At 34.7% G+C, this 72,089-nt stretch overlaps 2 protein-coding genes across 2 annotated transcripts; both read right to left on the minus strand.

The window, feature by feature from the left end:
• Nucleotides 1-12,285: 12,285 nt before the first annotated feature.
• LOC114352827 (circadian clock-controlled protein) lies at nucleotides 12,286-20,364 on the minus strand. Its single transcript, XM_028304570.1, has 5 exons — nucleotides 20,147-20,364; nucleotides 17,192-17,411; nucleotides 14,745-14,875; nucleotides 14,058-14,213; nucleotides 12,286-12,513 (listed from the first exon to the last, which is right to left on the minus strand). Exons 1-5 carry the CDS (start codon nucleotides 20,223-20,225, stop codon nucleotides 12,350-12,352), a joined length of 750 nt encoding a protein of 249 aa, XP_028160371.1. The 5' UTR covers nucleotides 20,226-20,364; the 3' UTR covers nucleotides 12,286-12,349.
• Nucleotides 20,365-25,237: 4,873 nt separating this feature from the next.
• LOC114352826 (protein takeout) lies at nucleotides 25,238-44,438 on the minus strand. Its single transcript, XM_083287599.1, is given in 6 exon segments — nucleotides 25,238-26,228; nucleotides 29,811-29,975; nucleotides 33,793-33,923; nucleotides 36,035-36,189; nucleotides 36,192-36,262; nucleotides 44,258-44,438. Coding segments are annotated over 6 exon segments (771 nt in total). The 5' UTR covers nucleotides 44,340-44,438; the 3' UTR covers nucleotides 25,238-26,061.
• Between the last annotated feature and the right edge of the window lie 27,651 nt (nucleotides 44,439-72,089).

Consider the following 72,089-nt stretch of genomic DNA (forward strand, 5'->3'; position numbering starts at 1 on the left):
CATTATATGATAGCGGGCAGCGTAGGACCGTTCATTATGGAAAACCTTGAGCGAGGCCTTTGTCCAGCAGTGGACGTCATTTGGCTGAAACGAACGAACGATTATAATGATAGGCATTTGATACAAGCACATAAAATTTCAATTGTTATTATTTTGATTTTTGACAAAAACACTTGAATGGAAATTAGCTAATACTGAATTTAAAAGTTGTCGATCAGATTTTGATAGAGTGTGTTTAAAGTGTATGAAATAGATATTAAAATCGATATAATGTATATTTACGAGTAAACCTTAACATGAGATCAGTTTGCTTATATATTTTGAAAATGTTTTGCGAGAGTCAGTACGGTTTGTTCAAAAAGAGAAATAGTCACAATAGTCGTAAAAGTGTTCCGTTCGGGATTTCCACCTGCGATCCACCGTAAGTCTGTTTATTGAGCCTGCACTTGTTCCAGCCAACCTCTGCATACGCGTGCAAAGACAAGTTTTCAAGCAGTTACCGATCGGATTTCCTCAATCTAGTACCTAGGACTTGCCTGAATTATTCATCTCTCGCTACGCAGACGGATCGCATTTGCGATGCAATCTTGCATTATTTACGACTTTGCGCCCGGCGCTTTGCGTAAATCAGTTTTCTGTTGATTTTGCACATTTTACGAGAACGTGTTGGAGAAGATCTGCCCTTTGTTAAGGTGCATAACGTTTATCTTAGAATAAGTATGCGATAGAATGATGTAGAAAACAAATCTTCAAGAGCTTTGAAGCACCTGTGCAAGACGCACTGCAAAATTATGTAGGTAAAGAGATGACTGGTTTCTTTTTTCATTTTATTCAAATTAAGAAGGCAATCATAGTTTCTGGTTTTGGTAGTAGAAATGCCGAAAGGCATTAAGTCCGCCTTATGTACACCGTTCTATGTGCATATAAGTTTTAAATAAATAAATAAATAAATAGAAGTAATATTAATTGTGGTTGAGTTGACGCTGAAAATAACATTATAATTATACATTATTAATCCATAATATTTTTTAAGTGTCAGCTGCATTACTAATGTTTCATTGCTAGCTAACCCTTTTGCTCAGTACTTGCTGAAAAAGGTTCATAAACTGACGGAAAAACGTGCTTGATCCGCGAACTCAGACGAATTCATGAATGAAATACTTTTTTATTAAATCCCACAATAGCAGCTGCATGCATAAACCTTGTGTACGACATGTGACAGCAATTTGAATACCGTAAACACGCGGCAGGTCTCAACCATTCCTAAGCATTCTCCAAACTGCCAAGAAGGTCTGAACAGCCGGCGGTCCATTCATAGAAATATGGTCAGTAAAAGCAAAGATGTGAAAGAGTTCACGCGAGATTTTCGCGTGGCAGGGAAACGAGGGCGCGGGGTTATATGTGTGTTGTGTCAACATAGGTCTTTTCTTTCGGCCGAGGTTTTCCGAGATTTTTTTTAAAGGTAAATTGACTAGTAGCAGGTGCCTGAAGGGAAGCAGGTCAGCGGGTCTCAGCCATGTCATGTTCATGTGTCACCAGGGACGGATTTCGGCTGAAATTTTAATGAAGCGCTAGTTTGTATTTGGGATGCTCATGTATTCTATTGAAATTGCATTTTTTATGTTACAAGTGCGAAGGTTATAATTCATAAATATTTTTGTTGGTTTGTTTAATAAGGATCGCGAGGTTTTCATGCAGAGGTTGTTTAGCACTTCTTATCATTCTAATAAAATCCAATGCTTTAAGTAGGTACTTTATATTTTAATGAAATACCATCTCGCTTATTAAAGGTTAGATCTAAGTTAGTTGGACTCTCTCAACCTAAGTCTGACTTTCAAATTGTATCCCGATTCGTTTAGGCCGGAATCAAACATGTGAAAACACCTACATTAACCACGAACCGAACTGTTTGGGGACTGTTCTTGTCCAGGAGAAAAACGTAATAAAAATAAGCTAGAAATTGTTAGCTGCAATTCATGTTATGACAAGAATATTTATGAGTGGTTTTGTTATAAAATTAATATCCTTATACATATTGCACAATCATTAATTGTGTTTTATTGCTTTTTTTAAGGAATTTGAGGCCATACGGTTCGACCCTGGCAGATATTCCATTAATTACCGCGCCAACTGGAGCGCGGCTCATCTTCGGGGTGGCCACCCAGCCAGTTACCTTCACTTTCCTAGCCCTATTTCAATCTAGACCGCTTATGAGCCTTAACTAAATTTCGATACATCTTACAAGTAAAGTTTTAATAACGTTGTTTACTCGCTCACAAACTACGAATATGCACGTTTGTAGGAGCTAAAAATCCTTTTGCCCTCTATCCTAATAATATAGACAGTAGACACAATAGACTTGATAATGTAAATAGTAGTCGCTGTTAAACTTATTTTCAATTAAATTAAATTAAAAAACTTGCCAATGTTTACATTAGTTAGCAGCAGCACTTGTAAAATCTCTGATATTAATATAAAGTACTATTACAAGAAAAATAAAGTTTCCATTTTCAATTTTAAACTTATCAAACCAATCTCGTTATTTGTTCTTGTTCAAACACCGAACTTAATTTAACCACCGCGTAATAACCACTTTGTTTAACTTCACGTAAAAATTAATAACGCTTAAAACTTACCCTCTTGGTTTGGGTGAGAAGACTTTAGTACCCAAAGTTATGGAAATTATTAGAGCGGGCAGTTGAGACCTAAGTTCGGCCAAATCAACGCGTGCAGCCAGCGTGCGCGATAACGATGGAGATGGCAATGCCGGGCTAGAATGTGCGCCGTGATATACTTTATTGACGTCAAAATGTATGGGAAAAATCTATAAAATGGCGTGACAACCGCTTATCACCGCGCGCCTAAGCTAGGCCTATTGTCGGGTATGAATTTGTAGCGATGAGTTCACATCAACGCGTCCTGTCATCGGTCGCGGCGATCTATGCACGCGCAGTGATCGCCATCGCCATAGTCGAAGCGAGCTGCACGCGTTGGTTTGGCCGAAGCTTGCCAAAATGACCAGAGATTTATGGGCAATTTCCTGTAATATCCTTAAGCCGAAAGGAATTAACGCGACGTTCGATTTGATGACAGATATTAGATTTATGGTGGCAGATATTTGATTACCTACCCCCCTAGACAAAACGCACTTTTTGATCGAATCGAAAATCGAATCCGTCAAAACTCCATACAAAAAAGGGGCTTTTCGACCACTTTTCGACTGGTTTGCGATTATAATTTGCAATTTGTCTAGACCCACTAATCTTTGTTTGATAGACTTGAATTTCCACATTGTAATAGGTACTGAGATATTTTGCAGGTAGCTCAAAACATTCCAGTCTTATTTTTGTCACAAAATTAACGGCGTTTAGTCAAGAAAGCCCAAATTAATCTTTGTTACAAACTGCTCAACAAAGACGATATTTGATTAAGTAAAATTAATTTAAGCCCTCTCTATTGTTTCAATATTGGAAAATTCTGTAACAATAAGTGGAGTTCAAATCAAGACTAGTAAGCTTTAGATCTATTTATTAAAATTGTTTTTTATACAAAACAAGGCAGGTATGTATTTGACAGTAGTCACACATGTTAAGTTAGATGCAGTTTATGAGTTTTTACTTATTTGATTGACTTATGGGCTCTACATGTATTGATAGTACCTTATTAAATCCTCTTGAGGTTTGTCCAAATAGTCCAGTCATTATAGTAAGTTCACCTCGGAATTCGAGATACCCAGCTGTAAGTCTGTAAATACGTGTATATTGACACCCTAAAAGTTGTCTCAAAACCTACATATGGTAGGGTGTAAGCAACTATTAAATTTCAAGGTCAACGGTCACAAAAATCGGTTTTTTGCGCTTTTTTTAGAAATATCTCATTTCCTGTGGGTTTTTTGCTATTTGTATTTATTATCAATATTGTAGAATACTAAATTCTCTACAAATTACTACTCGACGGATTTTAACGAAACTTGGTACAATTATTCTTCATACACCTGGGCAGGTTATAGTTTACTTAGGAATTCCCACGGGAACAGGAATTAGCGGGAAAATCCTTTTGTATGAAAAATCTAAACGCTTAACGGAAGTTAGACGCTTGAAATTTGGCATGTAGGTACCTTAGTAAACTTAGGTAAAACTTATTTACAACAAGTAATTACCGAAATTCCCACGGGAATTAGCGGAAAAATCCNTCACATCTATCAACCCCTGTTTTCACTCTACGAGCAATGTTTGAGAGCCGCGACATTGCATTCCAACCGCTCTGGTCGCCAGGTGAGGGTATACATTTACCTATAATTGGATTACACGGAACAAACAATACTGTGAGATCCACGGAGTTGTTCCTTGTTCGTTCCGCAGGGGATAAAGGTTCCGTGCTCGAGAATAAAGTTAAGTGGAAATACACAAGCGTGTTTGGTTCAAACCTCTGGCAGTTTGGCACCTTGTATTGTTGTACCATTTACTTCCTCTGCGATCATTGAGTTAAATGTTTCAGGTATAAAAATTTTGAACAGTTATTTAACGTAATTGCGACTTCCATTGATTTTATAAAGTAATGAAGCTCATTATTATGTCTATTAGCATGAATATAAGTGCTTGTAAGTACCTATTCTTAGGTTTGTTTAAGCTTTTTCTCAAATATTTTTCAGTAAAACTATTTTAGAACGCAGTTTGGATGCGATGCGATGCGATGCTTAGAAGCGATGTTTAGAAGCTCTTTAAAATGACATTAAAATATGTAGATAGGTATAATATGAATCTAGGTATTAAAGAAAATCAGCTCGTGATTGGACCTATTACAAAACCTGAACAAGTACAGAAGAATATGTATCTTTTTATGCTGTAGAAATTTTCAGTTGCTCATCTTCAACGTCTTCTAAGTCTCTCTAGGGAACAAACAAACCGCTCTATAGTTCCAACTACTCCGCGCTGAAACCTATTTAATTACCTGAAACAAAACACGTTCACTAACATTTAAACTCAAATCCGACATTCCAGAATAATTTACCCTTAATTCTTAACGGGGCATGGAAAATTTCGTCGGAATGAACTTGTAACACGATTGTAAAATTTTGCGCGCGAGCGTCCAACCGCCCGCCAATTCCATTATTTCTCTCTCGTAGGCGCGGGGCCATCACTCCACACAATTTACATTTGTTACGTTGTTGATTACTTGCGTGCGAGTGGTATTTTTATACGGAGGCAGTTAAACGAGTCGTTAATTCAAGAGTGAGTTTAAACTTTTTGATGTGTTGTTTTTTTATATGGAATAGTTTCTGCTAACTGCTACTCGTACACTGGACACTGGCTGAAACTGTTGAACTGGTATCTAGATTATGAATGTTTATTTACTGAAAAAATGATAGAACATGAGTGCAATATCAAAGTTAGAAAAAAACAATGGCTCTATAGTTGAAACTAGTAAATTATATTAATTAATCTTGGCTATCTTATAGTGATTGCGCAGGACTATAGCCCTAAGCCTACCAGTTCTATTCACCTCTGAAACATTGGAGAACTTTCATTCAATTCTGCCGCACAGACAATTTATTGAAACAAATCCAGTGCTAGCGATACGGAATACATGTCTCTTACGAAATAATATAGTAGCTCTCCGAAATATAACCACTTGCAGGCTTAAATTACTATTTGCAACTTTACTGTCAGGAAAATACGAACAGAAAATAATTAAGATAAAAATAAATCTGACCAGAACTTTTTCTGTCAATCTCACTAAGTCAGTACTATTATTATAGAAACTGTTGAATTGGTATATGGACCCAGTAACATAACAGTAAGCATGGAAATTCTTCAGATTAATTCCTACAGTTATGAAATTACTTATTATTTTCACGTTACCTATGTTTTTCAAACGTAAGTATCATGTTGTTCCAGCATGCCTCAAGTACCAACTTATAATTTTACTTTGTAAGTGTAACATGATGTATATTTTCCTGTAATGTGCAATTTAGCCTTATTCTATTAAATTAGAGTGATTAAATCGAGTTAATTATACCAAATTAGATAACCTTACAATGTTCAAGAAAACAAACATACAACATCACTTATCATAAGATAATGCAGCAAAACTCTAATAAAAGAAACTAAAGTAATATACATATACTACTTAGTTTTGAATCTACGACGAAATTTTTTTCGTAGACTGATAACTTGAATAATAAGTTATCAGTCAAATACAACTTCCTAAGTTTGTCCTATTCACAATTCTAAACATCCTTCATATGAACTGATATTCTAATAATTAGTCTTCTCTCCCAGTTCGAACATCGGGAGGTGTCTTTTGCACACGCTGCGAGATAATATATCTGCGCTGGCATATTATTATGTCGACGCAAGACTGTTCTAAATCTATGACATAAGCAGCCTTGCACTGTGACCCTAAACTATTATGTATGTGCTATAATTAAAAACCTGACGAGTAGGGAAATAGATTTTAATATGGTTTGGGACATCTAGTGCTATAATTATAAACCTGGCAAGTAGAGAAATATATTTTATTATACGAGTATGTTATTGCTTTAGTTTTTTGTTTGTTTTGATCTTCAAATTAAGGCTTCAGAAACTTTTAGGGATGCAAAAATTAAGAGATGTTTTTTTTTTTAATTCAATGGGGCTTACCTAGTACATAAAGTTAAACGGACGTTGAACACTTGTTTAAATCGACATTATAGTATGGGAAGGACATTTTAAACACCGTGTTCAACATCTGTTTAAGTTTTTTGTAACAGTACCTTAAGCTTTAATCCAAAGAGTTTTGAAACGTTATTCTCTTAATACGAACGTGATTCGTGATATTATTTACTGGTTGTATAGATTTATTTGATCAGCAAGAAACTTTCTCCGTATAATATGTCAACGTTATTGTTACGGTTTACGTTAGGATCGCGGACAAAAGATGACCACTTCTCGGTTTTCAGTGAGAAATTGGGATTTTCGTTTCAAAAAGCCACAGTATAAAGTGAAATCAGTATTGTACTGCTTGCATTATAATAGTTTCTGTAACTGTCTATTGACTTCCACTTTACTTTTTCATAAAAGAAGTATCTTTTTCAGTTTTGTGACGCCTATACATGACCAATTATTATCATTACTTTTAGATCCTCCCTCGCTCTTATTCGTGACCATTTAAATTAAGATATAAGAATTGCCAATGTCCTTTGAACGAAAATGTTCTTTGATATTTATGAAATTTATTATTTATTTTATAAAAATAATATTATTTTATTAAGTTGTCGGTGATTTTTTAAACACAAATTTAAAATGAAGCCTCTATTATCAATATCACATGGCGTCACATTTTAAGCAAGATCAAGTTACTGCTTTCACATATACTATGTCGAAACCCTTCAGATTGGTTCACGTATGATTCTCATTAGGGGTGACGTTGACAGAGCGGGAATATCATAAGTCAACCGATACCGGTACAGTTGCTTTGGCAATCGATACCGGTACTCGATGCTTTGGCAATGGGTCTCGGTTGGTCGTGATTTGAAAGATGCTCTGATAAGTTCTACGACGATTTTATTGAAAAAATTTTTTGAGATACGTAAATGTTTTTTAAGGAAGCTATTGGCCTGCATGTTACCTGATGGATAGTGGTGAAATTCAAGGATTTGCCATTTACTTAACTACATTATAGCTATATTGGTGAATTTTGAAATAAAATAGATTTGCATTAGGTACCTACTAAAATAAATTACTAAATATTTTCAAATCAATTTATCTACGATTGTCAATATTCTACTAAAACATCGTAAAATTTACATGTATTTCATTTACTATTGAGTTACCTACAAGGTTACAAAGAAACTTTTATCGATTATCGTAATAATCCGAGTCCGAATAACTCGAGTTCTTGCTCAATTATTTGCTTAGATTTGAGAATAGCCAGAATTTATTATTTTAAAAAACATCAATATCAATTACCACAACGGTAATAAACAATGCATTCAAAGTTTAAGGTATAATTTGGTGCATTTTTGAACTCAATTGTAATTAATTTATGTTTAGTTTTACGATTATTAAAAGAAATTTGGTAGGTAACAAATAAAACAACATTTTGGCCTTTGTCCAGCAGTGGACGTCTTTCGGCTGAAACGAACGAACGAAAACAACATTTTAGTACCTACTTACTACCCTTAAACTCAAATGTTACAGGTATTTTTTCTCTCTATTTAGTCTCAGTGAATGAAGACTGTTATTTAAGTAGAGGATGTAATGCGACAATTTCGTTGACTTACTTATACCTACTCTGATTTACTCAACCGCGAATATATTACCACAAGGTATTTACTCATTAACTAACTTATCGCTAAATACACATACAATCAACACAAAACACCTCAATCCTAATTATTGTCACGTACTTATTCAAGTTAAATACGCTGCATGCGTGTAAAATACTATTTACTCATCAAATTAAGGTAATCCTTCATATTAATATTAGGTTAGATCAGCACATTTGTTCTTCAGACTTGTTAAGGCTTTTAGTGTTTACTAGATGCCTAAAGGTATACATATATTTGTTTTGTAGCTAAGAGAGAAAGGCCATTGAAAAAATAATGATTAAGTAACACAATTAACAATAATAATTGTGTGAGGAGGTACTCGTAGGTAGAGTTCTTTTTAATAATTATTAATGTATGTATCAGTAGTTAAGTTCTTATTGCGTTTCTACATTAAGCGTAACTAAGCTAGAAATCGTATAAATAAGTTTATTTAGGCTCAGTTGCACCGCCTTACTTTGACCGTAACTATAACTATAACCGGCGTTTTTTGTATGGAATTTGACAGATTTTTGACGTTTGTCAAAGTTAAAGTAAGATAGTGCAACCCAGCTTTAGTGTATTTTGATAGCATATGGATACTAAGGTAGAGTGACTCTAGTCTTATGTTGCCTAATGATGTGACACTACATCGTAACAGAAATAATGGATTGAATTCAGCAATGGTAAAGAGACGGCACAATCCAGACGATCTTATCGCCATAAAGTGATCTCTTCCAGAAAACTTAGAGAGAGGACAGTTGTATAAGTATAAATAGGTAAGTGGTATGGCTGTTTTTGTTGACCTATTTTCGCGGTACTCCCGCGTTTGCTCATATGGCAACTAATCAAATTGAAAGTTTCGGACCTGACTCAACGTTAATGTCGTAATTGAGTTCCCCACACAGTACACAATCGCGAAGAAATTGGCGGGGGATCTAAGCGGGATTCAAGTTATTAGTTTGAATTGAAACTTTGGTTAGAATAGCGCTGTCGGTTCAAGTTTCGCTGTGACAAGTCTCTTTAATGATATTAAAATATGTAAACTATGTCAGATATTTGGCTACACAGTAACATACGCAACGCTAATAGTTATCACAAATGGAGTCGAAAAACATAAAAAAGCACTCCGAGATAATGAAAGAATATGAAGTAAGTAGATCATAATATTAAGATCTGTACGGCAAATACACTTTTAACTATCGTAATTAAATTAGCTATAAATATGCTTATTTTTATACAATAAAATATGTATGTACTTCAAGGAGTATTTTTGCATTTTAACATCGGTAGCAAGTTAACCCCTCGGTTGCGTTTGAATATACAAGTTGTTTTTGTTACAACTAGTTGACAACTCGGACGGTTTCGTCCGGCACCGTCCGGCATTGTTGGCTAATAGACTTGACTACTCGACTATAAGGGACCGCCATTTCATTAAGAGTTTACGCCTTTACCAAGTGCTTGTTCTAGATGAGGGATGTAAACTATTTATTTGTACAATAAACTATTGTAGAAAAAAAAACAATAGATTTACAATGAGTTTGCGTTAAACGTCATCGTTAGCGAGTCCGTCAAAAACCTATGAAGATTTTAGGTCTTGAAATTAACCGCTAAGGGCGCTTTACAATCTGCCTTAAAATGTAAACTCATGGTATAGTTCCAATATACTGAACTGGACATGGATAGGATCCATGACATTGACAGCGGGGCGCCACCGTCAATACCGGATCGCTGGTTCCGATTTTTGCAATGTCGGAAACCAATAGTTGAACGATGGTAGCGCCCCCCTGTCAAAAATTTATACATAAAATTCGTTTGAATACTAATTACTATAAACTAGTCGTTCTCGTAATGCAAATACTGAGTATACCGATTTTTCCAACGTAATGGATACTTGTGTTAACAGAAAAATATTACACAAACAAACGCTTTTTTAAGCTAACTGCACTTGAATGTACCTACTTTCCATAATCTGTGCGCTTAAAGTTGCAAACAGTTACGAACAAGTCCGTTGTACTTGTCACAACTAGTTGCTAACTCGGACGGGTGACTCGTCCGGCGCCGTCCGGCATTGTCCGTGTAGACTTGGCTACTTGACTGCGTTTCATTGGAGTTTGCATCTTTACTAAGTGCTTGTTTTAATTAAAAGATTTGTGTCTTTGTTTGTTTCCCCTGACTCTTTGTTAGCTCTCTAATTCTACATATAATGAAGAGTTAAAGAACATTATAATTTCTACTGCGTTACATATTAGAAAAAAACTGTGATTAATTACTTTTAGGTTACATAGTAGGTAGGGCCCAAAAGAAGATAAGGAGACATGTAAAGTGCCCCATAAGGGCTACCTTTTCTTTTTTATTATTTTCTATAATAATATTTTGACGTTCATAAGTGCCACTTGTGGTCTAAACTGAATAAATACTTTTGATTTTGATTTTTGATTAAATGAAAACTGGAGATTCAATTTTTCGATTCTTAATATATCTCTACAAGATAAATGTTTTGCAAACATTACAAAATGTGTATTTTATTTTAAATAGTGCCTGCGCGAAGCACTAAAGTATTTACAAAAAACGGGATACATTTCGCGCGTTTAAAAGTTTCAGAGGCATTTAACGTTACAGTATTGAGGAGAAAATGCTTGGAACACCTACGAGCTGCGTGAATACGGCAAAATGAGGATTTTGATGGCCCTCCGGCTGGCCGGGTGAAATTTAAAATACGACTGGCAGGAAATATACAAACTTCAAGGGGTTAAATTTGTTTTGGGGGATCGACAACTTTTACTGCATTGGTGAAGATACTTTTCAAAACTAATAGTATAATGGACTATGGTATAGTTTAGTTTTAAATTGACATACCGTAGAGCTTATTTGAAGATAATAATAAATAGGAAGCTGAATCTAATAACAATATCTCATTAGGTATACCTATTTCTTAGGCTTAGGTAATCCAATATAGATTCTCTAACAGACATTTTATTTGAAGGGTCTATCGTTGCAAATTCCACGAACTATAAACAAAAGGTTCAGTTTATAAATACGAGTATTATTGCACGTACGTATTATTGTACGAGTATTATTCATGACCAATTCCCAAAATTTTGGTGGACATGTAATGGTCACAAACAAACTGCAGAAAGGACTGAAATATACGCAATCAGAATATTAGGTTCTATATTGCTTCCATATTATCTTTCTTCGATTTCAAGGCAAAATGTCTCATGAATACCAGACAACGCATGCCGAAAACCGAATACGAAGTAATGTAATATAATGTGACGCAAAAAATCACTTGTCACTAGTAATAGTGTTCCGATCTTGTCACAGTGACGAGACGCGGGAAGGGCGTAACTGGATTCTGGTCTAACCAAGACAAATGAATAGCGGTACAAACATATCCCTCCGTCTTCGTAGCGTTTTTCTTCACGTAATAGGGATTGTTTTGTCGTATTCGTCACGTGAAATATTTTTGCGGGACGCACTATTGTGTTGCCGAAAAGAAGATTTANTAGATTTATAAATCGATTACATGAAAAGAAAAAATAAGTTCTAGTACATAATTAATAACATTACTTGAATCTAAAGAAAAACAATTCAGAAATTGATTCGTTCGTTTCAGCCAAATGACGTCCACTGCTGGACAAAGGCCTCCTCCAAGGTTTTCCACAATGAACGGTCCTGCGCTGCCCGCATCCAGGCTCTTCCCGCGACCTTCACCAGATCGTCGGTCCACCTAGTAGGAGGCCTGCCCACGCTACGTCTTCCAGCCCGTGGTCGCCACTAGAGAACTTTTCTGCCCCTAAAAGATGTAGCCTAGCTGATTGTTTTGGAAACCACTCGATGAAAACTTTATAGACTGAATATGTTGTGATGTTGGCACTTATATTATAAAAGTTCCTCCTAATACAAGTGGCCAAGCAAATTTTTTCTCACAATCAAATTGTATTTCAATCGGGGATATTATGATGATGTCAGAGTCAAATCAAACACTGCTAAAATAAAAATAATAATACCGATTTGTTTAATGTGCTACTTAACATAATACATAACTTAACAGTCAATTTATTGGGGGATGGGCACGTTGACCAACTCCTCGTACGGGACCTTCTCGAAGAACTTCTCGATGGTTCTGATGGCCAGGTCAACAGCGTAATCTACGATCGGCTTCCCGAACTCCTCGGCCACTGTCCTCCAGTTGTCGTTCAGGAATGCTAGTACTGTGTCACCTGAAACAAGAAATAAATACTCATTAAATACCTAAGCTGTTCCTAGTCCAAACTATCTGAGCTTATACTAGTAAATACAATGTGAAGACTGGATAATGGATGAATATGAAATAACAATACACGTCCAAATCTATTACACATCATTGCTTATCAATGTGCCCCATGTCGTCATTAAAAATTGTCCCATGTCCCCATAAAAATTGTAGCAGTTAATTATAAAATTAATTATGGTTACCAAGTGTACTTTTTTAAGTTTTCGATATTGGTTCCTTATAGATACTTGAACACCAGCCGGGCTAGAATGCCCGCCGTGATATACTCTTATCGAACTCAAAATGTATGGGCAAAATCGATAAAATAGCGTGATAACCGCTTATCTCGACACGCATCCTAGGCCTGTAGATTCCAACTCCAATTTACATAGGAAAATATTTTTTCGATACTGTATAATAATATTAAGAACACTGTAATAGTAGACTACTATTAGTAGTCATATAGGTATGGAACGCTCAGGGTCTTAATCTTAGAAATCATAGCTATAAGGATAACAAAGATCAATTAATTCAAGGTTTACTAATGTATGTAGTTAATTCAGTTCATTTCTATTGTAATAACAGGCACAAGGCTGACAAAAATCATTGAATAATCTTGTTGAATGAAATCACTAATCAGTATTTCAAATGAGATTTTCTTACGAGTGCCTTGAGTTTCCATTTAACTGAATCAAATTGTTTTAACGCAATCTGATGTAATAATATACAACTCGTGAGCACGAAGCTATATCCTGAGGATAAGGAACTCGATGATTTGATAATAATTATCAGGTTCTTTATTCAGCATCAATTTGGATGACAAATGAACCATGCTGTCTTATTTGGGTAAATTACTGAGTTTGTAGGCTTGTCCTATGTCCCTTTTAGGCTTTGCTAATTGGGAGGGATATCCTGCTAATTATAATTGAAATTCAATTGGTGCTAATACACCTCGGCGCGTGCGTGTAAGATTTTTTCAAATTAGTTCCGTTTGATCAATGTTTGCAAAGGTCAATTAAAACAGTCGATTTTTCTGTCGCTTGTGGTTGACAAAATATTTTTAATAGAAGAGTTTTCATTACTGAAAGCATGTCCACTCGAAGCTTTATAGGTACCACTTCTGGCCATAACTAATGAAATTTTTAAAATATTGAAGAATACGAGATAAAATTTTCTGAAATTTTTGTGATAGACGGACGCTCAGCTCTGAATTAAATGTAACTCAAAGACAGAGTGAGCTGTTACTGTGACCTAGTGGTTACGAAGTTGGGCAACCTAGATCATTGATTGCTTATGATCCACGTAATTGTTGATTTTACAAGAAATAAAATAGAAAATTAGATGATATATAAATAAATTACATCAAGGACCTAAACAAAGTTTTCATAACTTAAAACTGTTTTTACCTAACTGTCATGACTATATTAATTTTTTTCCCAAAAGTACAATCCGATTGTACAGTAAAACATTTTTGAATGTAAAAAAGGTTTATAATCAGAAAAACAATCTCACTCAGTTCCTTGCTGCCCTTGAAGAGGTTCTTCAGGTCAAATGACACTCGGTCACCGTAATCAAAGGAGTACTTGTAGTTTCTCACGGCGAAGTGGTTCACGGCGTTCTCGTCTTTCACGTACTTCGTGTTGATGTCCACTTTCATTCGGAGGTTTGCTGTGAATAATTTAAAAAAGTTCCATTTAAATTATGTTTATTTTATTGCCAAAATATTTGCATTTTTCTTCAGCCAAGTTTGTAAATAGGGCTGCATTGCACCATCTTACTTTAACTTAATAAAATAAAAAATCTGTCAAACCCCATACAAAAATAGTCAGCTCATAGTTCCGGTTGATGTAAGTTGGCGCAACTCAGCCTTAGAAATGTCATTAACGACCGTTTAATTATAAAGGGTATAAATCTGCATTCATGTGTTCAAAAGGATATAGGTACTCGTAGTAGGTAATAGATAAACACTTTATTCTACACCACACACAATAAGAGCAGATAGAAATACACCAAAGACATAAGGTAGGTTATCTATTTGTAGTCCTGTTTGCATTTTTTTTTTGGATAAGTATCATTTATATATTTTTTTAAACTGAACGCAAAGTAAGCCTCTGAAAATTGCATTAAAATCCAATATTCACACGGCAATCCCGACTTTGCACCTTAATTGGCCGATAATCCTTTATTAAAAATACTCACTCAATTTAACCTTCGCATCCCCCTCGCCGTTGATGGGAAACAGCAATATTTTCCCAACGGCCCCGTATTGGCCTTTGATCGTCAGGTTACAGTGGAACTCCAGACCGAAGTAACGTTTCTCTAATTGTGATCTGGAAAATCAAAATGTAACATTAATGAGATGCAGAAAGAGAGAGAGAGAGGACCTAAATACAATATGACGGTTCACATTCACTGTTAGGAAAAAATACGAGCCCTCTTTTGTTTCAGAGAAATTGTGTTCCGCTATTGTTTGTTTTCGATGGAGCTTTGTACGTTTAAAATATTGTAAGGCTGAGCTTTAACCGTAACTATAACCATAGCCGGTGTCTTTTGTATGGAGTTTGACAGAATTTTGATGTTTGCTATAGTTAAGTAAGATGGTGTAGCCCAGCCTAAGTTGGATGGAATATTTGACGTTGATGCTTTGCGACCTCCATTATCCTTGGAGACATCGAATCCAGATCATGTGTTTTGTAATAATAACACATGATATTTCCCATTTCAAGGTTATACCTATATTTTAAATATTTTTAGGTTTAATATAATTTCCAGGAGATAAAGTGGACTTAACTAAAATACCTATTCATTTCTGGATTGGAAATTTTGAATTAGGCAGACAATATAGTGGATTATGTTATTAATACGACTTAATACGATTAAACGACCATATGAACCGTGTAAGCCATTATTCATCAAACTGGGCATACTTACTGTACCTGGAAAAATTATTACTGCATGTGTATTGAGGTGTATAACAAAATTCCTGATGTATATAAAAATGGCCCTACAAAATTGATGGTGAAAAAGCTTCGGGAATGGCTGACTACTGTTTGTTTCTACAGTGTTCGGGAATTCCTTACCCGTAAATTTGCATGTTAAATATTTTAACAGAATAGAGTCCTTAATACATGTAACATCAACAATAACCTGTACTTACCTATTCTTGCAAATAAATATCTTTATCTTTATCTAATTCTGAGACTGGATTTGAAAAATGTAACCATAATTTTTCAGTTCTTGGTAGGTAACAATGAATGTGAAATTTATTCAAGATGCAATTATTTCTTTTGTAACTGATAACATCCTACTGGTTTTTGTCACATAGTTACATTGTTTATGATGAGATAATAATCGTCCTGAGAACTTATAAGCTGTAACTATCAAGGTCTTGATTATCTGATATCATCCATCATTATTAGTAAAATCAATAAGCTATTTTGGCACGGCTTATTTACTGTTTTATTTATCATTATTTTATTCAACACTATGTCACAATATAGCACCATGAATGGACGGTCAGACTCCTCGCAAACTACAGACTTTTAGTCGGCCGATAATCATCATCATCATCTCAGCCATAGGACATCCACTGTTGAACATAGGCCTCGCCCAATGCTTTCCATGTTGCCCGGTTGGTAGCGGCCTGCGTCCAGCGCCTTCCTGCTACCTTTATGATGTCGTCTGTCCACCTTGTGGGTGGACGTCTCACGCTGTTTTCCGGTACGCGGCCTCCACTCCAGAACCTAGCTGCCCCATCGGCCGTCAGTTCCGCGTACTATTGGGCTGATAATTGGGCTTAGTTAATTCTAATTTGATTGATTACCAATACTTTCCATATTGCTTATCAGCCCGAATAAACTATGCTAACGGCCGACAAAAAGTCTGTGGTCTTCGGCTAGGCTTAAGCTTGATGTGCTGATATTCGTATCTATTCTTTTAGTGACTGTTTCGCAAACGTTAACTAGCTGTGATGGATGGGGCTTGCATGCATAATGCACATTACCATTGTTGGGAAAGATACAGATCATAATATCCGATTGATTACCAAAACATGTCTGTAAGTGTAGAATGCAGAAATGCTGAGTGCCTTGACCCGATGCCTTTTTATTCAATTTATAGATTTTATTTTTAAGCACAAAATATTGTTGAATAACTAAGTTATGAAGAACCATTATAATCTTTTTATTGTAATCTCCATGGCAATGCAGGCGACAGTCGCGAAAATTTTGTTATCTCAATCGATGGTAGCATTGCAAATTTTCCGCTCCCTTCACCGATTTTGCGTAAGTCCAATATCAGTAAGAACGTTCACCTTAAATTATAGTTTTTATATCGACCCTGTACCCTTTAGGTTTCGTAGGTATCTTAAAATTTCGCGGACATAATAGACATAACTATTTGATAAGGAATCCATTTCGAATACCAGAGCAGTATAAGTATTTCATGTTAAAAGTATATCACCAATTGACTGTTATTATGGTGTAGTGCATATGACACATACAAGCAATATGGAGCCGCTTGGCAGTATTTTTTGAACATTTTGAAGTACTTGCTATCTGTTTACACACAAAACTAGATTCTCCTCCACATTTTCAACTACAAACTAACTGATGGAAGAAACCAACTTGCAAAAAATTTCAACTTACATTACATTGTCGACGATGCATTTTCTAAAGCCAGAAACTTTTCCTTTATAAAAGGTCACCTTCAGCCCGCTCAAAGGTATGGCCAGCTGGTCTATCGTAAAAGGGTCCAAAGACGGAACACCGAGTTCTGGAATACCCTTTACAAATTCAGGGAGAGCAAACTGTGTAGCTTCCACAAGGCATTCGCTAGTTGTATCGTTGCATGGGTGGATGTAGTCAGCTGAAAAAAAAGCCTTTTTAAGCATAAGTATAAGGGGTAATGCTTTGCATGATTTACAAAAACGGCTTCAGTGATTTACTATGTTGAAAAAAAAGTGTTCAGATTTTTAAGTGACCCCTATGGCAACACATAACAGGAATTGTGTTTTGAAAAATTGACGGTGAAAACGGGCATTAGTCTCTGTTATATTGTAGCAAATATCATAATAGCCTAAAGGCATAATAGATAACAATATTATATAACTATGTATAATTTATTCATAATTTGAATGACGGAAACTTCCTTAAACTTTTATTTATAGGCTTTCATGGTCACCAATATTTCAAAAGTGGTAAGACTAGTTTTGACGTTTATTTTGAATTTCTGTTTGTACTCGTATTTTGTCTCGACGTCGAAATCATTTGCACTATAGCTGCAAAGCAATCCCGAAAGAACGTATTATTTATTTTACAATTATTAACATAGTGCGAAGTTCACAGCTAACTATTAATTAGCTTTTAATGACTCCATGTATTTATTTACAATGTTGAAGTGAAAAACAATAAATTGTGTAGTCGTAACCATCAATTTACGTTGATTTTTACAACTTTGTTGTATTTTCCTTATTACCGGTTTCTTTTAACATGTTAGTAGCAGCTTTTGTTCTGTGCATTGGAATGTACAATAAAAATATTTGATTTTGCACATAAACATTGCTTCACATGTTATCGTCAACTTATTAGTAGAGTAAATAAGACTGAGGTTTTGACAATGTCGAGGACACTTTGATATTTTATGTAATCACGAATAAGTCTGTTTAAAAACTTTGATCACTGTAACGTAGGTTTTTGATATAGCAATTTTATGGTATTTGACTCTATTAGACTCTACATGTGACATGGTATGGCATTCGATTAATTTTTTATTTGTTTTCGGTTGATTCACGAATAATAATCAAACTTATCATGAGAGAGGTAATAGAATGACAGCGATTCTTATTTTTTTTTTTTTTTTTGTTGTCACTTTAAATGACCTATTCAAGGCTACTTTTTGACTTAGTGAAAAAAATAGCGGAAGTGGATTTCATTATATGAATTACTTGAGTAACTTAATTGATTCATAGTTTAAAATCACGTCACGTGAACATTTCATTAATTACTGACTCAAGATTATAGTTTTTACCTACTATTTACAAACTGCAATGATGCAACAATAGTAACTTTGATGGGCCGGTAGTTGCCCATAAGCAATGGAAAATGTAGTTTGATAATTATAGCTTACATTTTTAGAATGGACAATTCCGTTACGCCAAGTAATTATGTGAAATAGGCTTACTACGTATATCACTGTTATCATTCATAATACTACAGTTAAAATTTCTTTAAGCTTAACCACTGTATCAAGTACAAGGTCAGCATTTTACTCGTTGTGTAACCAGTGTAAAGTTACGAAATACAAAAGGTAAACAAACCGTTAATTTGGTTTACTGCTGTACTTACTTGGGAGATGTCATTATTTTTCAAGTACAGTCGCAGAATGAAAAGGTTCGTCACCTTAGTGTCGGTTTTCGCTTGCACTAGGTACTGTAAGAGTCAAACCTGCCAACATAACAGTGCAAGAAACAGTGCTGCTAACATTTAAATAAATATGACGTTTGCTAACGAATAAGGTTTTGCTTGTTTATTTTTCTATCCCATCAGTGCAATGCAATGATGACATTGACCAATGACAATAGTTTTTTTTTTATTTAATAGAAATAATAATGGCAGGTTGAACCAACAAGAAGGTTTTAGTTTATCAATCATAATAATCTTCTTGACAAGATAAATCGTCAAACAACTTTGACATCAACATCTGAATAATTTTGAACTTTACTGACGAACAGTTAAAGATTATTTTCTCTAACTCAAGATTATTCTGTAACATAGTTTCAAAAGGTAATATGTGCTCGCGATTCGTTGAAGGAATCAATTTGAAAACTGACGAACCTTTTCATTCCGTGACTGTACATGCAACATTCTTGACATTTTCATGATTGTGTTAAAGGTTTTTTTATGTGAGTTAACTGTCTTGTTTTTTCCATGTTCTTATTTTTATTTTTTCTGTGTCAAAACACCCTTTGCTTGGTCTTTGTATTTATCTTTTTTTGTTTCGGTTAATACAAATTGTCTATTCGTTAAGTAAACCCGTTACTGTATTGTCATTTTTAGCTAAAATCTCAATTAGATTAATTTGAGAATTAATTTGCTCACGTTTCTAAAATAATGTGACTAATGTGTATAGTGTGAGATTAGATACCTACGAGTATGTATTTTCAGTACTTATTGACCTGTTATAGGCTCATCCACCGAATATTACCTTAAAACCAAGTTCAAACTTTAATCTTTCAAAAAAACTCTAGATATGACTATATTCAATCAACGCTGTTTATTACAGCGAGCATTTGCATGAGGCCGGATTTAAATGAATAAGATTATCACCATCATTGGATCCTCAACAGGAATCTAACCTGCAACCCCAACCAGCTAGTCTGGTAAGCTAAACACCAGAATTAGCCGGCGCGATTATACATTTGTTATTGTTGTTATCATGTAGCATTTTGTATTTACATTCCTAATTTAAGATCCATTTAAAAGTATTAAAACGCACCTGCTTTATTTAGGTCACCTTTGGATGATAAAAATCGTATCCATAATCGATTATGATCAAATTCTTAATCAAGTCAGATATGAGTCTAATTATTTTTCAATACTTACGAGCAAGCTTAGCGTGTCCATTCCCGAAACAGAAGACGATCAAAAGAACTGCACAACACAAAAAAGATCGTAACTCCATATTAAAAACAAGACAAGTTGAACAATTAATGTCAGTTACGCCACTGTGGCGACTGAGTAGCTCAGCTCCTTTATATCAACAAACGGTAAGACGATGTTAGACCTTCGTGGACGGACGGTGTTACTTAGCAATCGGTTAAGAGGCGAATGGCTCGTGTGTAGAGTAGATCAGAGGATATAAGGCAATTATACTGATTATCATAGCAGAGAAAATTTGCTGCGCGTGCGACTATACTTCGGAAATGAAACGCCGGTGTACCGACAACTGACATTGGGTTTGTTTTTTTATCAACAACGAGGAAGCTCTTGGCATCTCTGTCTGTAGGTGATAATTAGGGTTGAAGTGTAAAAATTTTGTAACAACAAATCAGTTTATAAAAATTATATTATTTGTAAAAAAAACAAATAGTTTATGATTATTTATGTAATTTCGTTGCGGGTCCAATGACATTTTAACTTTCCCCCGGGACAAACTTGACCTTCATTCGTTGGGTTTTTAAGGCGGTCAAGCTGTAAATCCTGGCTACACAGGAGTTAGAGTGGTGGGAACGAGAGGTGGGAGTAGTACCGTTTGTTTGTTTATATTAAGTATCCCCTATAAACAACAATGAATTTTGATTATAAAAAAATCAATTGACATTAATAATATTTATAAACACTAGTTAGTTAATACAAGCTAAGCTGACAGTCTTCTGATCTGAGCAACGGATTACTTTATAACTATGAAACTATCCGGTGATTTTGCTATTCCTTTTACTTGCCGGTAGTTACCGTAATAACCGCGTAATAAGTTAGAAGGTCTACTTAACTTGTGTCAAATTGTACATAGTTATAATCTCATGTCAAGGACAGGACAGATTACTGAAAAGGATTTCCCCCCGCTATATCTTTCTTACCTTCAAACTGATGGTCAAATACCTACATCAATTCTGATTGCAGGACGATTAGCTATCTCAGGACTTCTGAACAATCATTAGTAGGGTTTCATTAAGAGTTAAATTGTAGAGCTTATTTATCATCATCATCATCTCAGTCATAGGACGTCCACTGATGAGATGAACATAGGCCTCCCCTAATGCTTTCCATGTTGCCTAGTTGGTAGCGGCCTGCGTCCAGCGCCTTCCTGCTACCTTCATGATGTCGTCGGTCCACCTTGTGGGCGGGCGTTCCACACTACGTTTTCTTATAGACTTTATTATGAATGCATATTATCCACTGCTTATCATGAATCCTCCAATAGGTGTAAATGACAAGGAATGATAGAGTTGGTCTCTCTCGATCCCAAATTCCCAATGCTCGTGCCTTCAAATCCCAGATTAGCAACACAAACAAAAACATCACATAATTGTTTGCACAGTTAATTAGGCCGAAGGCTGAATCAATAATAATAATATGATTATCTGATAAGAAATAGAATTATACTGACTACGACAAACACTCAAAAATTAACATCAGTAATGTGATTTCATTACAAGTTCCTCAATGGGAGAAAAAAAAGAGTCAATGAAACGGTTTATTACCGCAGCCCCCACCAGGCTTCTCCCCACTAGTGGAGACAACGGGATTGTAATCAAATAATTAAAATTAACTAGGTGGACCGACGATCTGGTGAAGGTCGCGGGAGGTGCCTGGATGATGCCGGCGCAGGACCGGTCTTTCAAGAATAAGAATAATAATTATTTATTTGCTAAAACATGGTCATTACTTACAGATATTAAAGGAATACATTTATGTCCTCATATTTGACTATTAGTCCANAGACTTGGAAGCCTGCGGGTAACGAGCCATTGGACGTGGAGAGGGTCATTAATTATACACATATTTTCTACTTTGCCGAACATTTGCACGAGAACGGTTTGTTCAAAACATATGAATTTGGTCTTATTAATGCAGAATTAAATGCCCTTCAACCATCAGGAAGACCACTTTTCGATAGGGTAAGTCCTTTACGCGGTATAACTGGAAAACCGAAAAAGCGCCCCTTTCGGGCCCCCCCCCCACTTAAGCACAACTCCGTCGAAGTCGAAAACTTAGGAGAGTCTTAATGGGCAACCAATGAAGCCATTAAAGCAATAAAATCTTTTGTAGGAATTATTTCCGATTTAAAAGCTAATTCTACTGGACTAATAGGATAGTTTTTATCCCGGTTTTTGAAACAGGCTCGCGCGCGATAATGGTTTTCTGTGACAGACAAAATTCCACGCGGGCGAAGCCGCGGGCGGAAAGCTAGTTATGTATAAATGGAGAAACAAATTAATATGTCTTTAAGTTAGCTAAAATTATAATTTATGCACCTAAGCTTCATTGCACATTTTGTCTGAAACTTAAAACCGGATTGTAAGAAATCGTCTGCCAAACGCTTTGGTTTGGTTTGGGCCATACAAATAGCTGGCGCTCGAGAACTAACTTGGCTACTGACAAGTCAATCTCACATGTAGGTAATACAAAGAACTATGTTCATTTGTTTGTTTATATTTTGTACCCCCTATATACAGTGAATTTTGATTATAAAAAAATCAATTGACCTTAATAATATTCATAAACACTAGTTAGTTAATACAAGCTAAGCTGACAGTCTTCTGATCTGAGCAACGGACAACTTTATAACTATCCGGTGATTTTGCTATTCCTTTTACTTGCCGGTGGTTACCGTAATACCCGCGTAATAAGTTAGAAGGTCTACTTAACTTGTGTCAAATTGTACATAGTTATAATCTCATGTCAAGGACAGGACAGATTACTGAAAAGGATTTCCCCCCGCTATATCTTTCTTACCTTCAAACTGATGGTCAAATACCTACATCAATTCTGATTGCAGGACGATTAGCTATCTCAGGACTTCTGAACAATCATTAGTAGGGTTTCATTAAGAGTTAAATTGTAGAGCTTATTTATCATCATCATCTCAGTCATAGGACGTCCACTGATGAGATGAACATAGGCCTCCTCTAATGCTTTCCATGTTGCCTAGTTGGTAGCGGCCTGCGTCCAGCGCCTTCCTGCTACCTTCATGATGTCGTCGGTCCACCTTGTGGGCGGGCGTTCCACACTACGTTTTCCTATAGACCTTATTATGAATGCATATTATCCACTACTTATCATGAATCCTCCAATAGGTATAAATGACAAGGAATGATAGAGTTGATCTCTCTCGATCCCAAATTCCCAATGCTCGTGCCTTCAAATCCCAGATTAGCAACACAAACAAAAACATCACATAATTGTTTGCACAGTTAATTAGGCCGAAGGCTGAATCAATAATAATAATATGATTATCTGATAAGAAATAGAATTATACTGACTACGACAAACACTCAAAAATTAACATCAGTAATGTGATTTTATTACAAGTTCCTCAATGGGAGAAAAAAAAGAGTCAATGAAACGGTTTATTACCGCAGCCCCCACCAGGCTTCTCCCCACTAGTGGAGACAACGGGATTGTAATCAAATAATTAAAATTAACTAGGTGGACCGACGATCTGGTGAAGGTCGCGGGAGGTGCCTGGATGATGCCGGCGCAGGATCGGTCTTTCAAGAATAAGAATAATAATTATTTATTTGCTAAAACATGGTCATTACTTACAGATATTAAAGGAATACATTTATGTCCTCATATTTGACTATAGTCAGCCATGCAAAATAGTTTCTATGAATTGAATTTTTTCTTTATGTAAATCTTTGGGGGAGGCCTTTGTCCAGCAGTGGACGTCATTTGGCTGAAACGAACGAACGAATTAATTATTTCATTAAATTTTCAGCATTGGGCACAAGCCTGGTGGGGGACAACGGGAATAAACCAACGAAACCTGCCGACGAATATTGCCCTAAATGGTAAAAGTTTTGAGTTGTTTCACCGCTGAAGCCCCTCAAGTGTTTTGGGTGAAGGCCAATCGTAATTAACGTATGCGGTTATCATGATTCGCCTACCCGATAAAAACGAATAAATTCTCAGCGGTTACTGCTGTAGGTCTCTACTTTTATTACTATGAACTTTAATTTCCATTTTTGATTACAAATCTGGCTAGTATTTAGCAACTATTAATTAATAAGTCCAGGGTTAAGCATATAGACATTATAAAACGTTGCGTATACATTTCGAAAAAATATTTTTATGGCCTGGTAAATGTTACGCAATGTTATAATCCAGAGTAGAGATTAAAAAAATACAGAAAAACACTAACGATTTGTTGTTGAATCTGATTCTATATCTAATAGTTAATTGGTAGCGACATCTATCTGTAACTACTAAGACTGCTCAAAGTATGAAATAATGCCTGTTACTCGCAATAACGTGTATATTAACCTTGTCGAGTATTTTCAGATAGCCGTTTTAAAATTTAGTAAAAATACAGTAAAGTACATCAGACTATTTTTGTAACAAAATAGCATCTATTACTTACCAAATTTAATTAGCAATGATACTCACCAAAGCAAAATAGCTGCTGATTGAAATAGGGCCAACCTCGAAAAGTGTGCGTATTTTCAACTGCATAGCCTCTGATTTGATCACAGCCGAAAAGAAAGAAGAAAGAAAAATATAATACGGTCATTACCCCCTTGTGCTTGGCTTTCAACAAGAATTGCTCGCTTAGCATTATCGAGCAGACCCAAGGGAGCGGGTCTGTTAGTTTTAAAAAGGACTACTTGAACCGTAAAAAAGGTGGGTCGTAATAATCCAGCTAAGTAATTGTTCGATTGTTGAAAACGCGGCCGAAACTTGGCGACTTTGCCCTTTTTGTGAAATGAAACTTCACTTCCCATAAAATAGCCTTAAGTGACTTTTAGCGCTTCTGATGTGTAACGACTCTAGAATTGAGAATAAAAAAACACAGACAAATGTTTTTTTTCACTTTGCCTAAATTTTGTAAGTAAGTGAGAATTAAACACAAAAAAGAATTGCTGTTTCCGATTTACTACGTAGAAGATGAGATTTTTTCGAAACGCAAGGTGAAATAATAAACATTAATAATAATAATCTATTTTTATTTGTAAACATCTCGATATACGGAATTACTGAAATGAAACTGTATTGAAAGGGTTTTCTTGAGATCTGTTACAAGAATAATATTTAATACAGCTCTAGAATGATCCTTGAGGTACCTATGTTTTATACCAAATTCTTTTACTTTTATTACAAAACATCAGCAGCTAGAAAACATATTAAAATATTATAAGGTACTTGTATCTATCTACACTACTCTTAACCAACAATAATTTGAAATCACACCTAGTAGATAACCTAAAAAATAAATCATTTCAAAAACCACACAAATTTTACTTACTTACATAGAATTCTTTTGCATCATCTGTACTGTCCATTAAACTTAAAAGTTTATCTTTAATTATTTTGGGATGATACTTTATTACCTAATCTTAAAATATTTTAGCTCTTCAACCAAAACACAAACAAAATAATAACCATAACACTTCAAACAAGAAATCAGAATAAAAGTACGAGTATCTTCTCTTTCTTCCGATGAAAAGAAGGCGCGTCCGTATAAGTAAAGTCTATATTTTAGGGATAATTCAACTTCGAAAATGATTCATAACAAAAAAAATCGTTCAAAAACAAATTCGAATCTGAAATATTGATTCTCTTTTGTTTATAGATTTTTTTGNTATTTTTGTATCAGTTTTATTTGGTTAATGTAGCGATAGATCGCTATTTGTTTCGTAGAATACAGTTTGAGGTCCCTTAAATTACATCCAGCAAAAGCTATTTATGTTATGTATCATCGTTGTCATCTCTACATCTTCCAAGAAAATGCTGTTCACTCATCAAATTCTCATCATATCTATTAACTATTGTACTGTAAATATCTATGTTGACATTCGTCAGTATTTTGGAATGGGGACGTATAATAGTTCGTCGTATGGAACCGCGTCAAAGAACTTCTTGGCAGTACTGATGGTGACGTTCAAAGCGTAGTCCACGACAGGCTGGCCAAACTCTTCGGTCACAATCCTCCAGTTTTCGTTTAGGAAGTTCAAGACTGTGTTACCTGGAAAAAGTAATAAAGTATTTTTATAAAGATATCTAACCTGAAATAAAGATGCATACGCCCGTATTCACAAACATTACTACGGGTCACACACGAACCAATCACAGAGCTCTATTCAACGCTGTGCGTTCGATTTGCTGCTAAGTAAGCATCGTCTATGAATACGGGCGAGTGGAAGGTCTTATGTCAAGAGAGGTTTTGAAGAAACATAACAGAAGACCGGGATATCATGGACAGAGTTCCGTACCAATGTGTCCATACTCCAGGAGTTCGGTGTCACTGAGCGTTTATCAACCGTAGTACAGTCGCGCATACTGCAATACTTCGGACATGTCTCGAGGCGGGATGACATCTCCATAGAACGACTGGTCGTCCAGGGAAAAGTCGAAGGAACCTGATCGCGTGGCAGGTCACCAATGCACTGGACCGACCAAGTGAAAGCAGCAGTGGGAGACGGCTTATGTGACTGCACCAGACAGTCTGCCAATAGAGAGAGATGGAGGGAGATCGTGCGGAGAGTTGTATCCGCCTCTACAACCGATGTGAACAACGCCTCAACGTGACCACGACCGCTCTGCCAAGAGCGTAACGAATAAGAAGAACAGAAGACCACTTCGAACTCAAAGTCAACAATTGGCATCCTTTTAGAAAATGTTAACTGACTGTAACATTAATTTAACTATATTTTTAATAAAATTGTAATAGTTTTAGGCTTAGATTCATTTGCATGATTTTTACAACAACTGCTTGGCAATATTCCATGTTGTGTATACATGCTTTGGGATAATGTCTGGTTTTGCTTTTTATTTCATATTGTCATTGTATTGCTTAGGACATTGTCCTGTTTTGTATACGTAATAAAATAAATAAAAATAAAATAAACTAATACTTGATTAGGAATCCCAAAGAAACATTGTGCCGTGCCGTGTAAACTCAATTACATATTTAAGTACCTTTTGAGAAACAAATTTGCAAGATCGAAAAAATAGATAATTCATAAGTTTTGTACATGCATTAATTGCCGTATAATATGTGTTCAATTGAATGGATACCTCAACAATTTTAATTAAGTCCATGAATTGCAAACGTGTTGCACGGAACCAATTAAAGAAAATACCTCTAATTTTTTTTCAAAATGGTCAAAACAGCAAAGTACAGTATCAGACCTGCATTTTTTTTTGTTCAGATATAGGTAGGTACTGTAAAAGTATGTCCTTCATACTTTTACTATTTCTTTCCAAATAATGTCATAATGCCATTCCAATTCCAGTATTTTTGCCAATACTGTTTAATTGCCCTCTTCAAAGTGTGCGTCAATACGATTTTAATGAAAAACATTCACGAGTTTCATTATTTTCGAGAAAAAAAGAGGAAATCTTTTTATTTTTCATCTAAACCACAATGACCTTGATACTCCATTGTTAACTTAAACTTGCTTTTCGGTTATCTGAATTCACTTTCATACAGCGCATCTTACGCAATGTTTACATGCCGGCAAACAAATGTCATGGTCAGCTGGTTGCGCACGCGCAAGTCAGGTTGGCAAACGAGCAACCAGTTTCTGGTTAGGCAAAATACAGTTATACAGAACGACTACTCGAAACAACTTCGATATTTTCGACTTCATCTGTCTCTTACTTGTTTAACGAGTGAAAGAGAAAGGCTGATATGATATATCGAAATGTTTTTGCAAGATAGACTCCCAGGTGATTGCTACGAAAACAGGTTTGCAACGATCGCGAATCTGTGACGAAATAGTTGCTACCGTTAAAATTGTTTTGACCGATAGTTGAAAAAAAAAAGACGATAATGATATACGAGTACCTAGATGTGCTACATAATATTTCTATTTTTAAATGTATAGAGTTTTCCAATACAGTCAAAACATCGTAAAAGATAGAAGGCTAAATGCCCAAATAATTCTTTGATGAAGAAATTCACCAGCCATACCTATATTCAATAGTTATTACACTTTTCTGGTTCCATCTATGTGTAATGAGTACCAGGCTCTTATGAGCCGACGACTTCAATGGACTTAATCACGAAAATAAAAGATGAAAAAATAAACAGTCATTCCCAATAATTTAATTTAATTGAAATTAATGTTTAATTAAGTTTTTAAACTAAAGTGAATCATTCATTACTTTATGCAATTAGAAAATTAATAGATTGATGATGCGTAGGTACATGCATGATTCATTACTTTTGTAATGTATCATTTGATATCATCTAGTTTCTATCACTACGATTGTTTCGGATGTCAATAGATCGGATCGAACATGCTCTATTCAATTGGAATAACCGCTCAATTCAAATTAAAATAATTTTTTTATAATGTTTTTAGACTTTATGGTCATCTAGACGATAGCTTAAATTAAACACGAGTAGGTATAACGCTAGTAATATTACTTCAATAAGGTAATCAATTAGCAATGATAAAACAAAACAATACAATACAAAATAATGTAAACGACGCATAAAAAAATGTAAGTAAAATTCCATGTTTGTTTAAAATGTTAATGAGTTATTTAAAACCTCTATCAGCCTTTTTTTCAAATATTTTCATTTCAATATTTAATGAGGAATTTAAATTGTTTTGAATATCTTATTGTAATGGTATCCCAGCATGAATGTGGTGAGGTATTGAGTCTAAACCAGCTATGATGCGGGTTTTCTGCTTTCATATTATTGCCTATAGGTTACTAGCTTTTCTATAGGAATGTTGTTGTGTTACCAACCCCGACCAAAATTTTCGACCCCAATTAATAAAATGCGGGTGGAAACAATTTAAAATAATCATTATCGCAGGTCACCCACCTCCATAAACACAAAAATTGTGATGTGATTTAGGAAAGTTTTAGAAAATCTCTATTGTAATTTCGCTGTGATGATAAGAGATAAGTATAGAGCACAAAATATATTTTGTGTATAGGGCCTGTTATGTTTTAAGTGTAAACTGGTATAATTAATTTATTTATTGCATTACTTTTGTACGAACTACAAAATATTAGAAATTTAATTGGAATTTTTGCGTTATTGAAAATTATTATGTTTTGGTCCGTCCAGTAACAGTACAATCACTAACAAAAGTTTGATATTTTAACAAGTAGGTATCTTATATTTATGAGGATTTTCTTATTAGCCGTCTCTACCGGGTCCATTTACCCTCTTTCAAACTACAAAGTAGTCGTAATATTTAATTTAGCCGAAAAGGAACAAACGATTAAATACGAGGTACCAAATAATGATAAACTGGAACCGTAAACGTACCGTAGATACTTAATTTTGCTTTATTTTTAATTGAAGCGAAAGAACATTTAAGATTTGTCCTGACTTCTCTCCTCAAACAAAGTAAAGCGCGATGCAAATCCCTTTATGTTTATAAAAAAACCGACAATATGCGATGCACAGTCGAGAACGAACCAAACGCTTGTTTGAGGCTCGTAAGTCGGTCCATTCCACTACATGAATTTTGGCTCAGCACCTTTACATTCTACTCTACATAGAAGGGAACGTTTATTTAATTCACGCAATTGGTTTCTTTAAATTTTGTGAATTAGTTCTTTTCTCGTTTCTACTTACTTAATTCTGGATTTCCCTTGAACAGGTTGGTGATGGTATAGAATATTCTTTCTCCATAGTCGAAGGTGTACTNTGTGTACTTGTAGCTCTTTATGCCGAAGTGGTCGCGGCCATTATTGTCCTTGAAGTACTTCGTCTTGATGTTAATCTTGATGACGGAGTTTACTGAAATAAGGAAACGGCACATATTTTAATAACAGCTACCTAAGAATTTACCCAAAATACTAAAGTTTCTAAGATAGAGAGGTTGTTCATTTTAAAGTTTTGCTTCAAAACTTTTGGGGAGAAAATGATAGTTGATTCTAAACTTTAACAGTTTACGAGTAGCTCGTCGCCAGAAAATGGTATTTGTTTTAATATTATACTCTACGTGGAAAACACTATCACCATCACACAAACCTGGGCTCTTATTTATGGAGATACTAAGAGCTCAGCCAAATAATTTAAAATGCGTGCAGCCAAGAAATGGAATTCCCTGCCCACGTAAGTGTTCTCGAATTCATGCAACCCCAAGGCTTTCAAGTTACTGATAGACGTTATCTGGACAAGCTCGCTTTATCGTAGATGCACATTTTGGTGAATTGTCATACAGAGCAAGCATATTCAAATTCATAAAAAATATGCAATTCTTTATCTATTTCATTGTGTATATCAAGAAGCTTATCAATTTTTAAAATAAACTTTGTAATTGGATCATAATATATGCAAAAAATATCTAGACTAAGCTTAGATTCGCTCGTAATTCTAATTAAAAAAACTCTTTACTACAAATTACAATTAAAAAAATTATGATTCAGATTTGCCCACAATAAAAAGAACATGGAATCCAATATTACGTGTAAAATTATAATTATTTTACTCGCAATAATTATTTATAATTAATTTCACATGTTAATGAATAGAAAATCATGTGTGTGAAAAATTTGAAAATCGTGTAAGGAAAATATGGCTTTCGCTGAATAAAAATTGCAGAAATGATAATTTTCTAATAATTTTAATTTCATTCCTTTGTCACCAGATTGAAAACCGTTGAATATTGAATGGTATAATGAAAGTTCCTAATGATCAATTCAATAATGACACATAGTAAATAACGCTATCAGAAACCTGTGTTGATGGTAAACTTGTTTCACACTAGTCATAAACAGTTTATCAACAAATGTTGCCTAATGAATACATGGCTTTAATGTCAGAAAAATGAACTGCCTTACGGCCTTACGTAAATTTGCATTTTACGTACATTTACAAAATTAGACATTTTTGGATACGGATTAATTTCAAATGGATTTTATAGTCGTGTTATCGAATTATTACGAACTGTAACTTATTTAAATAATAAATATTTTTTCTACAGTCTTTAACAAATAGAAGATTACATTACCTTCTAAGCAATGATGCCTCCAAACTACAATAGGGAGAGCAAATTATACTTTAATTAACTTCCATTTCGGGATAAGATTACCAGTTTATTACATGACAATAGCCTTCAAGGCGATGCTAAAGCAGCTCAAAAACCTTGTTATTTTNGGTGTACTTGTAGCTTTTTATGCCGAAGTGGTCGCGGCCATTATTGTCCTTGAAGTACTTCGTCTTGATGTTAATCTTGATGACGGAGTTCACTGAAATAAGGAAACGACACATATTTTAATAACAGCTACCTAAGAATTCACCCAAAATACTAAATTCTCTAAGATAGAGAGGTTGTTCATTTTAAAGTTTTGCTTCAAAACTTTTGGGGAGAAAATGATAGTTGATTCTAAACTTTAACAGTTTACGAGTAGCTCGTCGCCAGAAAATGGTATTTGTTTTAATATTATACTCTACTTGGAAAACACTATCACCATCACACAAACCTGGGCTCTTATTATGGTTGAGATACCAAGAGCTCAGCCAAATCATTTATAATGCGTGCAGCCAAGAAATTCCCAGCCCACGTAAGTGTTCTCGAATTCATGCAACCCCAAGGCTTTCAAGTTACTGATAGACGTTATCTGGACAAGCTCACTTTATCGTAGATGCACATTTTGGTGAATTGTGATACATATTCAATTTAATAAAAAATATGCAATGCATACTTATTTTACTGTGAATATCAAGAAGCTTATCAATTTCAAAAATAAACTTTCTAATTGGATCATAATATATGCAGGTAATTAAACATTATTATAACTAGACTAAGCTTTAGATTCGTTCGTGATTCTAATTAACAAAACTCTTACTACTAATTACAATAAAAAAATAATGATTCAGATTTGCCCACAATAAAAAGAACATGGAATCCGATATTACGTGTAAAATTATAATAATTTACACGCAACGATTAATTATAATTAATTTCACATGGTAATGAATAGAAAATCATGTGTGTGAAAAATGTGGAAATCGTGTAAGGAAAATAATATGGCTTTCGCTAAATAAAAATTGAAGAAATATTATTTCTCTAATAATTTTAACAATAATTTTAATTTGTCACCAGATTGAAAACCATTGAATATTGAATGGTATAATGAAAGTTCCTAATGATCATAGTTCAATAATTATAAATCTTTACTAATATTTAAAGAGGTACAATTTGTGTGTTTGTATGTTTGTTAAATTGTAAGGGGTAATCTCGGGATCTAATGAACCGATTTTAAAAATCATTTCACCAATAGAAAGCCGCATTGCTGAGTGTCATAGGTTATATAAAAAAACCAAAAAAACCTGGAAAGCTAGTAGTAAATAAAGCGCTTATATGATTCAAAATCATAAGTTATCAAAAATATGGTCAATGAGAGGTAACTCTATTAGTTAATTGAAAATATTATCAATTTACCTGTACCTATTCACCATAATTCACATGATAAATTAACGACACTGATAATTATTGTTTTTATTAGTATGATGTTTCAGTGGCTTACTGCAAAACAAGAAGAGTTCTCACAGTGGAAAAATAACAGATTCTTCTGTATAAACTTACTGTCAGAAAAAATGAACTGCCTTACGTAAATTTGCGGTTAACAACAATGACACATTTTTGGATACGGATTAATTTCAAATGGATTTTAAAGTCGTGTTATCGAATTATTACGATTTCTGTAACTTATTTAAATAATGAATATTTTTTCAACAGTCTTTAACAAATAGAAGATTACATTACCTTTTAAGCAATGATGCCTCCAAACTTCAATAGGGAGAGCAAATTATACTTTAATTAACTTCCATTTTGGGATAAGATTACCAGCTTATTACATGACAATAGCATTCAAGGCAATGCTAAGGCAGCTCAAAAACCTTGTTATTTTTCTGTAATTTGTTTTTAATGTTGAGTATTTTTGATATTAGCCCAACGGGGTCGGCGTCGGACTGCCTATTCGGTTTTTTTAAATGCTAATTTGATCCCGAGAAACGAGTGCTGGACTATTGTGATGAACACACTCATAGCACAAGCATATTTTAGCTTAGTTAGCTAAACTTAGCTTTTATACCCTAACCCTCTTATTAATAAAAAGTTACACGCTAGTAAAGTGACGTTTGATATGGAAATGTGACTTTAAAACAGTGTTCAACTATAGTGTAACTTAAGGCGGTAGAGGATATAGCAGGTATGATAGTATTAAATTTGGTCTTTAACAGCCTTTACTAGATAGGCTTTAAGACAAAAAGATTATTACAGGAGTACTGGTTCAAGGGATTGATGGGCTCGACTTTAGAATGCAATTGAAGGTAAACTTTCAATCTCTAATGCCCGTTTTCACCATCAATCAAAACCAAATTCCTGTTATTTGTTACCATAGGGGTCACTTAAAAATTAGGGATTGATGGTGACAACGGGCATAAGGCTGAGTTGCACCACCTATAACTTTAACGGTCTAACTATAACGATAATTATCGTCACCGATTGCAATCGGTGCTTTTTGTATGGAGTTTGACAGATTTTTGACGTTTGTCAAAGTGAAAGTAAGATGGTGCAACCCAGCTTAAGTCTAACTATTATACTAACCTATCTTGATCTTGGCGTCTCCTTCTCCATTGATGGGAAACAGCAGCAGCCTGCCAACAGCTGTGTATTTGCCTTTAATGGTGATGTTGCATTTCACGTCCAGGTTAAAGATGTTCTTCTCTACTATCGCCCTGGAAACAGAGAAATCATTAAGTTAAAATACGGTAATGTAGTCAATAAAAGTTAGTGGAATATCATGGGGCTTACTACTATCGGAAAGATGTTTCATTTGGGAACCTACTCGTATTACGTTTTAGATAAGCTGTTGTTTGGTGCTACAAATTAGCCCATTTGATGTGTAAAGTAGGTATTCTCATTTCCTAAATCTACTAATAATACGAGTATGACAATTAGTGTACAAAACCTGACAAATTTTGGTATTGGCTCGCGTACTGTTAGTGTACGAAAAATAAAAAATCCAAAACGCTCAAGAGAGCCTTGAAAGTCATGACATGAACAAAAAATACTTATTATGACGAAACAAAACCACCGTGGTTTGAGGTTTAGCCTTAATTGTGGTTGTAGATCTTAAGTCCCTAATTAGAGAAGCTCGAATAGCTTGGAATCCGTGTCTAGAATAATGTTGACAAAATCTTTCGAGAACTTATCTTTACAAAGATGACATTGCGGTCTTTTTAAAGGTTTATTCGTTGTTTTTGGCAAACAATGATATAAGGCACGAATGGCATGCCATAATAATTTAACTTAAGTAGTAAAGCTAAGGAAAGCTGAACACTGAGAGAAATGGAGCCATAATATTAGAAGATCTATGAAGCGAAAGTCAAGGACACGGCCTTGAGTAAAAAACATGACAACGCTAAGATAATTAATAATTTCAAAATAAAATCTCTCTTAGGTATATTTTTATGGGAATGTGATCACATTTGTTAATGTTATGATGTTTATTGTTTATGAAACTTTATATGTCTCATCCACCACGTTTGATAAAGTGGTCGTTAAAACAATGTTTCTAACTGCCACGTGAAAGAGGCAGGACAACGTGGTGGTTGATACCTACACTGAATAAAAATTTATCTATTTTATTATTTATTTATTTATCTGCTATGAACTTGGCATTTTTTGTAACTGAAGATTCGGGAATATTGAGACCTCGTGCTCTAATATTTGTATGGTTCCTACTCGTACTAGGTATACAATACGTTTATTCGTTTTCCGATATCTATACTTTTATACGGCTTGTATGCATTTAAAGAGCTAGGAAGTCATTTGCAGTAAAAACTGCTATACTAGTTAACTGAACTCTTAAGACAAGGGCAGTATGTTTTGTGTTTATTTTAATTAGATATGACTTAATATCGGTAACAACCCTGAAAAACAGTTGACAATTTGTCTAATGCCCAACTAGGAACGAATAGACAAAAGATTTCGACAACATCCATTGTGCCTTCGTGAGAATGCGTTATTATGTGGCAAGGCTCGCCATAATTGGTCTGTACGAGTGTCCTTAAGTTTTGTAGAGATTGTATTTATGGTGTAATGCCCAACTAAATCGAGGTTTGGCGTGTTTTAGTGTTAAGTCTCATAAAGCTAAAACTTTGCCCTTGATGGCTTCATGATGCGGCTAATTTGAGTATTTAGTAAGTACAATATCTATAAAATAAATTGCCCTGGCGATTTATATAAAGGATTTTGATAATTTCTATGGAATAACGATACCATAAAGTATTTAAATGACATGTTGGACTTGATCTGCAGAGATCGCACTAATTGAATATTTTGTGTTATTTTTGTATTTGTAAGTTTTGTCTGTCGTCTTTTGTGTCTTAAGGTGTTGATAAAGCCCTACAGTACAATCCGAGCTGCTGATGCTTCTCACTTACATCATAAATTACTTATATTTAATGCAATGGTCAAAGTACTCAAAATAGTACTGAGTAACTTCTGCCACATCTTTTTTTAGCAACAATTGGAATGCTGTCCCAAGGGGACATTATGCTTTACTAGCTTTTGCTCGCGGCTTCACCCGCGTGAAATTTAGTGCCACAGATTCGCATAAATTATAGCCTATATGTTAATCTGGGTTACAAATAATAATACTGTAAAGTTTCAACAAATCCGTTTAGTAGTTTTTGCGTGAAAGAGTCACAATCATCCACAGAAACTTTCACTTTATATAATACTAGTAGGAAGTAGGATAAGGGAGTAAAGAAAATGAGTCTCTCTACTAAGTAAGGTTGAAAATTGTTTCTTTTTTCATAATTCCAAAAACTAAAGTACTCACTCCACATTGAGCACCTCGCACTTCTTCAGTCCCGTAGCCTTTCCATCATAAAAGGTCACCCTGATCCCTGGCAGTTGGATGGGCAGGTCGTCGACCACGAACGGGTCCAGGGACGGGACTCCGAGCTCAGGGAGACCCTTGGAGAACTCTGGTATGGNGGGATAGCGTCTCTGGTCGCTTTGATCAGGCAGGCCGGTTCCGTGGTGTTGCATGGGTGGATGAAGTCCGCTGTGGACAGAGATAGTGATTAATAATTAAAATAAAGATAGAGAAAATAAATTAAGATTGTATTCACTTTGATAATATTTTCAAATTATTAAGAGACTTTAACATGATTTCGGAATAATGGCAATGCAAATTAGAACGATTGTTAATGATTAGGATAACTTCAACCTACGGTTATAGACGTTTCTATTCATAACAACTATTTTGAAATGTATTACCGATTTGTTAATATTACAAGCATAGCTTAAAGCCAGGTTATTGGAATGAATTTACTATGTCCAAATAATTTGTGTTTGTCTATTGAAGTTGATTTATCTCGCAGGCCGCTACCAACCAGGCAACATGGAAAGTATTGGGGGAGGCCTATGTTCAGCAGTGGACGTCCTATGGCTGAGATGATGATTATCTCGCAATACGCTTGCTGTAGATTCGCCTTTGTTTAAGTCGTTGTACAGTCACGGAATGAAAAGGTTCGTCAGTTTTCAAATTGATTCCTTCAACGAATCGCGAGCACATGTTACCTTTTGAAACTATGTTACAGAATAATCTCGAGTTAGAGAAAATAATCTTTAACTGTTCGTCAGTAAAGTTCAAAATTATTCAGATCAAAGCTGTTTGACGATTTAACTTGTCAAGAAGATTATTATGATTGATAAACTAAAACCTTCTTGTTGGTTCAACCTGTCATTATCTATTAAATAAAAAAAACTACATTTTGTAACATTGCACTGATGGGATAGAAAAATAAACAAGCAAAACCTTATTCGTTAGCAAACGTCATATTTATTTAAATGTTAGCAGCACTGTTTCTTGCACGGTTATGTTGGCAGGTTTGACTCTTACAGTACCTACTGCAAGCGAAAACCGACACTAAGGTGACGAACCTTTTCATTCCGCGACTGTACTTGGTTCTTCCCTTTACTTATTTTCTATTCCATGCTTTCGTGTTGGTCGAGTCTTATTTTACCATTTCGTGCATTATGTTGCGTGATGATTGATTATCCCTAACAATTGATTTAATATTCATAGAAATCTATACTTATAATAAANTGGTATGGCGTCTCGGGTCGCTTTGATCAGGCAGGCCGGTTCCGTGGTGTTGCATGGGTGGATGAAGTCCGCTGTGAAGAGAGATAGTGATTAATTAAATTAAAGGTAGAGAAAATAAATCAAAACAAACAAAATTATTAAGACTAACATGATTTCGAACTAATGGCAATACAAATTAGAACGATTGTGAATGATTAGGATAACTTCATCCTATGATTATAGACGTTTCTCGTAACAACTATTTGGAAATGTATTACCGATTTGTTATATTGCAAGCGTAGCTTAGTTTAAAGTCAGGTTATTGGAATGAATTTATTATGTCCAAATAATTTGTGTTTGTCTATTGAAGTTTGATATTATCTCGCAATACGCTTGCTGTAGATTCGTCCTTGTTTAAGTCGTTGTACTTGGTTATTCCCCTTACTTATTTTCTATTCCATGCTTTCGTGTTTTTACCATTTTGTACATTATTCGTATGTTGCATGGCGTGATGATTGATTATCCCTAACAATTGATTTAATATTCATAGAAATCTGTAACATTTACAATTAAGCTAGCAAAGTTAATAATTAATCCATCGCATAGAGTCATTAAACAAGATTAATGAATTCTGTCTCATTTAGTTAGCCATTTGCGGTCATAATGATGTGAGTTAATATGCTTGGTTGAAATTACATTGGTCACTACGTTTTAACACCGTAATATTTTTTTTTATTCAAAATGGGTACCTACGTAGTATTTTAGTTAATTTTCAATAATATCCAGAGTCTACTTCTTTCTTGGTTCATTGGTACCAATTAATAAAGTCATCAATATTAACAATTTTATTATCTATTATTGTTATCTGGTCTGTATTTCACAAAGTCTGTCAAATATTTATCTCATTTTCACTATTGTGTCAACCTCACGGTCAACGATTCAATAAGCTAGTTATGACATTTATATTTGTCATGACATTTGAACTTGCGGATTTTTTTTGCTTCATTGTGCTTCGTAAAGTTTTTGCTTATTAATATTTACATATTTAGTGACTTATTTGGGTCAAAGGCACACTCTTTGACACTGTCAGTTCTTTGATACCTTTATTATTAGAATATTTTGACAGGTTATTTGGTTTCGTAAACATAAATAAGTCACATTAAACAATAATTCTTAAGTTAGGAATTTTTTTTAATACTTTTAATTTATGACCATTTTTTCTGACACTCAGTAAAATAACTGAATTAATGCATTACTTACGACATAGTGCTTTTATTAATATTATGTCAATTATCGAGTTTGTAAAAGATCGATTTTGCAATTAATTATAATATTACAATGTGCATATACATATATTAAAACAAAAAAGTCTGAAGGATTTTTTCAGTTGGTCAATAAATATAGATCAACTTTTACCACAATCAACAGTTTACTATTAGCAAGTTAATTGAATAGACTTGTTAATTGATATTTTATATTAAGTTTCACTTTCAGATACATATTTATATTGTGTTTTCACATGCATGAATGATATTAGCATAACAATATTATTTGCTTTTGTTTAAACATTTCATGCTATAATTTAGAATATTTTTGAAAATAATTACGTATTTAACGCCAAAATTTTTTGAAGCGTAGATAATAATATACATAATAATATTGACTACATAAGGTAAAGAATTTAGTTTTGTCATCCAATTATACATTGATCAAGTGTATTTTATTGTACGAAATTGTCATTTTCTTAATTATTAGATGTTCGCGTGTAAGCGTAATCACTAATCAATGATACTGTATTTAACGTAACGCAAATGACGTTTTCCGAATCATTAGGAAGTTTAATTATACAAGTATCATGGCAATTAATTACATCCTCTTTGTGGATAATGTTCAATCCTTCATGTATCGTGTTGATATTTTATAGACTACGACGTTTTGGCGGACCGACGATCTAGTGAAGGTCGCGGGAAGTACAGTCGACAGCACGTCAACGTAAACAACACTGTGGTATCTTACGTAGTTGCGATAAGGGCGACTTTGCAACGAAAATGTATAGCCTGATGTGCTGTCATCTGTACCTGGATGCTGGCATCGCAGGACCTGTCATTATGGAAATCCTTGGGGGAGGCCTTTGTCCAGCAGTGGACATCATTTGGCTGAAACGAACGAAAGTCTACGCTTACATTTCCTACAGCCTATCTGAGAGGCAATAGTCTTCACCAGTTGTAGCCTTCAGTCTTTCTAAATGAGAGTCAAATAAAAAGAATATTATGAAGCCTTAGGCCCGATTCAACCAAACTTTTATCCGAGAGTAACTCCTGGTATAACTGCCTACATTGACAGATTCGGTATGGGAAATAAATGTCAAAACTGACGATTTATTCTGAGATTAAACTCTTGTTTGATCGAATCCACCCTTAGGCTGGGTTGCATCATCTTACTTTAACTTTGACAAACGTCAAAAATCTGTCAACCTCCATACAAAAGGCACCGGTTATTGTTATTATTACGGTTAAAATAATGTGGTGCAACTCAGTCTAAATAAGCTAAATAATCTTATATCCGACAAAACATCAAGTAACTATACGACAAACAACATGTTGCTAATTACAACACTTTATGAACTACCATCACTAGCCGGGGGCCGTACGTCTGGTTTTCCAGGGAAAGTTTTCCCAAATTAATTGCAGAGGAAAATGATTGTTATTTAGGAGTAATAAAATGTGAATTATCGAGTGGCCCTCCGTTTTGTGGGTCAGCGTCTGTTGTAATGTCCGCTTTGGACAAGGGCAGTGCCTTTCGTGTGGGGATTACAGGCCACAAAGTAAATATTTGCTAGAGCCAAGACAGTATTAATTATTTCATGTTGATAATAAAGGATGATCCTTTATTAATTTAATTTAGAAATAATAAACCTATAAAAAATAATTGCATTGTTTACAAGTAACATAAGTAATCCTCAAGAAACATTAGAAACAATTAACTACGTCGTTTTAAAATACCCCCAATTTAGGACAAGGCCCCATCATTATAACGTTAAAAATAATTCGTAGTGTTATTATACAATACAATATCATGGTTATTTTGATGATTGGTACGAATACAACATCGTTATGGTCTAGTGTAAAGCTAAGGTCTAAAGCTAGGTGGACCGACGATCTAATGAAGGTCGCGGGAGGTGCCTAGATGCGAGCGGCGCAGAACCGGTCTTTGTGGAAATCCTTGGGGGAGGCTTTAGCCCAGCAGTGGACGTCTTTCGGCTGAAACGAACGAAATCAAATGTCTAGACTCTCTCGATCTAAAGATCCAGGGTTCTACTCCCAAGAGAACCAGTTTAAAAATACTATTTTTTGACAGTGTATGCTTAAATCTATCTGACATTCAGAAGGAAATGATACTTCAGAGATCATGTTAACCCATCGAGCCATGTCACACGTCTATACCGACTCGTAAAGTCTGACACCAGAGTTTTATCCTCAGTTATGTCCCTATGCAATGAGCATAACTATAGGCAAGTATCTTCATAAATAGGTACCTTATTTTCAAAAATATTACCTCCACAATTTAGACAAGAAGTTGTCTTGAATTTAAATGAACAACAATAACAATTACTTATTTGATGACTCGACGGCGGGTCACCGAGATCAAAGGGGTTAATATCTATTATGGAATAAACTAAGATATTACATTTAGAAATAACATTAGAAACAAATACCTAAGTAAATAGGTGCTATGTCAGATGAACATTAAAATTTGATTCATCTATCTACATTAATGTGTTTATAAGCATTGTTGTCTTGACACAATCAATGAGGCAATATGTGCATTTTATATGATAAGTTAGCTTTTTTAAAAGTCATTGAAATTATTCGTATGCTATTCAAAAAGTTAAATTGAAATGTCTCACCCAAAGGATACATTAAAGACTATTTAACTTATATGAAGCTGAAATTACTAATGTAATTGTATATCTTTATAATTTTATCAGTCTAAAATACAAAACTACCTACTATAATTGATTAAGAATTATTTCGGAAAAATAAAGTTTTTCTCTTGCACTTATCTGAGAAGAGGTAAATGTAAATATTAACTTATGCAATAAGACATAAACAATAAACATTGCAAATCCATTTCCTGTAATTCCTTGGAAATGTCCTTTGTGAGCAATATGCTGCTACATATAAAATACAATCTCAATGTACAGAGTAAACAAAAGCATTCAGAACAACCTTTTTATCCAATAAACATATTTTCCTAAACTTGAAAACGTTTCCGCTTGCATTCAGTACAATATTGACACATTAAGGCTGAGTTGCACCACTTAACTTTGACCGAAACTTTGACGATAACCGGTGCTTTTTGTATGGAGTTTGACAGATTTTGACGTTTGTCAAAGTTAAAGTAAGATGGTGCAACTCAGCCTAAATATTGTCATGTGAATTTGTATGTAGTGAAGAAATGTTTATTATGAAATAGGTTTGGTGATAAGAAACTCTCTCTTTTTCCATGGAATAGTGGGTTTTTAGCTAGCTAGACTCATAGAAAAGTACCTACTTTATTAACCACTTCATAATTTAAACTGATTATTAGAAGAAAAACAAAAATTGGAATCTTAAAATTCGAGGTAGAGTTCGGCCCATCAAAAGTTCAAAAAAATTTTAAACTCCTTTCTATAGAAAAGTTTTTAACAATTTCAAAGTTAAACGAAACGATAGTTTCGCTTTATCAAATTTCAAGAATTCTCTGTGGCTGATGCAAACCTTTTAAGCTCTTTTAGTTCCAAACTAAATCAACTCCAGAAGGCCTCTACATCACGGTACTCTAACAAAATTGTGAAATTGGATTAGTCACTTGACTTTTGCAGGTGATTTTGCGTTGAATTTTAAACTCAAGCGTTTAGAACACAAGGTCCTTTAATATAGTTTGTGTAGTTTGTCTAGTAGAGATGTAAATTACCCGAAGGCTCACCGCAGGGAGGATTCTAGTTGTTTTAGTAGGGTAAACCAACTTCAGGTCTATGATATACATATTCTAATTTTGGCAGACTATTCGTCAGGCCCAGTTCATTTGAAGCAAGATGTAGATAGAGGTAACATTACGGAATGTGTGCTCTGAATTCTGGGAGTAAGAGTAGGCGCACACCGTTGATTTTTAGTTGGCCGATAGTTGTGCCCGATTTTAATTTGTATGAAGAATCTGTCAAATCGAATCGGCGTAGTGTGCGCACTCCCATACCTGCCCACACTGATCAACTGCCCGACTAAACTATCGGCCGACGAAAAATCAACGGTGTGCGCCTACTCTTAATGTTTACAGATGTCATTTTTAAGACGATTCTTTATGCGACTTTATGTTACCCTAAATTACGTCATCTAGCCTTTACTGCAGAAAGACGACCCTATCAAATTTACCAGAGGGAAAAAGATTTAGATCGCTGGCCAGATGGGTTGAGAAGACTTGATGTTCGCATATTTCTTCCTCAGTCACCTCTAACGACATCCACGGGTGGGTCAAAATTACCTCCTCACAAAATATACAAATAGAAAATGTAAGGAATATTATCCTACTTTGATTAGGATTGTGGATCTAGTATCAAACAAGGTTATGCTACAAGAGAAACAATTTCGTAATTTGCAGGGCAAGTAAACCATCCATCTAGCCACATCATTACAGACACCTGGTGGTTTATAAAGTCTGACTATTGAGACCCTCTTATCTCTTAGTGCCGAAAACACAGGGAAATCGTTATTTTGACTTAGTGACAAGGTATATTAGTAAACTAGCTTTTGCCCGCGGCTTCGCCCGCGTGAAATTTAGTTTGTCAGAGATAAATTATAGCCTATATGATAATCTGGGTTATAAACAATAATACTGTAAAGTTTTATCAAAATCAGTTCAGTAGTTTTTGCGTGAAAGAGTAACAAACATCCAGACATCAAAACTTTCACGTTTATAATATTAGTAGGATAGTAGGATAGGATTTATAATATTAGTAGGACTACTAGTCCTACTACCTACGATATTAGTAGGATTGGTATTATAGCTGCAGACTTTATTTTTAAAAGACGACTAAAGTGCATAATACCATAACCAAACTAAGATACTACTACTTCTGTAAAAGGAAACAAAAGGTGAAGATTACGTCTACACAATTGTTCAGTTGACACCATTAACGCCAAGAAAAGACGCAACTTCGCATTTTTAGCCATTTTTAATTAGATTTTAATTAGCTGTTAAATTAGATTTTAGTTGTTTTATTTTCAACAAATAGTCAATTCTCAAAGTTTTTACATTGTGGGATCCATAGAAAAACTACGTGATATTCGTATTATGAGAAAACTACCTCATACAATATTAATGATAAAAAACTTACTATCAAAAACTTTTCTGTTAAGTAAACCTTTCTTAAAAGTAAGGTTACTAAACTGGGATTTACTAAAGAAACCACATTTATTTATAAAGATCAACGTACAGTAACAGTTAAGGCCTACGTTACTTACAATCCACTTTACCAATATGGGTTTGCCACACATGTGTGCATACGGTTCTAGGCGCAAATCTCTGTAGTAATGCTGCCAGCAATGTAGATAGCATGTCGATTAGATCAACACCAACCGGTACTATTTCAAAATCATTGTAATACACCTATATTTGCTTTACGCACCACTTTACCAATTTACCACTTTGCGTTTTGTTCCACTTTCGTTTCATGTCTTCATTTTGGGTAACTTCGTTAATAATTTACACGATGAAAATTTAGCAATCTAATTATTTTGTTTTATTTGTTAATCTTCAATTAAGTTGCTAAATAATAATATCAGTTTTAATAAATTAGTTGCATACAATTTTCGACAATCTTATTTTATTTCGATTGCCCTTAACCAAATAAACAAACAAAAATCCTGACCTACATTTCCCGCGCCGTGTTTTACAACAAAAACCGTTAAAATTAAATAACAAAACACTCACGCGCAATTTTCGCTAAGCAGTCGCCGACGAGAGATGTCGCCACCGCCAACAGAGAGAAAACCAAAACATATCTTTCACGCATCGTGTCGCACTTTGCCGGCAATACACAACTGCGAACTGATCGAGTACTAATCACAAACTGACTCGACCCTCGAGCGCCGGAGCAGCGCCTTATGTAAATTGAAACAAGTTCTTTCTCATTTTCGGTTGCATAAATTCGGCTAGCTCTTTGCCAATGTGAAGCCTGATTTTCACGCAACGCTGGCTGCTAATCCGTTCTATAAAGTGGAAACAAATTAATGCTGATGCGTGGTCCTTATTGCCGTTATTGTAAACGTTAAAATTGAATGTGGCGTGGTGGGTGGCAATGGCTGGCGTGTGTATTGTGCGTGTGCGCCGCGGGAATATTCTGTTCTATTGAAAATGGCTAGACGAAATGGCTTGTTTTAACAAAACAAAAGACAATAAATTCATTATATTAATTTAAAGTCAGTAGAATCTAAGCTTTTTCAGAATGCAACTAATGATTTCTTCTGTAATCAATCAATTGAAGTATTTATTGATTTTGCGATATTATAATTTTACTAATTGATAAAATACGAATCTTATTTTTACGACAATATTTTTTATTTATTTTTAACAATAGTAAAATTATATTATGTTTGAAAAACGATATAATAATTTTCAGATTACCATACGCTCATGAATAAAATAAACAAGATAATCTCCTTATTTTCATGGCATGCTACATGCTTGATCGCATGCTGCACGCATGGATATTAAATTCTAAAGAAAAATTAAAAATGTGATTTTAGTGTGTTAGTCATAGCCTAAAATTTTCAAAAACTGAAAAACCAATAATATGTCCTGAAAGTTAAAGAAGAAAATCTCATATACTCGTATGTCTAATGAAAGGTCATCTAGGTATACCAGCAGCCAAAAACCAAAAATATCACTAGAAAATTATGGTTTTCATGACAAAATTACCAAACAAATGAATTTGAATTAAGAAATGTAGTCATCAGACTTAGCTCCACAGCCGTTTTAGATAAAATTTAGACAGCACTGGCCCATTGTTCAGAGGCAGAGGTAGCGTTAAAATAATAATGGGACGTTTATAAGCGCGTAAAAAATTAATGAGTATTATGAGGTAATTTTTAAGGAAAATGTAACGTTTGTCAACATTTCCAGAATACGGACGCGCCATTTACCAGTACAGTAGTATACGACCGTATTAGTACTCTATCAATGTTGCATAAATCATTCAAAATCATTACAAGGTGATGATCGGGAGTATCCTGGTCAACGTGGCGTGATGTGTTACGAAAATGTTCAAGGTTAGTTGAATTCTAAAATGCGCTTTATCTAAAATCTGAATCATACTCAACGCTAGATCGTAGACACGATGCAAAAAAACAAAAGAGTTTTGATATCTTACGAATATGGAGGTGAAAATTTTCAGAGTAGGTTAAGGCTGCACATTAACTTTGACAAACGTCAAAAATCTATCAAACTCCATACAAAAAGCACCGGTTATCATTAAAAGTTAGGTGGTAACATCATTAAGATCTCAATATTTAATCAAAATATATAGGTACGTGGAAATAAAACGATAACACAAAGCAGAAAATTTAATTTTATGTTCATAATTTTGTAACTGACATTTGTGTGCTCTACAAAACTTCCTACATGACCAAAGTAGTTCAGGAACTATTTCAACAAACAGTATTTTCCAAAAATGTATAATACCTATATCAAGGTAAACGTGTGTGCTTTTCATAGTGTAAAAGCGCACCTACGTAACATGCAAGTTTTCCGTTTTCGCAAAGTTCATGGGCAATTAATTTAATTGCTTACTATCACGAAAGTCACGTGACTCTCAAGCTCTCAAGGTTATTGACTCTCTTCTTAATAAAAACACTAGCTGATCCGGAGTTATTTCGTAACACCTATTTTCATTGGAAATAATACAGGGTGACTTTGCAAACAGTTGTCATTAGGAGCGACTCAGGATCTGCAGATATCGATTTACGTAAAGAAAACATTTTTTTTTTTCATATTTTACCCGCGAATTACACTTTCTAATTTTTTTTCTCGAAAAATACAACGATTAAAAATAATTACAATAAAGTTATATTGTTGTATAGAGCTTATTATAAAAATTTGGCAACTGTTTGCAATTTCACCCTGTTTAGGATTCTAACGGTGAAATAATTTTTCAAAACGATCTAGTACTTTTGGAGCCTTATTTAATAAAAAACAAACAAACAAAATAATCAAGATTATTTTCTCTATAAATTAATTACCTACTTAGTGTACTTAGTAGGTGAAATGTAAAATGACCTATTTGGCGGGCTTAGGATAGATTAAAGACCCTATCCTATATCCGATTATTTAGAGCACAAAATCACATCAAAGCCTTAATTATGGAGCCAACCGTAAGATTAACTTCTTAGGTAAGTAAATCTTAACTACCAATAATTATGAGTAGCACTAATTAATAGCTATAAACTGTTCCCCACTAGTGATTTAATTTGGGGTATCAATACTCGTACGATCATACGATACAGTTATAAAAACCCTTGGGGGGGGTCTTTGTCCAGCATTGGACGTCGTTTGGCTGAAACGAACGTACTCGTACGATCACACATACATTGGCCTTTTGTGATGTACTTTCCTACCTTCATAGTCAGGCAGGACCAATTTATACGAAAGTTGGTGTAAAAATATTTGCGACCCCATAAATTCGTCATCAAATTTATAGCTTGTCGTATTTTTCGTTAATTAATAAATCAACGTACTGTCGTTCTGAAAAAATCACTTTATACGGATTCGTTTGTAAAATAAAATTATACGAGCGTGTCGTTATACTCGTAAACCATCCCAACTTGAAACTGAATTTTTTGATGAGCGCTACCTACCGAATGCAAAATATTTTACGTCACTTAATTTTATCTATAGAGCGAAAAGAGTTCAACTTAAAGAAAAAATATAATAATGAGTATTTTCTGCTACTTTTGCTTCTATTTTAAAAGTCTGTTTCAGATGAATAAAGCCCGTAACTCTATTTACGGGATTTATTTTACTTTCAGTATTTACTGTTTTGAAAATAAAATTTCCCAGAACTTTCCTGAAGGCAGTCACTCAACATCTGCCTACTTTACTGAAACCACCAATTGATCTCAATTCGATGCATAACTATACATATCTATCAAAATATGAGACCTTCAATCTAATTTGAAGACCTCATGATTTGCCGTCCACAAAACTATGTCATTAAAATCCCTTTTTTTCGAAACAGAGTCTATAATGCTGAGTGTGCATGACGTGAACTATCATTGTTTTTATCTTATTAATAAGTAGAGCATACGCGCATAGAGCCGTTTGCGTTCTAATGTCAATGACCATAGCTCAAGGTCAAGGTGGAAAAGTTACGAAATCATCATTTTAACATAACATACAAGGTACAGTCAACACTAAATTGTACTACAAATTAATAGCAAGTTCAGCTGCAAATTAATAGCTTGATTCGAACAACGAAAGCTACCTTAAAGGCAAAGTATACTAAAGTTCAGTAACTAATGTTTTTGGTACGAAAGGACTTTCAGGATAAGAAGGAAACTATATATTTTTTGTATCAGAACAATATCGAACACTTCCATAATACCGTCTAACATGAGATAAATGCAGCCCGCAGGGAGACAGATAGCAGAATCCTCCACGAGATGCAACCAATGCTGATGTTACTCTAGAATGTGACCAATAGGCCAAGCAGGCTTTATGCATCAATTGTATGTTTTTTACTATGTTGTACCCTAAGTAAGCGCTTTTGATTTATCCAGCTAAAAGAAACCATGTTGTTATTCTGTTGTCCGTGCATTAATTAAAATTTACTTTATTTTGAAACATTTTAGTTCGGTTTATGGTTTCGGATATCCGACATTTCATGATTCCTATCATCATTCGTACTTTACTACTATTATAATTATCTATGAACACATCTACTTGCCACTATAGTCTAGCTTACTATGCTCTATTAACTAAATTAACTGCACCGGGTTATGGTAACCTTGGAAGGTAAATCCGGTGGTCTTATCACGATGTTATAAAGGTCAAATTACATTGGAAAGGGCATGCCAATGACCGTACCTTTGCGCCTTGGGTACACTCGAAGACATTTCGCAATAAGCAAAACGAAGTTTTTATTCGATTCACTGCGCAATTTGTAGGAAATGAAGCAGTGATTGACGACGTTTCAACAGCTGGAATTACTTTTTATTGGTTTACGGTTCTCTTTTTCGCTGTACCTTGTACTTTGACAGCGTTTATTTGTTAATGTTTATCTACTGTGCTGTTTTTCCTAGTTAAGACATTCACATCTCAATTTAACCCTAGTCAATTTTTTACGCAATTTTGTAGTATCATCATTTGGCTGGATATTTTTTCCTCGATAGGTACAGAAATTTTGTTTAATATGGAAAAAAATAAATAGCTTTAGAGAACTTGTTAGTTCAGAATAACGTAGTTAGTACGGTATAAAACGATTTTACAGAATATAAACGCGATAGCGCGCCTTTTAGCTTTTGCAAGCAAAAATATTCACTTGAGCAAAATTGCTCTAATATTTATACTTAAAATAAATGTACAGGGAGTAAAGTATGCAACCTTATAAGGGAAAACCCACAAATGTTAAATTTATTTCTTATTTACAACAAGGAAAAGAAAACTTTTTTCATCATGTAGCGATAACGGTCAGGCTATATCAAGTTATTTAATGAAACACGTGTTTAATACTTGTAAAATATTGAACAATATTTTTTAGTTTTCACAAACTGAATTTTAACTAGCGCCGTTTAGTACCTACAATATAATATCTTGGAAGCATGCACTCTATGCTATAGAAACTGTAAAATGAGAATACTCGCTTTTAAAGCGGGCCTGAGGAGTCCCGCGGGGCACCGTGGGCGGACCGCTACTCTATTTTATTTCATATGAGGAACTTTTAACAATCCACTTGGATTCACGATATGAATTTTATTACCTATTTTAAAGCCATAGCTATAATGTCACTGCTAGATTAAAAAAATCAATTCAAAACGAATTAAAAAGTAAGTTCAAGAAATATCAATAATTCAGGCAAGGTTTACCAGCCATATTTTCAAGCGAAATATGTTTTTCCATTTCTTCAAACTCATAATTGACTGCAGGTTCCCTTTCATTGACGAACATCGTCTTTGAATGTACACTCAATTAGGTATTGATATAAAATTCTAGACAAGAAAGTTCATTCCAATATTTCCAGTAAAGCAAGAAATGAAAATAAAAACGCTACGATAGCCATGTCCAATTAACTTTTAGAAAACAGTGTAGGAGTATCCATTATAAATGAAACCATTATTTCGTGTAAAATAGAAAAGCTATTACTTCGCTTAATTAAAGAGAAACGTTTATTAGTTTTAAATTGCAGCCGCAAGTCTTACGGAAACAATTATTTCCAGGCTTTTGCTGCCAGCGGACCGATCTTTGCAATTTATGGGCGAGTTATTAATTAGTTTCAACATGAGAAAAATACTGGAAAAACCCAAGAATTCGCTATGGAACGTAATCCCTTGCAATTTTAATTTTCTTTGGCCCTTGCCTCCATTCAATAGAGGAACAGTTACGAGGTGAAACCGGCCAGTGTAACAGGAGATTCAACAAACTGGAACACGCGATGATTTCAGAGAATGTTCGGGATAGTTGAGGGGTCTACGTGAAATGGTTATTTTAGCAGGTGATTTTCCGCATGGTACAATATAAGCCGCGAACGTTCAATATTTCGCTTCTGAATACTAAACACGGATTATGTTGAACTGATTTCTAAGGAAATGCTTGTAATAGCTAAATAATTTTCAAATTAATTGCATCTTGAGTTCAAATCGATGCCAATTTTACAACTGCTGTTATTTCAATAGAGATGACGGTGTTAATTTGTTTAACATACTAATTTAAGCATTTAGAATGTTCTTCATTTACCCAATCTTTACGTAGTTAGTTTCTTTGCAAATAAAAAAAGCCTTGTTTTAAAGCGCTTAAGTTTATTTTCAGTCCCATTACAAGTCTTGCTATATTTTATAACAAATTTCAAAGAACGTATAATTTTCCCGTAACTTTAGTTTGAGCGCAGAATTGCTTTGCCAACAGCCCAATAATTATTCATAGTGCGATAGTAAATGGCTGTTAGTAAAACTAACGCAGCCGCTATTTGACGACAGCAGATGGGATAGAGTTGAAATGTAATTTTCATTAATTATCTACAGCGTTGAGTACACAGCGTTGATGATTATTTGGGTTGTGATATATTTTTAGAGGTTTATATTTCATATCTTTCTTGTCAATATCCATTGCTTTTTCGATCATTGAATGTGAATAAGAAAATAATGTCATAGGCTGGGTTGCACCATCTTACTTTGATTGTAACAAACGTCAAAAATGTGTCAAACTCCATACAAAAATTACCCGTTATCGTTATAGTTACGTTCAAAGTTTGGTGGTGCAACTCAGCCATAGTGTCATCCTCTAACTAAAGTGTCCCAATTTTATCTTTCTCTCTACAGTGATTTATGATTGAGCTTTTAGAAACTTAACTCTTATTTTGATGGCGTGTGAGTTTTGTGAATTGGTAGGTACTTACTGTATGTGAGGTGAATGTGGGAGACTGTTAATAAAGGCTTTATTTGCCGAAATAAATTCTCAAGTAACTTCTTATTGTTAGTAATCTGTGCTAATACTAATCACGCTTATTGTACTATTGCTCTCCAAGTGCTGCTTCAGGATAATAATATAGTCAAATCAAATCAAATCAAATATAATTTATTTGCATTAAATAGGGTTTCACAATTATTGTCATTATTATTATGTTCTTTTGTACGCTGGCACCATAGATAGACCATCAAATATAAGGGAACCAGACAATAATGAAGAGCCTCCCTAAACTACATAATGAGTTAATGACTGCTGGATATTCATGCCCAACTTTAGTTATAACACCCACATGTGACTGAGTCAGCCAATCTGCCGGTCCCATTTTGTTTACATATTCGATCAGCCGGAGGCAATCGCGGAGAAAAGCGTATTGTGTAAAAGCTGGTAGTCATGCACGTTGAAGGTGACTGAACTGCTTTAGTCGCAGGTTTGAAGGTACGAAGCTACGCTTTATAATGAGAATACCTCGTTACTTTGGGGAAAGCGACAGGTTTCATCATTTCATGGGAATCGCGTGAGACTGACACCCGTCAAACCCAAGTAGGAGTAGGTTTGACGCGTAAATAACTTTACCATTTTTATAGACGTGGTGAGGCATCATTTGTGACTTTATACTCCGCCAAAGGATTAATAAAAATTAAGAGATGTAGTTTCATCAATTTACGTATTAGGCCCTTCTTTACTCAGTAAATTAAAATTATCATGGTCCACGAATCACGATAAATGTTTAGTAAGAGCTATCAAAATAAACTATTTGCTTCTTTTTTTCGTATTTGTACGACGATAGACGTTTATCTTGTCCTGTTTTCACGTCCGTCAATATCTCGGCTACTTTTGTTTTACCTATTCCCTTGGGTAATGTAGGTATGTCCACATTACGCTTGGAATTGATGTGGCAAGAAATACCGAGCCCTACTATTCTACAGCTTAATAGCCATTAACGTCATTGTGACCAGTAAACCCACAACGCTACGAACGTCTGTAATTGATGTTGCCATGACATGACGCAGGGTATCCTGCCAGAAGCTGTGTGTCATCTTATTGTCTCCAACATAATATTTCTTTTAGTTACGCTTTAGCATTACATACATTTTAACGGAGAATAAGTTTTACTTGGTAGATTCTTCATAGTAAAAGCATATTGTTAGGGCTGAAAGATCGAACACTTTCATAAGCCGTGGTCAGGCGATATTATGGTGCCTCAAATAATTTAACAGGTGACTTAATGGCTTTGAACCTGCCCCATTTGCACCGATGGCTCTCCTATATACTTCTTCTTCTTGGTTGTGGTCAAGTTGAGACGTTCACGTGTCGGTTGTAGAGGCGGATACAGGTCTTCGCATGCTCTCCTATGCACCGAAAATCAAATACGTGTGGTTTTTGACGACAAACAGATGGCAGATGGCACGGACCGAAGCACCAGCTCTAATTTCGATAAATCCTGCGGTCGGCCGACCAGCTGACAATTAGATGCTTATTTAACAAATCGCATTGTCGACAAACACGCCGGTGGCCAAATTAGAATGATTACGGCGAGAGGTGACAGTTGTGGATTAATAACGCACTCGATGTTTAAACATTTGTTAGTACGGGAATAGTGGCCACAGAATTTTGAACTTTAATGATTTGTGAAAGAGGGTGCATCCTCATCATTTTAGGACAAACTATAGCATGAGCTACTTAGATTCATTCAACGAACGAAATCAATGTGATTTTTCTCAGAAGTAGACAAAGCGACATACAACGAATAAAGTTTAATAAAAAATATTCATGGCGTACAATAGGCATCAAAAGTTTCAACATTTTTGTGTTATCCTTATTTTTGATTACGTAATTTATGAATAACTTTTAAAATATGTTAAAAAGTGATTAACATAACGTAGATAGATACTCGTAGGTATTCAGGCATAATATACGGGTATTACGGACCAGAAAAACACTTTTATTAAAAAATATTTCAACAAATAATCCAAATTTCACCCAATTTTTAACGCAAAAGTCCCTCATTACCTATTACCTAGTAACTTACGAGGTTTCATGTCTTGTAAAGGGACATTAATTAATGCGAGATCCGTCCCATAGCTAGCGATAGGAAACGATCCCATAGTCGGGTCGACATACTAAATTAGTTTTGAACACATGCAGGGGCGAATTTGATGAATTCCCGTACAGTTATTGGATATCTCTGGTGCGACCTTATGAATATTGATTCGCATAATAAATTAGGGAGCAAGATTCTAATTTTAGCGTCCACGTAATTTTAGCTTTAGTATTTAGAGTTGAAACGTATCTACCTAAATATTTCTTTAATATGGTTAGATAAAGGCTAGGACACTAAGCAGAAAGAGTCTACATTTCCAGTCTTCATGATCAACAGTCATCATCATAGTTTCAGCAACAGGACGTCCACTGGTGAGCAGAGGCCTCTCCTAGACCCAATAATTTCCATATTGACCGGTTGATATCGGACTGAATCAAGCGACTTAGTTTATGAACAGACAAATAACTATTATTGGAATTTGAATAAACTCAAACCAGATTCAAGAAATTCAGCTAACAACAGGCTTAACCTACTCTTGACTGTAGATTGAAACTTATGTGCAGTTCCAGAATTTAGGCCTTAGAGCTCTTAAGTAATTATTGGAGAGCCATCAAGTAGTGCTTTGTAGGGATTATATTGGACTTAGATTAATTAATGCAGACTATTATAATATACACTTTAGTGAAGACGTTTTGAGCATGCTTATGGATGTATGATGACATAGCGTTGAATAGAGCTTTGTGATTGGTTCGTGTGTCATCCTGTGCGTCCACGCGCACTGTGAGACATCATAGTAATATTTGTGAATACGGACGCTAGCCAACGAATTGTGTCAAGTTTCACATGTGTAGTTGCTGACACCTGAAACTAATTAGTTTTCACCCCGAGCTGCAGCCAGCACGTAAAAGACGTGTTTTGACAATGACAGCAGTCCCTGTGCGTAAGGTTATTGCGGTCACGTGCCACTCGCAGCGGGAACGTTGCGGGTAGAGCTGCGAAAAGTTTGCGAAATAGTTTTATCGATACCTAGTAGGACTATCGATACGAAAAAAAATACATATTGTAATATCGATATCCGGCTATTACCAATAGTACAGTCAGCGTCAAATAGTTCGTGACATCCAAAATAATGTCGCTTTTGTGTTGTCAACTTAAATATAGTACGGCTGATCAGACAGCAAGATTCTAAAATTTTATTACGTACACCTACATAATGGACAGACGACCTCATAAAAGTTGCAGTACCTACGGCGCTGGGTGGAGAGGGTGCTTAGCTTATCCAAATCGATAGCCCTGTCGCCACTATTACTATTTTTCCAGGCCACGATAGTATCGTCAGCTTATCGATATTTTATAACGCAACACTAGTTGCGGGAAAATCTACAATGACTGTGTTTAGCCTGCTATTCGAATTAGCGGTTGGGCCCTAGGAGGCTTTAGGAACAAATACACAGGCCGTTCAGAAGCCTGTTGTGGGATATTAGATGTTTTGTCGAGTTAGAAGGTTTTGCGAAGGAGGAAAAACTAAGGGCCTAACGTTGGGTAATTAATGTGCGGTACCCTCTTTTTTATAGAGAATTAGCACGTTCTTTGATGTAGAAGAAAATTACACCTAAGAGAGTTGTGCTCAACAATGTATATTACATGTCAATGTAATGAAAAATCATGCAGACTTTTTGTAAATCTTACTTTCAGTAAGTAGAAAGTTAAATTTCTCTCGTTTATTAATTAGTTAATGTAACCTCATTAAAAGTGTTGTGGAGATAAATAGGATAAAAATATTTATTCTCATTCAACATCTACTATTTTTATGATAACTGAACATAAAATTCAAACATAAGTAAATAAATAATTCAATCCTAACTTTAGAAGTTTCTCCTATTCTCGAATAGGCCATAACCACAGAAAGCAAAACAACTGTTTTCCTCAAAGCCATTGAAAGGCACATTGGTCAGTATGAATAAAAAGAAAATTTCCGTAAGTTTCAATATACCTAGGTACCTACTCCGATTTACGCCATGATAACAATATTTTATTTTAATTTCGATTCTAGGAAAATATTTTACTTTCACAACAAGGGATTGAAGGTTTTTACGTAGGCATTTGCTGAAGAATTTCTAAAAATAACATCTAGGAATAAGTAAAAAAAATATCTTCTACAATTTTAGAAAATCTTTAAGTAGGTAATGTAAAAAAATTGGTACATTTATATCAATTTTCTGGTACCCATAGTGGGTACAAACTTTGCTTAGTTTGAGACTGGACGGTGCAGTGTAATATTTTATTTATTATCGATAACTTTTTTCTTACGTATAGGAAGGGGCACGTTAAGCTTTAGGTACAGTGAAATAAATAACAAGTCATACAAGCCGAACGAAAAGGGACTAAAAAGTGCTGACGTGTAAACTTTGTCATGTAGGACGAAAGTGAATAAGGTCAACTATTGTTAGCCTTTGGGCCTATGCAAATCATGAAAAGAAAATATTGTAATACAGTCCGAAAACCATTTTTTATTCCACTTTGAGTGCGTTTGACTTTTATTAAAGCTTGGCAAGATATAGATGGTCGGGTAATGTAAATAAATCTGTTGAATAGGATGAATATTTCACTATTTGTCTGCCGAGTCAGTTCTGAATAATTCAGTCAATGTTGAATAATTTTATTAACCCTAACCCATTTTAAAGGCTGTGCACTTTTTGTACGACGTAGTTACTTTGACTAGGCTGAGTGAAATCGTCTCAATTTTTCAATGAAGGATGAGAGATTTAATAACTAAAATACCCATGCCTCTACCATGCTATTTTTTAACGGGAAAGGCTCTAACATTTTACTCATATTTTTCAGAATCACTGAAAAAGCGCATCTGCTTTTGTTTCATTAAAAAGTTTTGTAAAATCATACCCTCAAAAAGTTCAACTTCTTAACTTAGTCGGCCGTTTGGTGTAGTGGTTCAGAACGGACTACTATGCCGAGAGGTCCCGGGTTCGATTCCCGGCCGAGCAGAAATTGAAATGATGAATTTTAATTTCTGTGACGGGTCTGGGTGTATGTATTCACAAAAAAAAAGTATTTAAGTATGTTTATATCCGTTGTCTAGTACCCATAGTACAAGCTTTGCTTAGTTTGGGGCTAGCGGCGCAGTGTAAAATGTCCAAGGATATTTATTATTTATTTAACTCACTAATGCTGGGTTGCACCGTCTTACTATAAACTTTGACAATCGTCAAAATTCTGTCAAATTCCATACAAAAGCACCGATTATTGTTATTGTATTTTAAACACAAGATATTTTACTCTTTATTTTGTGTTAATACTTATGTGCCTTTAGCGTCATGACCTCATTAATCCCCTTTGCAGTACAACATACTTTCATTAAGTCCCAATTTGTTTACTTCATGAATTTCCAGGGCCTTTACCAGCACCAAGTTTACAAAACCATCTACATATGTAACCTAATTCGGTGAAACATAATTTATATTAGTAATGTGAGGAAATTAAATACAGATTTTTGGGCTTCTTTAGAATAATTGGGTGGAATATCAAACTTGCGATTTATGTCCGCAGGTCAAACACCGCAGTATATTAAGCCGGAAACATTTCGTACACGTAAAGAAGCGAAGACTATCGGCACTCAATAAATATAAATTATCGCCAGAGTAGGAAACCTTAGTTCTCAGTTTCTGGAACCGCCTTTATCACTTTAACGCTTTAGTGAACTTTAAAAATAAAGTCCAGCGCGAATTTTTGAGCTGAAGATCGGATTCGCTAATGCTTTTGTGATTGCATTTGTTTTTTTAACCCCATGTTTGCTCTATGACCCGTCTTAATGCTCCTGCTACATGCATTAGAAAAATGTAAGAGCATAATAATTGTAAGATTAAATAATTTATCTTCTAGGCGAACAAAAAAATCTTGCAATGAGTTGGGATCGTTAAAGCGTATCTAATTATTGAATCGTTCGTTCATTAGTTTTCGCCACTTAATGTCCACTGCTAGACGCTATTATTGAGTAATTTATTTAGAAAACTGAAAGTCACTCAGAAAGTACTTAGGTACTTGTAAATATGCAATGAAGAAACCAACTACAAGGTTTATTCGACATAAATCATAAAAGTTCCTATTGGTAAAAGCTATCTACTGATACTAAGATTCATCATCATCATTTCAGCTAAAATCCTAAACTAAGAAGAAAATAAAATTATTCTTACGCAAAAGCGAATTCTAACCTTTAAGCTTTGCTATCCTCCTCATACTTTTCTACCTACTTACCCTCTATGGACAGGCCTAAGAGTGTGTTTACACTGTCTGAGTGAATCAGAGAGGGACATTGACGGATCGTGTTTGTGCGGATGCGTCCGCCGTCGGGTGTCGCGTAAATAAGCACGTACGAGCATCACTCAAGACTGAACGATGCCTTGAAACAAGCCGTGTGATGTATGGGGAAAAGATTGGGTGGTAAAATTAAGGGATGACTTTAACTCTTTGGCGTGTTACGTGCTTAAGGTGGAAATCGATGAATTAATGGATTAGTAGACAGTTCAGAATCTGTCATGATAAGTCTACCTATAATATGGTTGTAAGGAAAAGTATCGTCGTCATTATCTGTGTGCCTACCATGAGTTTACGTTAGGTGAGCTCGCTAGCGAATACGTCAAAAAATTCTATGAAGATTTTATTTCTTGAAAGTAGCCGCTAGGGGCGCTGCACAATATGTCATACATTTAAATGTCATTTTTTTACGCAGTCGCTAGCGAGCACACCTAACGTAAACTCATGGTAGGCACACTGTTCATACAATATCAAATGACCCTCTCCATTTCATCATCATCATCATTTCAGCCATCACGTCCACTACTGAACCTAAGCATCTCCCAATGATTTCCATGTTGATCGATTGGTAGTGGCCTGACTTTAGCACCTTCTGAAGTCCACTGCTGAACATAGGCCTCCCCCAATGATTTCCATGTTGATCGATTGGTAGCGGCCTGCGTTCAGCGCCTTCCTGCTTAAGATGTCGTCGGTCCACCTCTCTCATTTATTAGATGTAAATCTCTAATTTGTTGGTATTATTATAGTCTTCTTAACAATAAAATACAATCAGCACAACCTAGGTATTAGTATTTAGTTATGTAGGTACCCAACGTGAATATAAGTAATTGACTAATCTGAGCTGTTAAGAACAAGTCTATAAAAACTTTTTGATTGCCATTTAATATTTTAATGTTCTCATTTGATATTCAAAGATTTCAATCATAATTTCATTTCATTGCGGTTTATTACATTGACGATGATATTACTCGTATTTATGATCATGTTTGCAATGTTCAATCAATTAATTAATGAAAATAATATGTACCTTCTGTTGGTTTACAAAATTAATATGATTTAGACCAATAGCTGCTATTGGAACTGGTAACACAAATGTATCTTTCCATATTATTTTCCTACCCATACTTAATATAAATTATAAAGTTATTTACTTAATCTCCCGAAGGACAGTTAGCATGCATTAGGTACAGTCACCGTCAAATAGTTCGTGACACCCAAATTGGCCAAAAAGTTGACAACACAACTTTATTTCACTTGTAACAAAGACGCGTTGCGAACTTATTGTCTGATTGGCAACTTTCGATGTCACGAACTATTTGACACTGACTGTAGCTAATTTTTATTTTATTTTTTTATTTATCATTGAAAAAAACACAGTACATTATATAAATATAATATAATATAAATAAATATCCTTGGACATTTACACTGCGCTTCTAGTCCCAAACTAAGCAAAGCTTGTACTATGGGTACTAGACAACGGATATAAACATACTCAAATACTTTTTTTGTAAATACATACTTATTATACATAGAAAACACCCAGTCCAATACAAACAAATATGTTCATGCACACAAATGTTTGTACTGTGCGGGAATCGAACCCGCTACCTCCGGAATAGTAGTCCGTTTCGAACCACTGCACCAAACGGCCGACTACCGATAAGACTATCTTGAGCTTACATAATTACATTAAAATAATACAACAGTGCTATCATTAATAACATCTAACAGCATCTATCATTATCATAATAATAATATCCACAACTGCAACCAAATCTGCTATGATTTCAGACTACGTAATTTTTATAGGTACTTCATGACTAAGCCTTGTGAAAGTAATTTATACCTTCTCTACATTATCCTGAAACTTTTAGACCATAACGACGATCCAGGCCCACCGCTGGGGCAGAAAGTTCAATTTGGAAAAAGTTTAGACAGAGTTAGAGACCATAATGCCCAGGAAAGATTTACAGTTGTAGGGGAAACAGTTTAGGTTAATCAAGATAAAGGTGAAAGAGTGGGTTAGGCGACGTTAAGTGATCGTAATTAAACGCCATAGTTAACTAATAAATTAAACTTTTTGTTACTGAGTTGCTTGAAAATTGATAAATTAATTTACCTACAATATTTTTCTTAAATCGAACATTTCAATGCTGGCTCAAGAAGTTTTCGCACAACAAAGTTAATTAATATTTGTATGATAAACAATTTTGTAATTTTATTCTATTCAGTAAATACCTAGTTCAGTAATCGAGATTAATAATTATTAAAAATTTTTTGGCGTTAAGAGTCGCCTCTCGATCTAAATATTTTTAAAATAACTTGAATAAATCGAGCTGCCTAAGGTGGGAATCGAACCCACAAAGATTTAAAAATATCGAGATGAATAAATTTGTGAGAAATCCATCCATAGTTCTTTACGTAACTACGAGTACATATTTAGTTTTATCACTCACTTAACAATTATCGTGAACAAATCTCTTTTCAAGAAAGGAAATACTGGAATTGAAATTTGTATAAAACAAAAGAATTAACAGAGAAATGTGTTTTCATGTGAAAATATGCTACAACATCTCTAAACATCTAAATTATAAACTTCCTGCAGTTAATTATAGCATTAACTAAGTCTTACAATCCACTTTGCTTTGTCCTTTAACGGATGAGGAGAAAAGTCTGGCTTAATTTATAGCAGAACGTTTATTTAGTACACTTGTTTTTTGTCATGGCTTTAATCATAAAAATGGAAACAACTTTTTATAGAAGACTAGCTTTTGCCCGCAGCTTCACCCGCGTGAAATTTAGCTTGTCACAGATCGTCATAAATTATAGCCTATATGTTATTCTGAGTTATAAACAATAATACTGTAAAGTTTCAACAAAATCCGTTTGCGTGAAAGAGTAACAAACTTCCAAACATCCAGACATCCAGGCATCCAAACTTTCGCATTTATAATATTAGTAGCAAGTAGGATTTTACAGTTACTACTCAGTAATATTTTACGGTAGAAAAAGTGAAAAATATGAACAGATAATACCATCATTGAGTAAAAGCCATTTATGCTGTTTTTGGTAATACTTCTTAGGCCCGATTCGACCAAACTTGTACCCGAAAATAACTCCTGGTATAATTGGCACACTGACAGTTTTAGTATAGGAAATATGTCAAAATGTCGAATAACTGACGATTTATTCTGAGATTAATATTTAGTTACTCTTGTTTGGTCGAATTCACCCTTAATAATTGAACAGAATCAAAATGCCTAAGGTACTGTTCGAAAAAAACTACTTCATTATTTAGGAGAATCTATAGATACTTATCGAAAAAAATCCGCGAGTTCAAAACAAAATTATTGGGTCTTGTTATATTTAGTAATTCGTATAATAATTAAAATCACGTCAGCCATATAACTATAAAATTACTTCGATACTTTTGTACCTCTACGTATTGGAGCCATAAAGGATTTGTCACACATAGATGCGGTCTACGGTCAGGTCAAAGCGAATGCAGCCGGCGTTGTATCATTACTTTGATCTGACGGCAGACCACATCCAGTGTGGCAATGCTTAATGTATCAATTTAATTTAGTCTGACAATTAAAACTGACGATTAAAGAAAATTGACTTGTAGACGTAAAGAGAGATAACTGTCTCTGAAATGAAAACTTCGCAATAAAAACGTAGAAAATGTATAAAAGTGCAAAGCGCAATTAATGAAAGCCACCGATTCCTAAAACCATTAATTTTAACACAATGCAGTAAAGTTGGCAGTAAAACTAATTGAAAACGTATTTTTAGAACGCAACGTTTTTACTTGTTCGTTTCGTTTCGGCCAAATGACGTCCACTGCTGGACAAAGGCCTCTCCCAAGGCTTTCCATAACGACCGGTCCTATGCTACCCGCATCCAGGTTCTTCCTGCGACCTTCACCACATCGTCGGTCCACCTAGTAGGAGTTTTTACTCGTATTAAAAGAGGTAAAAGTTACGAAGGGTTCCTAACTCAACCTTCTTCTAAGGAGAGCTGCACATTAGTGCACATTTATGTAGTCTACTCACCCGACGACATAAGACGTCAACATGCTTCTTTTGAAATAAAGCAACCGACACCAAGCCGAAATTCTATCGGCAACTTAGGCTGAGTTGTACCATTTTACTTTAATTTTGACAAACGCCAAAAATCTGTTTAACCTCCATACAAAAAGCACCGGTTTGTTATTGTTACGGTTAAAATAAGGTGGTGTAAGTCAGCCTTAGTGTGTAGTGTGTGAGTCCTTTATGCGAATATTCGTCTTAACTTGTTTTCGTATCCCGAACTACAAACCTCTAGGTTGCGATATGACAAATGTTGGCTTTCCTGAATTTAAGCTGAATACATTTCACGCCATTTACCACTCGAGCTGCATTTTTCATTCTTATGCTCTTCTGGAGCTTACGGAAATGTGTTGAAGTCCCATAGTGAAGTAGTTATTCGTAAGTAATTGCAGTCTCTCGTAGTCGAAATGTACAACGCATATAAGGGGAACCCCAAAAAGTTGCGTGCTTAACGTTTTTATTGCCATATAAATACCATCCAGTTACCCATATTTTTCCGAATCCCCAGCATGGTGAAATTGGATTTGTAATGAAAAAAGTTCAAAATATCTTTTAGTTTAAAGCATAGAATAACATTATGTAAATTATTATAGCACGAACAATAACTTACGTAGGTATATCGTAGGTACTTACTAACTTTATTTACACTCAGAAAGATCAGACGAATAAAATGTTTTGTAGCATTACGATGCTACTTAGCGCATGCTATGAAGATTTTCTTAACTAACCGACTTCAAAAAAGGAGGAGGTTCTATGTTCGACTGTACTTATCTTTTTTGTAAGTTACCTAGCGATTACGTACGTTTTTAAGTACTGGATATTTTTACACTGTGTTATTAATGCTACAAAGCAATGCGGCGCTAATGGTGGCTCTGGTCTGTCCACACAATCGCTCAACGTCACTTTGGCTGGTTTTTGTACCACTTATGATTTACCCCCACTCACTTTATTACTATATCTATATGATTTTTATCCTGTTCATCTTTTAGTCATTGGATTATTGAAATGAAACTTTGTGGTTTAGTCCGCGTTTATAATTTCAGTCTGTCACAGAAAGACCATGAGAAGTTAATTCTTCACAAACATATTATGGTTAAAATCTTCTCTTTCTATGATCTGAGTTAAAATCTAAGCTATTATGAAACACATGCTATACCACAAAAACTAAAAAAAAACTTTCAATAGTCACAATTTTTTTTTTTTTAATATTTACCGCAAGGAAAACCTGTCCTTGTCTGTAATTGCATGTCCTTCGTTCAATGTAAATTTACAATCTCACGTAATAAGCACACGGTTAAAAATGCTGCTTACATTTTGAATCTTAGCCCCTAAATGATTACATTAACTCACTTGCTAACCGTTAAGTTGCTATCCCTCCAATAAAATAGTAGAACCCGTTTAAACTGACACAAACGTCCTCATAATCCAAGTGTAATGCCGACATCTACTCCGCTCCGAAATTGCTCCAGAACTTTTAATGGAGGTTTTCAATTCATCAGACACGGGTTTAAGCCAATTTTAATTAGCAAACGCTAAAGCTGGCTCGGAAGTGTATCGTCGTTTTGGATAAAGAGTAACGAGCCTGTCCCACTGGGGGACACTAAGGCTGAGTTGCACCACCTAACTTTGACGGTAACTATGACGATAACCGGTGCTTTTTGTATGGAGTTTGACAGATTTTTGACGTTTGTCAAAGTCAATGTAAGATGACGCAACCCAGTCTAAGACTTCACGATATAATGATATGGTGATATTTAAAGCAATACAGGCGTACTTTTTGTTTTGTAACAAGAATACTTTGGCCTAGGATTAAAATGAACAAATACTCGCGAATACTCGGGAATAGAAGAGGCTACAAATAAATAATAAAGAAATTAATTTGTCTCTATAAGTTAACAAATAAATATTTTTCAGGTTTTTAATATTTTTATGTAATTATGGACTAGAAAATTTGTATCCGATTTTTAGGTCACATAACATTTCCATTTGGTTTGTTGGGCAGCGCAGGACCGGTCTTTATGGATATGCATAAGCTTAAGGGAGGCATTTGTCCAGCAGTGGAAGGTTTTAGAATGAAACAAACAAACTAAAATCCGTGTTATACTTTTTCTTTGTTCCTCCTATTTGTGATCTACTCAAATGAATCAATTCATTGAAAGTCATAAATTCAGAATCCATCAAAACAAGCAGCAAAACAGTATCGCTAGATTTGTTTATTTGTATGCCAAACGATTAGTCACTAATATACCGATTGCTAAAACCACAAAATAAATTTTAAATCTGTTGAACATTAGAAATGAATTACCAACTGAAATGACTAATTAATTTTGTTTTTGAATGGAAACTTCCTTTACCAAAACCCTGTCAATATTTACGGAAATAAACAAGCGAATATACTCGTACTACCTATTACGTAATTATTTAAATTTCTAAAATATTCAGCGAGCAATGATTTTACTAACTTAAATAACATCAAAACGTTAATTAAATAACAACTTCGGTTGCGGAAAGGACCTTAAATTTTCATCAACAAGATTGATTAGCCTTTCATCATAATTAACTTGGCCAAACAAGGTACGTGTTAGGTGCTTATTAAAAAATGTCACGCAAATTTTGACGGAAATTAAAATGGAAGTTATAAATTATGATTTCCTTGGTAACACGAGCTGTATTAATTGTTCACACATGTCAAAATCACGTAATATTTACGAGGAGTTCATGTTTAAGATTATTTCTGAGAAATCTCTGCTCTGTAAGTAATGAGGACTCCACGTGATAACATAATAACCTAATAATATTCTGGGTACTGTTTAAGGGTACTAATTAAGTACTTAATTTAGTTTATACTGGGTATTACTAGGGTAATTTAGATTTTTCACAATAAATTAACAAACAGTACCTATCTATGCAACACTATAGGTACATATTTCTTTCATCTGTTTAGCACAGGAACGATAAATATCTAAACAATAAATCCAAATATTCTAAAACCTGAAACCCTAAAGCTAAAATATCACGAGCACGGATTTAGCAAAGCCTTTTTCTTCCAAAAGGCCTTTGCTCACCACCCATGAAATTGTAACACCTTTAACACTCCAAGTGACTGTACAGAAAACTTCGTACGCAACTCCCCGCAATAATTCCTTGTTTCATCCTTCGAGGTGAAGCAGAAAATCAGGTTGTGAGGTTGAAAAATAATGCTGCTAATTTATTTTTGGCAGCATCTAAGATGTGAAACGGTAAAAAGTGCTTGTGTTTAAAAAGTAAGTAAATTCTTACTTGTGTTGAACTATGAATGAACTGTTAGATTTTTTTTAATAACACTTTTTATAATCAACCGCGTCCAAAAATACTGCGATATAGTAACACACTAACATTAGACTCACAAATTTCACATTAATTATAACGTTGTTTGAATTTTTCATTTACGTTAAAAAGTTATAGTTAAACTAGAAATAGCTAATTTGTAAGTAGATATTTTATTCTCGTTATTAAAAGAAAGATCATGTAATTAATAGGTCTTTCTCAGAAGAGTAATAAGTAAGTAACAGCATGTAAGTACTTATTATACTTCTTTACAGAACTCATCATTTAGGTATTCGTAAAAACATGAGCAGGAAGGTAGGAATTTTTTAGGTCTTATTTCTCTAAGCCTTTGGTATTAAAAATTCCTATAATTGCATAGCAAGAGAAAAAAGCTTACAATGCAAGTAATAGAAGCTCACTGAGGTGCGAACAAGGTATGGATGATAGGTAAAGATATTCTTTTAGAATTGCTAATGAGGTGAACATTCAGAATTGACTTCGTTCGCAAGGTTTACTGGCTCTTTCTCGATCTAAATTAAACGTTCATTCTTTACTGGCTGTACCTATCAGAAGTAGTAGTAATGCTAGAAAACAAATGTCCATGTTTTGCTGTTTAAGGTAAACAAAATCTATACTAATATCATAAATGCGAAAGTAACTCTGTCTGTCTCGCTTTCACGCCTAAACCACTGGACCGATTTTGATGAAATTTGGCATAGAGATAGTTTGAGTCCCGGGAAAGGACGGGACAGGACAAGGACAGGGACGCGTGCGATAATGTTTTTCTGTGACAGACAAAATTGCACGCGGGCGAAGCCGCGGGCGGAAAGCTAGTATGCTAAATTTTGCGAAAATGTTTTTGCTAAAGCTTAGCACTAAATTATTTGTGGCCCTAATAGGATCTAGTTATTACTCCAAATGAAGTAAAAAAGTAAGCCAATCTCGGCTTTTGTTTCCCAGAAAATCTAATGAGAAATTCTGGATAATGATCAGAATATTACCAGTAATTGTTTTTGGCAAGTTGTCCCGTAGTATTGTCTGTTTTCTAAACGAACTTGAAAATAATAGGGATAAATAATAATTTAATATTACCAGTCATGTCAACAAAAATTTAGTTGACATGACTGGTAATTATTTATTATGTGACTTTTTAAGCACCATCTGATTTTCTATTAAGGTAGCTGCCGTTCCAACTCAATTATGAAAGGGCAAAAAGGACAGCCAATTTTGTACAATGTTTATTAATAAGGGGCATTATGCTAACAACGGGGAAAATTATGGTAATGACCATGTCACAGAAACAGTTCGCCCGATTGTCGCAATTTGCAGACGAGATATGAAAAAGCCACGCGGTCTCAATTTTAAGTTAGCAAGGTTTTTATTATTCGTAAATTATGTTCATGTTTCTTTTTAATTACGTGGGTTTATTATCTTATTTCAAAAAATCTTGAAAGGTTTTATGTTTGATGTCATCATGCAAAGACAAGCACTTTTCGTTACTTTAAAAACAGTTTTAATTGTGATGATTGAGTCTGAAAAAAAATCTAATATTTTTAGAAAACTACTTAATATTATGCTGGTTGAAATATAGCAATCCGTATTTCCCATTACTGAAAAAAATACATAAAAATTACTTTTACCATCACTTACTAAAGTGGTAAGTAAAATCAGAAATTTCATTTTTGCCCCAAACAACACAATTCCACCCCGTGCAAACTTAATATGTGAACTTGGCTAGATTTCCGTTGATAAAATTTAAATTCCGCATATTAAGGGTTAGGCGGGGATAAAACTGGGTGAATCGGGTTAAAATGCAGGCGAATTAAAATTTCACGGAATCAGCATTCGACCCGCTTCTCCCCAATTATCATTTGAGACTGTTCATCTATTGTTAACCGTTGGACTTTTAATCAAATGAAAGTTTTGTGCTTTTTCTCTTGCTAGTCCTTTTAGAGTAAATTTTGAAATAGTTTAAACTGAATTTTTAAATGTAGGTAAATCTTTTTTTTTTGTGTAGCCAAGATACAACTTTATGGCACGGCTTGCATAAATCAACTGTGAAATTTTGAAGTACCTAATTATTATTACTAGTAAGTGGCAAATATTCCACAGGAGATACGCAAAGCGGCTTTTGAAGACCTAAAATTGGGTTGTAACCCACGCAAATATTACTGAAAATTTTATGAGCTAAAAATAGATTAAGCCTCGGCCGTAGTTCTAACAATTTCGTGAACCATTAAAGGCACTTGGTTTTCATTTAAAGGCGCATTTCCCCAAAAACCAATGTTAGTGCTCCAACATTGAGGTGATCCATTTATATTCAACTTCATTAACTGAATTGATATTGACGGAAATGGAATCGCCTTCCCCATTACTCCTTATTGGATTAACATCGAAGTAGGCATCTTCATTGGTTCTCTTGCAACTTGGGAAGTACAGTAAATTAGTTACGAAGGTGAGATCTTTAAGTTTGTCACGCCAAACCAGTCTTAATTTACACGGAGTAGGATTTGATTTCGAATGGGAATGTATCGCGGAATTGGAAGCTTTAGGTGGACCCAATTAGTTCACTTACTTACCTTTGGTTATATGACATTTTAAACTTTAATTTCAAAGATGATTTTTTTATTTTGATGTTTAGTAATAGTACAATTATTGAGCTAAGGTCTTTCTGTAAACATGGTGGAGTATTTATTTTATCTTTTCTTTTCATTACTGTCGTCAGGGTCCTCAGTGCCGTCGTAATTTCGTTCTAATTAAAACTTTGTTCAAGTGCCAATGCAACTGGCCTAGTTTTAAAAAGTTATTTGCTTGTTAATGCCCTATGAAGGAGTTTATTCCTGAAAGGCCTGTGCCTACCTCTAATATTTTGTTTTCAGGCGATTGTGTCAAAGATTAGGATGGAATACATTAATATGCTTTGATAGTGTTTGATGGTTTGGAAATTTCAATACGTCGATGTCAAGTCCTTATACGCAGGTAGTGTGTAACTGTAGAGTGATGATTTTAATATGCGGTCCTTAAAGCAAACTTTGAGAATAGCTAATTCAGAGCATTCTATCGCCCGCTTTAGGTGTCATGAATTCGTGCAATGGCTCAGCGAAATAGAAATAGGTCAGTGCTCTGAACAATGCACTAATATTGGACTTGTTTTCAACACAGTAGCGCCATCTGCATAACACGGTCATTTGTCAAATGTCGGTCGAAACGTTCATGTGAAAAATTCATTGAGTTTTCGAAGCGGACAAACAATAGTCTACCTATTTTTGTTTTTATTTTTGAAGCGGCAAATACTGGTATCAAAATGTATATTAATTAACTGAATGAAATTGTTTTGGTGTGTCGGTTACGATCATGGCAGCAGGCAGAGTCCTTAATTATTTCCCTTTGAATATCATTACATTCAACGTCAACCGAGCTTCACTAATTGACGAGGGTTTGACATAAAGGTGCATTAACAACCGTTTAATAAATTCTGACACGTATAGTGCTCTATATATTTTACGAAACAATTGAAAAATTTCCTTTTCGACCAAAAAGTGTTCACAGCTGGACGTAGGCGTATCCTTTCCCCAAGGATTTCAACAGTGACTGGTCATATATTGGCGCTGCCCTCATATATTGCAGGACACAAAACTAAAGTTGTACAGAATTTTATAAAATGATTAGATTTTGTGAACTCTGCTACTTAGGTAGCTAGTAGTAGGTTAGTTTCTAAATTAGGTACAAACGGAGAGTACGAACTTCATCGAATTGAAAACTTTTGGCCCATTGCCTGCAGGGATTATTTAATTAATATTACAAACGCGTAAGTTGTGAAGATGGTTAATGGCCTCTACGCCTTCAGGCAAAAATTACCAGATATCCAACTAGTTTTGATAGTTCTTACAGTGTTATTTATAGTGCATACTTCAGGATTCGATATATGCTATTAAGAAAGTATTCTGTAATAGGACAAAATCCATGCAAGCCAATACACGGGCAAGCAAGAAAATTAAATCGCTTCACACCATCAATTTAATATATTCTAAGCCATTGCGGTACATACAAATGTTATGTTTCTGCGAAACGTGATCATACTTCATCTCGTAAAGGAAGGGACCCATACATATTCATCATAGAATCATAAGACATTTTTGCAGAAATCGCGTGGCAAGATGGCGTCTTCATGGAAGCCATTAGCGAACGAATGTGGCGTTTGGTCATTTGTCGTCCGCAGTACTAACCTAGTTTAGGGGCTTAGTGATATTTTAGTAGTTTTTCTCTTCTTTATTCTCAAAGTCAACTCTCAAGTCAGGATTTTGCCATACTTTACATCGTAAAATTACTAAATGCTACCCTTGTTTTATTTTCTACGAAAGTAACTTTACAGGCTTTAACTCGTATGTATCCCGTGTCTGTAAAAAAAAACTTCATATTTTCCTGGTTAAAATAACTCAAACGTTGACTTAGTTCTATTAGCCTGAGTCTGCTTTTAAGTGTAAACTAGTATACAGTCGATAACAGTTTAATTGTGACAAATAATACACCATGTCGTCAATTTGTTTTCACTCTATTAATGAACGGCTGCAAGATTGTTTCCAGGCCAGCTATCGTCAAGTAAATAATAATTAATTACGTCATCTTTAAGTAAAAATCATGACTGGCAATAATTTATCTTCACTTGCTTTACGATTATTTAATGAACATGAGTACCTATGTAACATTGTTGTAGAATTTCAAAACTAAGTAGCTGTTACTTGCTACTTACCACTTACCAGTCTGACTGGTAATTTACATCTCCTCTTAGGGATAGGTAGGTATTAGCTAAGTATGAATTAGACTAAGTGGCTCCCCCCATCCCCTTATATTATATGCTCCTAATATGTAAGAACCTCACACCTTGATGATCGAAAGTAGTAAGCACTGTGGAATTTTAACTAGATGTAATAAAAACCCATCCAGTGAAGGTCAAGTTTGTCCCGGGGGAAAGTTAAACTGTCATTGGATTCACAACGAAATTAATCAGAAAAACATAGAAAGAGTTTAGGTTCGACTCTACTTTGTAGCAACCACCTTATTTCTCCTATTCCTTTTATCTTAAGTCCCCTATCCCTTGTACTATAATGGACGAGAACGGAGAATGTGGCTGCTCTTCTGACATTAACTGCGCCGGGCGTTGTATTAACTGCTATCTGACGCTTCAGCTGACAATTATATAACGTATTGGAATTTTTGATATTGGTCACCACATTTATTTTATTATCTTTTGAAATTGTATATTGGGTTGAATTTTGTAAGCACCATCTACCAAGTACCTAACCAACATCATCTATAATCCACCGCCTAATTAACTAGCCGAAAAGTCCGATAGATAAAAAAGATATAATATTAGCAAGCCTTATTCCTAGAATTCTTCGTTCGTTCGTTCGTTTCAGCCGAAAGACGTCCACTGCTGGACAAAGGCCTCCCCCAAGGATTTCCACAAAGACCGGTCCTGCGCCGCTCGCATGCAAGCACCTCCCGCAACCTTCACCAGATCCTAGTAAGTATTAGTTTCCTAATATTTTTGTATCTTTCTCTTAGAAAAATCAGACAAACGATTTAATACTTGGTACCTACTTATTTGCCATTTTTTCCAGCTATTTCGTAATTAAGGTTATAGTAAGTAACGCTACCTTTATGCTCCTTTTACGCATTCAAATGTACTAGTAAGTGATAGTCTGCTTAACTGAAAAAGGATTTCTCGTAATATTCCTTGTTTCCATTTAAAAGTCCGTATTGCGTGCAACAAATATTGAGCACATTCGGCTTGCAAATCCACACATTTGCCAGATGCTACAAAACGATAATGTTATTTGATATCAAATCAAAACTGCATTTGCCCTTCAATTGAAAGAAGCGTTTACGAAGAATCAAATAGGATATTATTATTAAGATAATAATTAGAGTAAAAGCTAGTTCTATTAACTGAACTTCGATAACATAATTATTATTGTTTTCAGGTTTCAACATCTAACCTTCGCAAGATTTTAATCATGTTTCGACTTATAATCAAATTGTACCTAATTATCTTCAGCCCGTATTCACAAACATTAGTATGAGGTCCCACAGTGCGCGTGAACGCACAGGGTGACACACGAACCAATCACAGAGCTCTATTCAACGCTGTAAGTTCGATTTGCTTCTTCACATAAGCAAGCATCGTTTGTGAATACGGGCGTTAGTCTAAGATTCCAATTACCACTTACGCAATAAACAATCTGCTATTTTGCATATTCTATTACCTGACAATAGTCAACACCTACACACGCATATACTATTAAACAAATTAGTTTTCTATTATAGGTGCTTTAAACAGCGATAACATGACAGCTTTGTCGCATTTATTTTATCCTTTTCCATCACAATCTCTCTTCTCAATAACAGATAAATCCGATATCAAAATAGAACGGTAACTATTATTATCAAGTGCAGTTTTCAAAACTTCAAAATTCAATTCAAAATCCGCAGCACAGCTCTCGCGGAAAACACACGTCTTGTCCCGTCACTCGCCTGTAAGACACGACCACCATTTAGAAGCACAAAAACACACAAATATAGCCTTAAAAGGGGGGAAAATAAAAGCTTTATTAAACGCAAAGATATCGTTGCTAGTTTGTATTCGTCATAGTTTCGCAGGTTGGAGCTTTGTTCTTGAAAAGTCGCTTTGTTTGTCCCTCCCTATACGGCGACAGACGAATGTATTGTTTTGATATTATATAAAGTTGTTTGTTCGACGCGGCAATGAAAACGAATTATGTTTTTGTTTAGGAGTTATCGGTTTGGTTCTGAAAGTTAAATTGTTTATAGACTATTTACTTGGGGAGGTTTAGGTTTAATCTTTTATTACACTTGGGTACCTACACCGTGTTTATGTTGGTATTGATTCTTCAAGTGTCATAGAAATAATAATTCAGACAACAAATTATTCTTTAAGTGGTTGTAGAATTAGGTAATTACAGGCCCATAAAATAAACAGACAAATAAACTATGATTTTAGTCCAAAATTAAGCATTCATTTTACATATACTCGTAAGTAATTCTACGTATTACACAGCCTTTTCGATACTGCTAACAGTATTATCTGAAAATTCCTGTAAAAGCATTTTTAAATTGACCAAGCGATGATCCTTAGGACTATAATGTGCTAAATTTTTCTATAAGGTACTCGCTATCAAAGGGAGAGTATAAATGTATTACTAGAATGTTAACCTCTATTGTGCTGAAATTCAGGGAATATTATCAATTATGCTACCATAGTGCCCAAAGGCGTGTAAAAGGGCAACCATTTTTTATC

Source organism: Ostrinia furnacalis, unplaced genomic scaffold (assembly GCF_004193835.3).
Source record: "Ostrinia furnacalis isolate ACB-3 unplaced genomic scaffold, ASM419383v2 OfSCF1456, whole genome shotgun sequence".
In the NCBI taxonomy this organism is placed as follows: domain Eukaryota; kingdom Metazoa; phylum Arthropoda; class Insecta; order Lepidoptera; family Crambidae; genus Ostrinia; species Ostrinia furnacalis.

What these genes read in the sequence shown, in the direction of transcription:
- LOC114352827 (XM_028304570.1), bottom strand. Translation starts at nt 20,225, where the DNA reads ATGGAGTTACGATCTTTTTTGTGTTGTGCAGTTCTTTTGATCGTCTTC. An exon ending in GGATGCGAAGGTTAAATTGA is followed by an intron (nt 14,214 to 14,744) that starts GTGAGTATTTTT and finishes AATTATTCACAG; the next exon opens with CAAACCTCCGAATGAAAGTG. An exon ending in CAAGGGCAGCAAGGAACTGA is followed by an intron (nt 12,514 to 14,057) that starts GTGAGATTGTTT and finishes TTCTTGTTTCAG; the next exon opens with GTGACACAGTACTAGCATTC.